General features: G+C 35.3%; 5 protein-coding genes across 5 annotated transcripts; 3 read left to right on the top strand and 2 right to left on the bottom strand.

Moving 5' to 3' along the window:
- Positions 1 to 798: 798 nt before the first annotated feature.
- Positions 799 to 3,871, bottom strand: LOC146166446 (matrilin-1-like). The gene is made up of 9 exons (XM_083394333.1): positions 3,811 to 3,871; positions 3,456 to 3,538; positions 3,160 to 3,255; positions 2,711 to 2,846; positions 2,434 to 2,622; positions 2,142 to 2,247; positions 1,824 to 1,978; positions 1,303 to 1,478; positions 799 to 993 (listed from the first exon to the last, which is right to left on the bottom strand). The coding sequence occupies exons 1-9, from the start codon at positions 3,869 to 3,871 to the stop codon at positions 799 to 801; spliced, it is 1,197 nt and encodes a 398-aa protein (XP_083250459.1).
- Positions 3,872 to 10,190: 6,319 nt separating this feature from the next.
- LOC146166447 (uncharacterized) lies at positions 10,191 to 11,407 on the top strand (the record flags this gene model as incomplete). The annotated part of the gene is made up of 2 exons (XM_083396376.1): positions 10,191 to 10,321; positions 10,455 to 11,407. Coding segments are annotated over 2 exons (645 nt in total), but the record flags the coding sequence as incomplete, so codon positions are not given.
- Positions 11,408 to 12,952: 1,545 nt separating this feature from the next.
- LOC146166448 (uncharacterized) lies at positions 12,953 to 14,620 on the top strand. The gene has a single exon (XM_083389376.1). It carries the CDS (start codon positions 12,961 to 12,963, stop codon positions 14,278 to 14,280), a length of 1,320 nt encoding a protein of 439 aa, XP_083245502.1. The 5' UTR covers positions 12,953 to 12,960; the 3' UTR covers positions 14,281 to 14,620.
- Positions 14,621 to 15,514: 894 nt separating this feature from the next.
- On the top strand, positions 15,515 to 16,420 carry LOC146166449 (BAG family molecular chaperone regulator 1-like). The gene has a single exon (XM_083389831.1). The coding sequence runs from the start codon at positions 15,543 to 15,545 to the stop codon at positions 16,110 to 16,112; it is 570 nt and encodes a 189-aa protein (XP_083245957.1). The 5' UTR covers positions 15,515 to 15,542; the 3' UTR covers positions 16,113 to 16,420.
- A 646-nt stretch (positions 16,421 to 17,066) lies between these two features.
- LOC146166450 (ADAMTS-like protein 5) lies at positions 17,067 to 42,728 on the bottom strand. The gene is made up of 14 exons (XM_083397671.1): positions 42,522 to 42,728; positions 34,701 to 34,784; positions 34,067 to 34,217; positions 31,189 to 31,306; positions 30,721 to 30,787; positions 30,331 to 30,430; positions 29,136 to 29,269; positions 26,780 to 26,903; positions 26,267 to 26,350; positions 21,906 to 22,072; positions 20,671 to 20,800; positions 19,401 to 19,528; positions 18,943 to 19,033; positions 17,067 to 17,880 (listed from the first exon to the last, which is right to left on the bottom strand). Exons 1-14 carry the CDS (start codon positions 42,522 to 42,524, stop codon positions 17,411 to 17,413), a joined length of 1,851 nt encoding a protein of 616 aa, XP_083253797.1. The 5' UTR covers positions 42,525 to 42,728; the 3' UTR covers positions 17,067 to 17,410.
- Positions 42,729 to 59,587: the final 16,859 nt, after the last annotated feature.

Genomic DNA, 59,587 nt, shown 5'->3' on the forward strand with positions numbered 1-59,587 from the left:
CTTCACGTTTCTGTTTATCAGTAAGCTTTAAAATATTGTCGTTTAAATTCTATTAAATTGTAACCTTTATATTCAATATGTGCGGTTTAACAATATAACTGTGCATTTTACCAGTATGACTCCTTCTTTAATACCAAAATATGTTTTGTTTAATATTTGTGCTTTAAAAATAAGAGTCGTTCCTTTTTTGATGGGATTATTAAAACACCTGGACCAAAAATCAAATCGTTTTATTAGAGTGGTTAAGAAACAATAAAAGTTTTTGACGAATCTATACAATACACACAAGCTTTACTAAAATGCTAGAAAAATAGAATATCTATTACTGAAAAATGATGGGAAAAATAGTAGAAAAAAAAGAATAGGGAAATTTAATAGGAAAAGGCAGTTGTTCTGGTAAAAAAATTTTCGATTTATTTCAGCTCTGAAACGCATGACTTGTTACGGCTCAAAATTTGACGCCAGTTTAACCTATATAAACGTAGGTTTATGATTTGATTATGCCCAGTTTCAGCTGCTAGGAGGAAGAAAATAATACTGGCGAAAATTTGGGGTTCGACGAACGCTTGCAGAATAACATAGGGGTTCGGCAGGTTGCCAAACGTTAAGAACCACTGGTATACGGTATTATTGCCCGCACAAGGACAATACCAGAGCTTCGTTATTAATTGACCCGAAGTATTTAGGCTACCGTAAAAAGGTTAAAAAACATCTAGTCTAGTGGAAAGAGATAACAAATACTGTTGTTATTTAATTGTCCGATAGTGCTGTACCAAACACAGGAATGCAATACAACTACTAATTATGTTCATGAAGAACGTGGCGGCATGGGTCTGAACAGAAATGCTTTTGCATGTCAGCGAAGTGAGCATCCGTTGTGTTTTGGAAGTGGACATCGAATATGTAGAGGTGATCTTTGACCCCGCCCACGATTTCAAGCAGCAGTTCCTTATTTAAGGGAATTGTTCCCGTGTCGAAAGCAAAGATGTAAAGCTGTGACAAAGAACTTATCTTGAAACAGACTGCTTAAAATATCTTGCGTCGAATAATCCACGATTGACATATACGGGGACAAATGTCCTGTGTTTATAAGTAGAGGAGCGAATTTACTACTTTCTTAAGTATTATGTTAATTGACAAAACATCGAGATCAGTTGGTGGAAACCACTTACACAAATAATTTCAGTTATTTAAAGATTCATACCAAGATTTTCTCGGTTCGTATCGCAGCTTGAAGAGATAAGCGCTTAATTTGATCGACCTTTCAAAATTATAAAATGTTCTTGTTAGTAGTTTGCTTACAATAATTCCCAGGTCCATGGCCTCTCGACCAGCAGCAATTGCTTCAGTAGGGTCGGTTGGGTTTTGATCGCTCACGAGTTCAATTGCCTTTGGCACCCTTGAGTCTCTCGCCCCCGCATCATGGGTGAACATGTTGTTCACAGCATAACGAATTGCAGCTCCGTAGTTAACTGGACCTGAATGTAGAACAATTAAAAAAACCGTGAACAAAAATTTTACCAAATGACGGGTAAATACGTTTAAAAAAGGGCGGAAAAGCATATTTTTTAAAATACTGCATTTTCTTTTAAAAAAGTTTCTTTTTAATTTATATATTAGAATTCCTGTTGGCTATGATGGCCACGAAAAACGAATCCACGTACCCCAAGGAGTTCACAGACCCCAGTTTGTTCAAGACTTTAGGGACTATGCATGATCATGTATAATTGATAAAATATTGGAATTACTTTTAGGGACAAAAGGAAAAGCCTGGTCGTTTTGGTTGTGCTTTCCTGAAGAACTCAATAAACTAACCAGCTTACCTTGGTTGACCGGATGCATTCTTTCGTTCACAAGTTGAGCAAATTTCTTGCCGTTAAAGTTTGAGTCGGCAAAAGTAACTCTAGTGTCGAGTTGAGGTTGACCGCTGAAGTAAAGCACTGATTCCTGAGTAGCGTCCCAAGCGATAACTTCCCACCTACAAGTTATCATATTTTTGCGAAAAGCTGTTCTAACCATTAAATGCCGATATGATTGGGAAGCCGGAATACGCCTATGAGTAACGCCTTTCATTTTGTTATTTTTTTTTGGTAAATTAGCATAAAAATGCAGTGTATTTGAAATGCTTTTTTTTAACTTACTCCACAAGGCCGGTCATCCATTCCACAATTTGTGTTCGTCCCAATTCTTCTGATTCGTAATTGAATAGAAATATTGAATCAAGCAAAAGGTAAGGTGGGCATGGACCTGTTGAATATTTGCTACATTTTTGTTTATTTTATTTTAAACTCGATTTATTGCCATTTGGTTAAAAAAAACTGTTTTTTTTCCGAATAACGTAATAGGCTATGGCGTGTTTTTTGTGCAACTATATTGAATTTTGAAAAATGTGTTGTTTTAGAGATGAAATCCTTTAAAAATCACTGAACTTACGAGCGCAGCAAGGTCTTTCAATTGACCAAGTCGAGTTGCTGGTGCAAACATTTGTATCACGACCCTTTGGATGGAGAGAGTATTCGTGGCCAGTGCACTCGTACTGACAAACTTCATTCCGTTTCTTGTCTCCGAAGCAATTCATCTTTCCATGAGGGAAGGTCAGGTCTTGCACAGGACAGTCGTTAACTGAAAATGTAGGCTTCAAACGTTAAGAAATAAACGTTCAAGCGTAAAGAAATAAAGTAATTTCTAATATTTTGTTTGCAACATTGACCTGTGTGTACAGGCAAATCCGCTTTGTAGCAAGAAGGTACGCCACCATTGCACACATCTGTGTCGCAACAACAAGCACAGAATGAGTTGCGCTGGTCAGTGTTGCATTGTGTGGACCTGCCCGAACTTTGACCGTTCTGGATGAAAATAATGTTATTTGAATCCTAAAAATTGTGCTTTCGGAACCTAATTATGCATCAAAATCACAAAATGCTGGTAATTTTGTTAGAAATTTAGTGTAGCCCAATGAAGTGAGAGATTAGTATGCTGAACTGAGAATAACCCATTATTACGAACGCATTTTAACCGCGTAGTATAAAGCAAATAAATTATTATTTGTTCTGAAATTTTCTAAAAATAATCACCTTTTTCCATTTAATTTAATTAGATTTAGCACACTCGTTTAATCCTGGACCAACAATACGTTTAACCCACACCATCAATACTTACCTGCATCTGATTGTTCCGGCATGCCTTTGTATCCTTGCATCGTTTCTCAACAGTCAGTTTATTGTGATATCGCCTGATCGTAGTTTGGCACGAGTGCTGTGATAGAGAAAGAGGTTTTGTAAAAATAAATCGAAACTGAATACGTTTATTCTTACGCGGTAAAAACAAAAAGAAAACATTACTTATTTCGTCAGTTGACACAAACCCCATATTTCATACCTTTCTGATGCCTTTTTTATCGTTTAACCAGTATTCTAATTCAATAAAAAATAAATAAAAAGTTTCACCGCACTAACTTGATTTTGCTGGCATTCAGTCACGTGACCGCGTATGTCGCAATCTTCAAAGTTTGAACCGTAGCAAATCATGCATTTCAGGGCTGCAACAAGTTGGTTTTATTATATTTCTGTTATTACTTTAAGCAAAAACAACTTGAAAAAAAGTGAAATTTAAACAAGTTATTTGCTGCATAGACCAAGTTCGAGTCAGTTTAATTTACAAGGTAAGGGATATTCTACAAGTTTAGTTTTTTCTAGAGTTACCAGTAAAGACAAATCGTTTTCTCTCAACAACTTGTTATGATCTTTAAATATTGATTCTCTGGCTCCATGCAACGAATAAATGACATAAACATTAATACAGCTACCCTACCTTCAGTAAAAGAAGCAGTACACAGAAGAAGCAGGCCGATAGCTGATACGTATTGTGGCATGTTTTAACGTTAAGTTACACTGTATTAAATCTGCAGCGCTGCACAGCATTTGTGGAGCTAAATAAATTGCGGTGGCTTGGTTTGCCTAACTTCCCAAGACTGTTTTTTTAGCCCTAAGCGAAAATCCACTTTCTTGATTGGCAAGACAGTGTAAAAACGACCGACGTTTTGTTTTAAGTTTCAGCATATGGCGAAAGGTGAATACTTTATATTAATTGAATCATTTTTTTGTAAAAGTTTGTAACCGAAATTGCTACAAAGTTCTGGAATTAATTACTTTTCGTTGGTAAACCCTTTCTGACAAAATATCTCTCGCAGGGTTTGAATAATATCGTTGAATATTCTTATAGAATCTTTGTTTAGCTGAAGGAAATAGATAAAATAAGATTATTTTTCTGCGGGAACGAGTAAAAACAAAGAGCAGTTCTTTAATAAGCAAGTGGTTTAAGCATCAATTCCGCTAACCTTCTTAAGTGTCTTTTTGTTTAATAGCACTGTGTTAAGATTTTGCTCCATTCGCTTGCAGCATTTATTATCTAAAATATATCAGAAGGAAAAGAGCTTTTAAAATTAAACAGGTTTAGGCTATGCTTGATTTATTGTATTGCAAAATTGTGAAAATATGAAATTGGTGATAGGCCTGCTTATGCCTCTCATAGCATTAAGCTCATCTCAAGAGGTATTGCATATCGAAAATGGACCTAAACATCCTCATAATTATTGCATCGTCGGCTACAATAGAAATGGGGATTGGAAGCAATCTGTCAAGCATGTTGGAGGTCTTGGAAATGCAACGGTATGTAAATAATACACTTAATGTGTTAATTGTAACCTTAAAAAATTAAAATTTGTTAGGCTTGTTAATTGCGCTTTCGAAGACCAACGTTTAATAGACATGACTTTCAATTTTTTTACAATATTTATCACCAAAACAAAATTAAAGTGAGGATTGTTCGATTAATTAATTTTCCAATTGGAAAAACTTCTGATAAGAAAGCTTTTTCATATGGTAACCAACTTTTCATTATCATAGTTAAATAACATCCCAATGCTTTGCATTAACTGATCTGTTTATTTTAGAACGATTATGCTTGTCAGACAAGATTTGAAATAAACGGAGACAGCAAAACGATTTTTCGAAGCGGAAAGAAAACCAAGGCGTGTTTAAATGAAGCAAAGGACAACTTGATAAGATGCTATTCTGATGACGCACTCAAGAAAAGGGTAAATTTGAGATTTCATTGACATATACAAACTTACATATAATTGATAAAATAGAACTTATTTCAAACAGAAACATTTCTTTTTTAATAAAACCAATTTTTTTTTATTTTATCAACAAAAGTGAACGTTTAAAAATCCATTAAACAAGCAATAAAAGTTAAATTGTTTCATCTACAGGTCCGTACTTGCATATTTTGTTGTTACACGACGCAATGCAACGATTTCGATTCAATACCGCTGATGCAAGCGCCGTATAATTACTAAGGAGAATGCTCAACATTGAATGATTCTGATTGTGTAAATAAAATATTTTCTTTGACTTTTATTAGCTAACATTTTAGTGTCCTATATAATATTCCTGTTGATTTATATACATCAAATGCTTTTGTCTCAAATAAACAACCTTATTACAAAAATTCTTATTTGTACAGTTACCTTGCTTACATTAGCCCTTGAATACAGTTCACTTTTTTTGATAAATCGTTATACCAAAAATGCAAGGTGCTACAAAACAGTTTGCAATTACATGTTAACATCTACAGAGACAGAGTGCTATGATGTTTTTGTGGAAAACAGATTGTTCCAAATAACAACTAAATCGACCAAACATTCTGGTTCATTATAAATTATAATGTCTTTATTTCTTGAGTTTGTTTCGCCAAACCTGTGCCAAATAAATCAGCAGTTTTTACACGAATTGAAACATTGCTATGCTTGTGTGCAAGTACTGGTGAGTATAGGTTTAACCGTGTTTATGCTGTTGTGTTTTTGTTACTGTTTTCTTGCAAAAAACTCCGAGACTATACGCAGTGTATCTTTTTTGTATAGGCTAACCAAACCTATGGCTATAGCGACACAATTTTTTTATTATTAATAGTTAAAAAATTTAGAAAACTGAAATTAAATGTGGAGGCATTACTCATATTAATAAAATTCGAATTTATTTATGTTTGTCATATTTTTGTTCACTTATACAGAGTTCAATGAATATATGTTGGTCGCCATATCTTCTCTGTTTTAGCTATTTAAACTTAGTATTCGTGTCGCAGCTAAACACTGCCCCAAAATTAAAATTTTAAATTTATATGTTAAAATTTCTTATTTTTAGGTCAAGAAAAAATCGACCTATAGTTATAATGATGGTAAAAACGCCTTCTTTTCGAATTCCATTGATAGCGAAACAAATTTAAGAATGACTTTACAAAGTTACGTTATAACGTCACGTCACCAATCACGTCAGAACATGACGTATTTTTTATATTTTAAGTCGAAAAACACTCTCGTGCAGTGTAAAAATGTTCTTGGATATAGTTGGAGTTGCCCAACTTTTTTATTTTAAGGTGCGATTGGATGCACGTGCATTCGGGCTCAAACGATTTTACCAAACGGGATAAGGCAAGCGAGAGACATAATTTGCTTTCCCATCAGATTTATGTATAAATCAAAAGAACTCTTTTGAAAGCCACTAAAATTTTAACTAGTAAAGTTCAAGCAGAATATTTTTATTTGCAAAACTTAAAAGCATTCACATAGGTTGAGAAGCCTCCTAATTACGGCGCTTGCATCAGCGGTATTGAATCGAAATCGTTGCATTGCGTCGTGTAACAACAAAATATGCAGGTGCGGACCTGTTGAAATATTCAAATTTCAGCGTTAAAATAACCAATGAATATAATAAATTACCTAATGCCCGGTTTGTAATAAAGCGAGTGAGAGTTCTTAAATTATTGGGTAAAAAATTTAGTACGGGATAAGTTAACTTTTTTAAATTACAGTATATTTCTGAAATACAAAATCAAATACCCTGACATGGCGAACTGAAATTTCAAGTTTACCCTTTTCTTGAGTGCGTCATCAGAATAGCATCTTATCAAGTTGTCCTTTGCTTCATTTAAACACGCATTGGTTTTCTTTCCGCTTCGAAAAATCATTTTGCTGTCTCCGTTTATTTCAAATCTTGTCTGACAAGCATAATCGTTCTAAAAGTAAAATAAACTAACAGTTTAAAACAATAATAATATTTTATTGTAGCAATGACAATTAAATAATTGATATCTTTTTAGTTTTGAACAGAACAATTTGGTATGCTGTTATCATCTTACCGTTGCATTTCCAAGACCTCCAACATACTTGACAGATTGCTTCCAATCCCCATTCCCATTGTAGCCGACGATGCAATAATTATGAGGATGCATAAATTCATTTTCGATACGCAATAATTCCTGTGACAAACTTATGCCAACAAGGCAAACAATTATAAGACTTACTTCATATTATTACGTTTTCTAAATGCACTTTAAGCGGTAACGAGTTTTAATCAGGTTGGCTATGAACTTGTAGAGGAACGACGCATGTCTGTTTGTGCTTGTAATTATAGCGTGTTCGCCTGGTAAAGTGTTAAATATTTCACCTCGATACTCATTTCCTTTCGTGGCCGTTCTGGCAAATCCAGCCGGCATTTCGACTCAATTAATCCCCATCGCAGTCGCTCTTGTGCTATATAGTGTCACGCTACTGCTGGATAAAACTCTACAGTCAACGATGCGCTCCTGACTGGCAACACGTGTTTTTACTGCGCTGTAAGCTTTTTTATTGAAAGCGAGCTATGCTAAATTATGTGAATGTACAATAAATCTATAAGCGACCTGACAGTATGCTCTTTAAATTACAATGGCAGTTTGTTTTAGTTTCGATTTAGTCGAGTCAGATAGCACGGTGGTCATGTCTCCCCTGTTGAAATATACAAACTAAACTTGTTCACAGAACTGATATAATAAATTGCAAAGCCAAAAAGGTCGAGTAGATCGACATCATCTTATCATCTTCAGTTTATGTGACTGAGAAGCATTTCAAGCATCACTTATAAGAGGTGGGACGCAAAAAAGGATTTCTATGTAATTTTTAGCTTGTCTGTAAACTAAAATAGCTTAGTTTACTAATTCCGACGGAGACTTTTTGGTTTTTGTAATCCACTCATTATTATATGGGTAACATTTACTTTTTACCTCTTATAACCTTGCATATATATATACCTTAGAAACCAATCGCATACAATGTTATACGAAACCACTCCAGAAAGATTGATAAATTAAAGACATTTTTGGTCCACTTTATTTAATAAGTATTCTATAATAATGGGCTCTCATGTGAATCAAAGCATGCTTGATGTAAACAACTTGATTTTAAGGAAAGTAAATGAGAATGAAAAAAAAACTGGATATTAAATGTTACGTGGTGCAAATTAGACACTTAATTTAAAATAAATTGCACTTTGTTACAGAATACAGAAAATATCTGTTAGTTTTATAATTTTGGTATAAAAATAGAAAGAAATAGTTTGGTGAAAAAAACGGAATTTTTCCTGTTTTTTATGGTCATTTCTTTTCTAATCCAGGATTACTTATCCACTAATTTGCTCCAAACAGACATTTTAGTAAATTAGAATAAATTACGCCTTGTTTTCTAACTTGTTTATCCTGATGATTTTCCTTAACGAAAAAATAAGTTAGAACTTGCAAAATGATCGTTTGGTAATAAAAATAGGTCATTTTGTAAGTTTTGCCTTTTTCTGTGACATAGAGCAAGCTATTTTAATGTATTTTGTTTTGAATGATTTGTTTATTGATAGTTTAAGCTTTTTTTCCAGATTGCATTGGGTTATGCCTGAATTAATACTTTTTAATGTGAATTGTATTTTTCCTGTTGCTAAAATCAAAGAAAAGTGTTCTAGCCCCAGATCACAGATGTTATTAAACACATATGTTTGTGTGTGTCTTTCTTTGATTGATACGGACTGATGATCCCCCAGTGTGAAGTTGCTTGTACTAACAAAAAGTATTGGCGCATGGTTGTTTCTCACCTCGCTCCTCTCTGAGCCTGCATAGCTCAGTTGGTAGAGCGACGGTCCCGGCTTGACCGGAGGTCGTGAGTTCGAACCTCACTGCAGGCCAGTTGTTTTTCTGGCTTGCTCTGCTTGCATCATAGATCGACAGATTCGGCGAGTCTGCGATGGCTTTTCGGTGAATTGTATCAGGATAGAGAATGCCTTTTAATCTACACTTTGGCCCAACCATACACATTTAAAAAATATGGAAACAGCTTTAGCAGTGTTGGTCATCTTTAGGGATGTTCAAAGTAGAATACCAAGGTATTCTAGAATAATAGGTTTCGAATCTAGAATAACGAATCCAGAATAGCGAATCCTAGTATATTTTTATTAAATTATTTAACCTCGATTTTGTTTGGGGAATGGATTAATCTTTTTCTACCCTACAGGGCCCACAATCACAGCAATAAATCGCCCAAACAATTTGCTAACATGTGTACATTATAATAAAAAATGTTTTACATTCTTAACAACTGTCATTTAAAGCAGTTGTGTAAACTGTAATACATGTCCACTGTTCAGGTTGTTGCCAAAAGTTATATTTTTGCCAATAGTGAGTACAATGCAACACTGCACACAGAACTCTTTAGCAATTCGGTACAGTTTTTAAAAGCAGTGTTGGGTCTTAGTGCTTCTTTTTTGACTAATTGATCTGTTATGCAGTCAAATCATGTACTGCAAAGAATACAAAGTTACTATTGACATAACAAATTCTGGATAATTACGCTGTGCATAACTGCATAACCTCGCCGAATATTGGCCTAAAGTTGACCTTAAGTAACCCTATAGCGCATTTTCTCGATGGTCAGCACGTGTTACTTTTGCAACTTAACGTATTTAGGGAAATTGCGAACTCCGCTCCTGACATTACACGTGATTCGTTCGCCCAATAACGCTTGATTGACACTTAATTATTAGTCGAACGTTTTCGCGAGATGCGAAGTAATTGGTTGCCCGAAAAAACGCTGACACTGCACTACCAGGTTACATTAAAGCAAGCACTATAAATTGGTCGCCGCAGCGACATGCCAACTTACTGCACGCGTTTGTACAATTAGGCGCAAACAATCGGCGGTAAAACATTAAATTATGTTGGTTCCAATTACCCGAAATAAATGACAGAATTGGATTCGAATTCAAAGATTCGATATTCTACTTTGAGCATCCCTAGTCATCTTACAACGTACAAAATAAAAAAAAAAACACCGTTGCAAAGAATGCGGAAAGTGTTTCAGTCAGGCTGGGAATCTTACGCGCCACAGTGTAATTCATTCTGGTGAAAAACCTCATAAATGCAAAGTATGCGGCAAAGGCTTCCACCAAAGAGGAAACCTCAAAATGCATGAAGTTATCCATACTAACAGTAAACCTTACAAATGCGCAGAATGCGAAAGCAAATCTTCGGGTGCACAAAAAATCCACATAGAACAAAAACTCAACAAATGCAAACATTATGAGCAATTCTATCAAAAGTGTAAAGATTGTGAAAAAAAAGTTTCGCTGTTTGGCCCTTGTTAAACTACACAGCAAGATGCACACACGAGAAACAACATACAAATGCAAGTATTACGGAATAAGCTTTACCTCAAAAAAACATCTTATAAGTCATAAAATTATCCACACGGGAGAAACATCAAACATTTGCGATGAATGTGGAATGCGTTTTAGCAACAAAAGAGATCTTGCCAGGCATAAAAGAATCCACATTGCACAAAAAGTATATAAATGTGAAGAATGTGGAAAGTGCTTTTCTATTAAAGGAAATTTTCTCAAACATAAAAGTGAACACACAGCGAAAAAAACTTACCAATGCGACGAATGTAAAAAATGCTTTGACCGTGCTGGATATCTTGAAATGCACAAAAGAATTCACAAAGAAGAGAAGCCATTTGTCTGTAAACATTATGGAAAAAGCTTTAGTCACACTGTGAGTCTCAAAAACCATGAAAGGTTTCACACTAGAGAAAAACAGACAGGCAGAAAATAATGCCTGAATAGTTTAATGTTAGTAAAAATTAAAAGATTCATCTCCGTATTGAAACATTTGGCAATATATTTGACAAGGCAATATCTACCACAAAAGAGCGTACAAATATGTGTCTAAATTTGCAAAATTAAAATAAGTGTGCCAATAAGGTTTTACCCTTTTAACTGTATCTGTATATATTGAAGCTATAACCTTTATAGTTTTAAACTGCATCTCATATATAAAAGCTCAGTCAAGTTGTTACAAAATAGAAATATTCATGCAAATGCAACACAGTCCATTTACATTCCTTACTCACCTAGCAACATATAAAATGCCTGTCATATACTGTTGGTCCTATGTTTCTTTACATTCATTGCCTTTTTATTAAATGTAAATGTTTTGCTCTTGTAGTTACATCACTTCTGACAAAAAGTGTTTTATTACTTATATAACAACAAAGTCTTACCAAAAATGTTTTATTTTAAAATTTGTAACCTAAAACTGTATCTTGTTTAAGAGATTATATAAATTTTATTAAAAGTTCTTTTGCTTACTATTTATCTACCAAGTGTCTAATAGTTTAATAGCATATTACATGTGGTCAAAGTGTGTTTTGATCTGACAAATCATTTCCAGGTATATGTTCCACTGTTATTTATGGTTAAAACATAATACGTTCAATAATAAAGTATGCAAGTCCTTCTGTTCTAGTAATTTGTTTCCTTGGATTAACAACCTTATTTCTCACCTTTTATCATCATGGTTAACTTGTTTTGTTCTTTTTCGTTGGTTTTGTTGTTTAGTTTTTGATGTTACTGTTTATTTAAAACAATTATAAAAATATTTTTTCAGAGTTTATTCTAGGACAGCGGTTCTCAACCAGTCGGCCATGACTCACGGGTGGGCCATAAGAACATTTGAGGTGGGCCACAGACCAATTTAAAAAAGCTAGATTTAGTTTCATTTGTGTCATAATATTAAATTTTACAGGAATAATGGCTTGGAGAGGAATTAAAAAGGAATGTAAATTTTTCATTGTTCAGCCGCAAGTATCTCACTAATGCACGGTTGAATAAATAATCTGTTTTGAAATATGTTCTGCTGTGTTTTGTTCTAAACCTATTTTAAAGCTTTTTGTTTCATAAAAAATTATTGGGCCACAGAATTTTTTATGCAACGTAAGTGGGCCACAAAAGAAAAAAGGTTGAGAACCACTGTTCTAGGATAAGATACTTTTTAACATTTAACAAACATTAATGGTTGTGGTAGTTTATGGTATTATATAATACTGATTGGTTTCTCAACAAATCATACATCATAGATTTTACAAGACAACTAAAATTATGTTGCAAGGCATTTGTTATGGCTCCTGTAGAACAAGATAAATTTGCTATTATGCAAGTTATTTAAACAAGAAGAGCCCAGGGTGGTATCGGTGCTAATGTGATACCAAATTTATATATGGCAACTACAGTCATGGTTTTCAATCCAACAATGTTATTTTACTTTGAAAGGTTAATTTTACACAAAAGTAGTAGGTTAAAAAAAACTCAATGGGAACTCAAACTTAATCACATTAAGGCCAATAATGACTAACAACCAAAAAAAAAATAATAATGCTTTCAAACGTTTGAATTCCATCTATATTGCTTGTTTGAGCATGTTAATGATGTCACTTGGTATTAGAACGTATCGCAATACTTTTTGTCCAAAATACCGGGGTACCAGAATATTATGTCAGGTTTTGGACATCCTTATTACCAAGCACAGCACTGTTGCATTCTGTTCATCAAACTAGTCTGTGGTGAGGTCTGAATTCAAACTATGATCATACCGGAACTGACTTTTTTTATAAATTTATTTTCCTTAGAAACAATTGTTCATCTCATTTGTAATGTATACAATTAATTTTTAAGTCCCAATAAAGATGGTCTACGTACCTCCAAGTTTAAGACCACCTGATATAGAATATATTTTGTTTTATAGGGCTGTTTTATTTAGAATTAGATTATGTCAAATGTTGTAAACAATACTCCTTCAAAATGGGAAAGAGTTTGCAACAATGATGTAAAATCAAGTGTTTCGTCGACTAACCATCCACCAACTACAGTTAATGGGAATTCGACTTTTCATTTTAAGTGGAGTGGCGATGATTCAGAAATGACCGTCGTTGTTATACCATCGGAATTAAAATGTGGCCAACCCGAGAAAAAAGTGAAGGACAACACAACACAGATAACAAAAAATCTACCAATTGTGGAGCATATTGCTGAAACTGTGGTCAAACTTGAAGAATCAGAAGAATTTCCAAACATTTCAAATAAAGGTTTATCAGACGAGCTGGTGTGTAGCATTTGTAAAAACCTACTTGAAACCAAACAATTATTAGGAAAACATGTTGAAGTACACCATGGTACATCGGGTTGCAGGACGTTTGATCAACTGTTTGAAAAGTTGCATGAATTAAGTGGGCATGCAGCATCCTACATGGATGAAAAACCTTACAAATGCAAATATACAAAAGAGGGTTTTGTGCGGCCATGCACTAACTCATTCCGCGACAAACTTTACCACACTTTGACTGAACCACACCTGTTTTGCAAAGAGTGTGTTTTAGGTTTTAATTCATCTTCAGCTTTAGAAACTCACAAAACCACTCACTCACGTTTTGAATGCAATTATTGTGGGCAAAGTTTTTGCTCGCAATCATATCTTGGAATTCACAAAAGAACCCACATCTATGGTGAAAAACCCTACAAATGCAAAGTTTGTAAAAGAAGCTTTACTCAGGCTTCAACTCTTAAAACTCACGAAATAATTCACAGTGGATTAAAACCTTATAGATGCAAAGATTGTGGAAAATGTTTTAGTGGCAAAAAAAATCTTAAAATACACAATTTAATTCACACTGGAGTAAAACCTTTCAAATGTGAAACTTGCGGCAAGTGTTTCCGACGCCTTAATAACCTTAAGGTCCATCAAAAGGTGCACAATGGAAAAACACCTTATAAATGTAACAAGTGTCGAAAGCGCTTTGGTACCTTGTCAGCTTTCGAAGAACACAAGAGAATTCATCAAGAAGAAGTTAATTTCTGTAATGACTGTGGAGACTACGAATACTGGAAAAGAAATGCAGATAAACCACATAGTTGTAACCCTGTAAAACCCAACCAAGAAAAAGATGGTAAAAAACTTTCAGGTTCACCAACATCTGTAAAAACACCAAAAAAATTTTATGCAGTTAAAAAAGGATTTGAATGTGAAGACTGTGGAAAATGCTTTTCTAAGAAAAGAACTCTAAATAAACACAAAAGTGTTCACATTATTTAATATATTCATGAAAGTAATAATTGTGAGAAAAGTATCCCATTGAACAACATAATAGATCACTCAGCTACCTAATAAAATATCATATTCTACCTAATAAAATATAATTATTTGCTAAAATATAATAAAAGCATTATGTATTTCTATCATTCATATTATTTACACTTATGAAAAGAGTTTTGCAAATGTTTACCATCAGTTAACTTCATCCCTCCCTCCAAAAAAAATAAATTAAGAAGTACACAATAATCTGGTACAAAAATCAATTATCTTAAAGGAAATCTTAATTTTCATATATTTTTTCAGTGATTTTTGTTATTTTGTGTAATTGTTTTGTAGTGGCGGTAATATAAGATGACATCTTTAATCTAAAACAAAGTTTATGTTTTCATTTCTGCAGAAATTTTAAATTGTTAATCTCAAGATGTGAAAAAAATGGTTGATCAGAAATAAGGCTGTTAGCCATTTAACTTTTAAAAAATTTGGCGAATTTCCCAACAATTTTGCAATTAACTGTAAAAATATCAGCTGAAAACCCTTAGGTTTTGTCCCAAGTCAGAAGAAAATCTATAAGTTGTCCAGGAAACTTTACAATCATTAGGATGGGTGCCTTGAATAAGGTTTAGCCTTAAAGGGCGTTACATAAATATTAAAAAAATAAATTCTGTATGAAATTCAAGACTTTTTATTAGTAACCAGTTAGACCAAGTTCAAAGTGATTTATGCTATACTTTGCAGCAGCTACAAAAGCTTTTAAGTAAAATTTAAAAATTTAGCAACGACAGTCTTGTACTTATTTGGATTTTTTAAATTATCTAAAAATTTCAATTTTCAAATCCTTAGTAATTTTTTATCTGTAGCCTGTTTGACCTAAATCAAACTGGTTTTCTTTTTGTGGTAAATTACTTTAGAATTTGTCTTAAAAATATACTTAATAAATATATTAAGTGAGTTATGTTTTGTCAATCGAAAGATGAGAGAATCAAGAGGAACTCTTAGCAAAACAATTTTAGTATTTAACCCGTCATAAATAAAATAAGTTTAAACTAAGGGAAAGCACCGATGGGTAATTTTTTTTTCGAGTCATTTTCAGAAAAGTAAATGATGTTTTGATGTTAAAAAGTGAGCTGTGAAATTTTACGTTTCTTTGCACACCATATTGAACATTAAACACAACTACATTTGGTTTGTGTTTACGCATTTTTAACAGGGTAATACAAATATTGTTTATTTTTTTTCTAGCTACCAATCTTTAGCCAAATGCCATGGAGGTAACTTTAGTTTGTGGAACAAAACGACAAAAAATTAGGCTTGAAGAAAATGAAACTTTCAATCATCTTAAGATAAAGATTAAAGAGTTGTTTAAAATTGATGAAGAGTTCCAAACCATTGTGCGGAAAGGAGTGAAACTATCTCAAGAAAACTCTGAAAATTTGCTTTCCGATATTTTGAAACCTGGCGATAAACTGATGGTAATTGGGAAAAGAAATGATGAAAATGAACAACGATTCCTGAACAAACTAAAAGAAATGAAAGCGAATGTTGAAAAGGATATAAAAATATTTGAAGAAGTGGAAACGGAATATGAAAGTCTTACAAAGGGCTTTCTTGGTAAGCAAGATCAGTGTAAGGCTCTGGAAATTACTCGCAAGAAAGTTTGCGCATCTTCGCAAAAACTAATGAAGGTTTTGGAGGCAATTGATGAAATTGTTTTAGAAGAGGCATTTAAGGATGCCAGACACTTAAGAAAAACTGTTGTAAACAAAGTACAAAAGTATCTTGACCGTTGCGAAATTTTAATAGAAAAGATATCTGACCAGATTGATACTACTTAAGTTTTAATTTTGATAAAATTTTAGCAAAATTTATAGATTTTTACTTTATTTTGTTCTGACATTAACAGAAAGTATGTACACCAGAAAGAAAATATCTCTTAATTTGTATGACTTCTATTATTTAACATCTAACATAACTGACATAAACAGTCACCATCCTTTTTTTTATGAATCATTAATAATAATCACAGTGATTAAAAAATCATAAGAATATTTAAAAAACTTACTGTATCTGTTTTTACAACTGATGGATAAACCTTCAAATTTTCTTTAAACTTTTCCTTACATAACTCTTTTCTGTAGTCATAAATTGTTTCCTTGGGTTTGGAACTTTTTGCTGGTCTAGATTTATATGTGAACTAATAAAAATAGGAAAAAAATGTTTATTGTTTATGTTGTTGTTATAGTTTTATTTTCAAGTGAATTTTTAACGAAAAAATCAGAAAACGTGAAGCAACAAACATTGTTCAGGTAAAGTAGTGTGAACAAAAGCTTCCATATAGAAAGCACAAAAGAAATATACAAACAAAATGAAATCCTTGTCTTACTGACTGCCATATGAATGAAACAAACTGTACAACAAAAGTAATAACCAAACAATCTTGGAATATTGGCAATTATATTTCCTAATTTAGCTTGAGGTGTCATGTAATAATATAGAGATGAACCATTAAAAAGGGCCATAAAAATTGATTGGCTTATTTTTCAAAATAAAAAAGTATAGTCATTTTATATATCATTTTTGATAACAACTAAAAAGTTGCTTGTTTAGGCTAATTTTCTTCACTATGTTTAATTGTATGAAAATGGCAGAAAAAACAGAAACTTAAAACAAAAAGCGTCAGGGACAAAAAATATTGTCAGTCTTTTAACATTTCAACAATCGCCAAAAATGCAAGTCGTTAAAACTGGGTTTTGTCCCCAACAACGATACTGTATGTAAAATAAAAATTAAAAATTTGACGCAACGCCCAAAAATTTATTAGGATGAGCACCAATTATTGAAACAAACGTAAAAAAATGTAAGTCCTTAAAAATATTGTTTTAATGCTAAGCTTCGCAAGTCAAAACCACAAAACGCATAAACAAAAAAAAAACAGGCTGAAAAACGAAAGTTTTGACCCTAAATCTTACTCCACACTGTTTCAACGGTACAAGTTACATTGTTCCGCGAAGGGCGCAAGAACTTCTGGGGTGTTTTTTGGCTCGAACGAAGCCTCGTCGCGACTGCTCTGCGTCTCCACCCGGCGGCGAGCAACCCGGATAAAAGTCGTTGGCGACCGTCCGCTAGGAGTCGCTCATGAGCGCGCGGTTCGTCGTCGCATGATGCGCTTGACCTTGCGCGACCTTGACGACTCGGGGTCCCTTCCCACGTGGTTGCGTTGCAACTTTCCGAATCTCTTGCAGATGTTGCTGTTGGCGACCTTTCGCATGCCACGCTCGTACTTCTTCTTCCAAGTGTGCCAGTAGTCCATGTGGTCAACTACCAGTCGCGTTTCAAAACCGATATCGCTGTCCATGGTCAGGGTTCCGTTCCCGGCGAACTGGACAACCCCCTTGCCCCCTGTGGGTCGCTCGATGCGCCGCTTTCGCCCCATTATGAGGTAATCCCTGAAGGGCCTTAGCTTAGGGCAGCAGCTGCTGTAGACCCAGATGTACTCTCGCTTCATAAGCTTGAATCCCGACTTGTAGATTGTCTTGATGAGAACGTCGTGGCTGAATCGCTTTCCTTCAACTTTCTTCTTGGAAAGAACGCGCGCGTGGATCACTAGAGGGCACAAGAGAGTAATTTAGAATAATGATTGATAAATTGTGTTTCGTGAGATTCTAATCTTAGTATAAAAAAAGCTCGTAGAGCAAGAAACATAAAAAATAGAAAAAACGAATTAGACAGAGGAGGATATGTTGACAAATTTCAAAAATGTTTGCTAACAAAAAAATCTTAAATCTTTCCGAAATAAGGAAAGAACATCTTTGAAAAGTCTAACGTCCCAACAGTTGAGATGAAAAGAATCAAAAATATGTTTGAATTTTGCAGGAAATGAATCTAACAGTATTATTTGGGGCCATTTAATAAAACATCGCTAAAAACACTTATATATTGGGGTCTGTTAGGTTTCAATAAACACCATTGGCGTTGCGATATTAAGCCAAGAACAAGTATCTGTATTATATCTGCTGCCACACCCCGCCACAATAAATTCCTAGACTCAGGTGCAGCCGTCCACATAGTTCCGGCTCTGTCAGCGAATTCTCTCTAATTCCATAAATAACTAACAGCAATCGGCAGCGAATTACAAGTTTAGGCGACACGACAGGACAGGGCTGCGCGATAGCTGTCAATCACGTGCTAGCTCGTCTGTGATTGGACAACGTACGCTGCTGTAAAGACACGCAGTTAAGCCGACTTCAGAGGAGCTATGAGCGAGGATTAAGCGAGTTTGTTCGGTTTCAGTGAGTTTGTGTCTAACATGATTTCCGAAGCCACAAAACTAAGACTTTAATTCAAACCAAAATGCGCCGAGGAATTGCGTTTGGTGTCAATAAGCCTTTCTGGATCGCAAAAACAAGGACTCGAAAATGACGTACAACGAACTACTTTGCAAATAAACTGTACTTCGGTTCGTAACAATAAGTTTGACAACTGTCCAGAAATCTTACGGGCGTTGTTTTTCTTTTTCCCCGTAAAAAAAGTTTAGAATAATAAGCAAACATGGAAGTTTACGAAGATTTGCGTTTAATAAATATTAGGCGTGTTGTTGACATTTTTAGGCGAAAAAATCATGCCGGGTAACTTTTGCTTCTTACAAAACACGAGAACTTAACTCACCGAAGTCACTCTGGCAGAAATGTACATTCCTGTTGACCGGTCGTTTGCATGGAGTGCAGTAAGCTGGCTTCTTTCGCTTCGGTTTCCTCAACTAAAAAACAAAACAAAATAAATCAAATTTTAGGCTTACTAAGCACTCCATTTGTAAGTTTGGCGTCACCAATTTGACAACTTCAGACAGACACTTAGTAACATATTTTACAAAAGACAGGTTTACTTCGTAAATTAAATCTTAAAGTATTTATAAATGCGAAAATCCCGGACAACCTTCCTAAAGTATACAACAACCAAGCATAAATTTCTCTTACTTTTTAACAACAGGCCTAAACACTACGGCAATGCGAACCTGTTTAGCTAATTTGACAATAGTATACTTATGCTAAGTAAGACAACATGCGATAGAAATGGTTGGATACAAAATATTCCTTAATGAAAGTTACATCTGGTATTGGTCTCACCTTCTTGGGTTTTTTGGTGGTTGTGGTCTGCAGTGTGGTGGTTGTTGCTGGTGTTGTGGTTGTTGTGGTACTTTGGGTGGTCTCAGGTGGTGTGTACGGTCCAACGAACATCGCCTCGTAATCTGCTTCTAGCGAAAAGCAAATATAAGTAAATTATCACTAGACAGTTTGAAGTTAAGCATATGGATAGTTTAGTGTTATTCATTTGTCATAATTTGGCATTGTCAATAAATTTTTTATCGATTCACTATGGAGTATACACTTCATTATATAATAAAAAATACAGTTATTTATATTTAAAAACAAAATAGTTTCACCAAGTAGCACCAAATATCCAGGCTAAACTGAAAAAAAGGCAATTAGTAAATTCTTAATTATGTAAGATACTGTTGCGTTTTCAAAGTACGGGCAATTTTAACTTTGTAAATAGCTTCAGTTTAGTCTGGTATCATTAATAAGTGAACAATAAGAAGATAATTTAAGTCACCGATGCAAAGAAGGTTAAAGGATGTGATTAAAACTACAAGGAATCAAAAAAATCAAGTTGAAAGTCCTGGTTAATGAACTTTATACAAAAGTTTAATCGAAAGAAAAGGATATACATTAGCAAGAAATCAAATGACCCCTTCAGAACTACGTAAATTCAATTATTTGCTGATTTGTTTTCTAAAAATAATTTCAGTGACATTTAAAAAGCATTAACACATATGTTCAACTATTATTTTCATCAAACATTGTCTAAGTGTGATTTCAGTCGGTACTGACAGTGAAATATTTATCATCGATTTTGTGCAATTAAAGAATATTTTATTATTTTATAAATCGATAAGACCAGTAAAAACTAAAAGTGTTTCGCAACATTTTTAAATTTCGCTAATTTTTCTGTTCATAGTTAATTTACAAACGGATTAATTTAACGTCGACTATAAGCTTTACCACATATTTTACTTGGTTAGTTAAAATAGAAATATTCAAGCTAAATTTCTATTTCGTAATGAATAAATCATGTTTATCACGTGAAGTTATTATTGCTTTTCGAAGGTAAAGAATGTAATTTATTGCAGAGAATATTTGTTTAATGAAGATTCATGCAAAGGAAGAATCCCGGCCATCGAAATGGACAGAGAAGCCAATTAGTTTCTACACACTACAATCTACCACCCGCCATGCTCATTAACAGCAGCTACACGCGCGTCTCATTGTGACGTCACTTCTACCAGCAGCAGCACCCAGGGGGGCATCGTGCAAGTATCTAGGGGTGCAAATGTACCATCGACAAGGGTGACTGCGTTCAATTCTGCTAGGTTATGCTTCGGAGAGCGATCGCTCAAATCAAAAGTACCGCTTATTGGAAGCCAGTAGCTGTACTTGATGCGCGGGGAAGATCCAAGGTTCAGCAGCTGAAAAAACACGAGAAAAGTAAGGTTAAATGGTGCCTGTGTCTATTTACAAAGTGATTTATAAGTTGTTAAAAATGCTATAACTATAACTTAAATGGCCCCTGTGTCTATTTATGGAAGGTCTTAGAGGTTATAGCTTCTAAATCTAGAGCAATACATTTTAAAAGACCCAGCACTAAAATACAAGGTGGAAACATGGATTTGACGGTATAACGAAATTACCCTAATTTTTAATAAGTTTCAACAACTAGAAAGCAAGACAAAAAATGGTTAAATGTTCCCTGTGTATACAAGGCCTTAAGTTGGATAACAGGCTATAACTACTGGAGAAATGCATTTAGATTTAGCACTTGAAAACAAAATGGAAACATGGATTTTAGATGGGTGTGCTGAAATTACGCGCTTTTTAAGTAAAGTCAAACTACTTGAATGAATCGCATATTAAAGATTCAGCAACTGGAAAACAAAATGAACAAGTGGTAAAACGGTGCTTGTGTATATTTATGCAAGGTCATATAAAGAGGCTATAAATACTTAAATAAACACATTTCAAATGTTGAGCAGCTGGAAATATAAATAAAAAGGCGGGTTCAAATAGGTTTCTGTGCTAAAATAACACTATTTATTTATTAGGTAAGCGAATTAAAGTAAATAACATAATAAAGGTTCAGCAGCTGAAAATCTTTATAAATAACAGCGATAAACGGCAGCCTATTCAATCACAATTTTAAAATAAAAGATAAAACGCGTTTAAATGGTTTCTGTGCTGAAATTGTTTATTTATCAAGCAATGCGCAATTTCAGCTGAAGCTTTAGCAGCTAAAAACTACATAAAAGGGTATCTGTGTCGAAAATACCTGTTTATGTGTAATAAATTAAAATGAAGCCCAGTGACTCGTAACAATTACAATTTCGTGGTTTAGCAGCCATCACAACTAAAATGCATAAAAATATAAGTTTATTTGGACGTAAATTACAATATTATACGCAATGTTAGTAAATAAGTTACAATAAAATTGCCGTCAACGACCAAACTTTTACACGGCGAGTCAAAATTTTACCAAAGAACCAATCTTTTACAGGGCGAAACAAAATAAGAACTCACCTGTATAGTGATCTCCTCTGTCGTCGGTCCTTTGGCCGTGAAGCTCTCAATGATGTCATTACTCGCGCGTGCGTACTTCACCGTTGTCCCAGCAACCGGAAAATCCCCGGGCCAACCGATGACGAGGTCACCGTTGATGACGAAACGACCCGAGCTGTCAGTCAAAGCTAAAAAAAATAATTCGAGCTGATTTTATTGTTTGTTGTTCTCAGAGAAAATAAATAAAACTTGCGTTTTTTAACATTTTTGATAAAATAGTTAAGCAACTTTTAGACATTTCGTTTAAAGGAGGATTGAAATCGAGTGTTTGTTTTTTATTTTTGTTTTCTATTTGTTTTGTTCTTTTATTACTTAAAAAAAACGTGTAGTTTTTACTTTAATTTTTCGTGTCTCTAGTTATATGCAACAAAAAATCAGAGGCTTATAGCGAAACCTTGCTAGTTTCTAAAACTCTTGAAAACAAACACCTTTGTGCAAAAAAACACTTTTTTTAGGTAACGCTGTTTTTTTCCAAATATTATCCGCAATAAAGCCTGGGTCAGCATTTTACGAATCAACGTATTTACGCGAAAAGTTGCAGACAATGGTGTCATTATTCGGACTTCTCGATGCGTTTATCGTCACAACAAACTGTAAGTGTTTGTTTGCTAAGCTACGACCGATGGTGGGAAGACATTCCTTCAATGTTGAAGGTGCAAATAGCAAACAACTCGCTGATGTCTAAATGTGGCTGCCAGAGTGGGAAAAAGTTTGCTGGATTTTAAAAGTGCGGTTTTCGATGGAGGTTGAACTGGATGATCTGCCTTTTTACACGCATTTGTATATTTATTAGCCTTATCGTAGTTGCTTTTATCGTAAAAGTGTAAAGCTATTAAAACTTAAGCTCTAAAAGGCAATACAAATATCGTAATTGGTAAAATAATTTTAATATCGACGAATGTGCAATAGTACTGCATAACATTATATTTTTAAATACCATGTTCAATGACGAAAAATATATGTTTCGTGTGTTTATATTGTTTGGAATAAGCCTATGTAAAAATAATAATTTATAGTGTTCGTAGTTTAAACATTAACCCAAAAACGCATGCCATACGAGTAGTGGCAATAAACTATGGGCAACCATCAGTGGTAAAATCTCATCACAAGAAAGACATGAAAAACTCGTGTAATATCAGGGCACAAAGTCCACGAACTGCCGCGTTATTTTAACGATCCCCGTAATGTTGATCCAAACAGCATGGAATTAAAATGTAGGACATAAATATAATGTACTTTAAATTTTATAATTATATTTGTTCAACCTTGAAAAAGTGCAACGCCGAAAATTTAAAAGCTGCCTTGTTACAGATCAAATTAGATCTTTCACCACAAAATCTCCCTTATCATTAGTTCTTCACCACATAATTCGTTGGAAAAAGTATTTAACGTATGTAGAAAACACAATATTGCTAGCACTGACATTTCCATTTGGCGCACTCTTAGGCAGAAGTAAAACAAGTCTCATGCTTGTTGTAGCAACCAAAAGAAAGCGAACGAAAAAAGGCTTGTTGTTGAAACAAATTGACTCAACATTTACCCAACCAATCATCCAATATAACGCTGTCAGTAAAATAGTCCACCAATTTTGCTTTGCGCAGTTGGTACAAGCCAAGAGGCAGTTTAAAGCACACTGCGTTACGATTCTACGTATTTTCCAACAATTTAAGTCAACGTGTACCAAACAAGTTAACGTTTTGGCAATAAAATTATTCACTAAAGCGCAGCTGTTGCATATATAATATATTTAACCAACCGTTTTTACTTTAACCCTAAACAGACGCTAAGAGTCGGTTAAAAGCAAACTGTTTAATGTTTTTGCTTGTTTTGCAATAAATTGAGTCAATGTCTACCAAACAAACTGGCGTTGCTACGACAAAATAATTCGCTTAAAATGATGCCAGTAAAAACAGTAAAAAACTGGGCCAACTGTTCTTATATTATGCCTATACAGATGCTTTCAAAAGCAAACTTGTTTTTGTCCTTGTTTTTTCTTAAGAACTGAGTCAATGTCTACCAAACAGTTGCTATAACAAAATAATTCACTTTAAATGATGCAAGTTAAAATAGTAAAAATGATAGGCCAACTTTTTTAAACACGATGCTTAACAGACGCAAAAGCCGGCTAAAAGCACAAATTACGGTTTTGGTGTAAATGCAAGTAACTTTGGTTCGTAAATGAGTCACGGGTTTTAAATTTAAAGCCTGGGTCGACAAACAAACAGATTTTCGTTGGAGACGAATTCGAAACCACATAATTCCTTCGCTCAAACCGCATGAGCGGAAAGGTAAATATCAGACCTCGAACGAGATATTACGTGGATAAACACAACGTCTCATCCAAAAAATAAGGCTAAAGAAATGTTATCTTTAAAAAGATATACGATGAAATTGAACTAACTCAACCACATGGGGATATTCTATAAACATATAAACATAAAATCCCATACACAAGTAGGTATCATTTCGTTATTCGAAACGTCCAAAATGATATCTACTTCTGTATGGGCTTTCACATTCTTACTACGTCTAACTACAACCTCCAACCATTATGCTCCAAAATATTAATATAAATTGACTACATCTCTAATTCCTGAAATTGAAATAGGTGTTAAAACGCAGGATTTTATGCCGCAGGTTAATTATTCGATTTTAAAATCTCATTGTGTAAAATAACTTGTTTAGAAATAAAGTATATTAACCTATAGAGGTGCCTTATCAAGGCAAAATTGTAACTACTCATTAACCAGGTGCTTGTGCAAATTTGCAGGTGTTTTTCACAAACAACTGTTTAACGTTTGTTAAGGTTTAATAAGCGAGGCATAAACACCCACCAACTAAAGTGTTTGTAGCGATAAGGTTATCGAATAATAACAAACAACTGGTCGGAAAAATTGGGGTTGACGTACTTTACCACAACACCGACCAATGGATGATCAGTTCTCAAAAATGGATGATCATATCTCAATGAACGCAGACAACAAATAAGATCGAGTTTAATAAAGCGTAATTGTAAGACATCAATTGCTGATTAAAACTAAACCAGTAAAACGTAATATTGTTTGTGTGTTGCCATAACCTTCATCTAGTGATATTGGTTGAGATAAGAGAGGTGTCAAATTTCCTGCGCCAAATATTGGGTCGTATGTGTGCGTCTTGGCATGCTTATCAAGATTTAAAACCGGGTTCTAATGTCGGTCAAATATGATTTTGTGACGCATTTCAGGTGATTTATGAAGGTGAAGATTTTGTTACTGTTCAGGGGTTATTAACTGACACGTTTTACGATAAAGGCCGCACGGTTTGAAATGATTTATTCAGCAAATCCTTTTTTTTATCATAAGAATCTAATTTATTAGGTATAGCCTATCCAATTAGTTGTTTTTTAATGTTTCAAGAAAATTGACAACCCCAAATTAATTTTAAGGGTCCGCAGCTGATCTTAGTGCAAACTGGCAATTTCCCACTGTATACAGTTGCAGAAAGTTTGAGATACCGTCCACCAATATTTGATATTTATTTATTTTAAGTTTATTGCGTCTTCACCTAACGAGGCCACCTTCACGACTATGACGTTACAACAGCTTCTGTGACGTAATAGGAAGATACAAGATCCGGTAAAAACGAGTTTACAACTTCACAGAAAGATAGAAATCGGTGCCAGACTTCGTGACATTTCGGCGTTCGATTTTTATCGCGTCCGATTCACGTGTCACAATGGCCCAACAATCGCGCCTTGTGCGTCACAGAATGAGTTACCTGCATGTTGCACACAAATAGACCCGTGAGACCAAACATGGCGCCCAAAATCTTCTGCGGTCACGTGTTATCGGGCTCTGAAGCGGTTTGTCCTTTTGAGGATCGGTTGGAAAATGGGGCGATGACGTAACAGACAAGCGTGTGTTGACAAAACAATCGAAACAAAGGAGTTGGGGCTTATGTGTAAAAATGATGGAGCCAAGCGTAAAAAGAAGTTTTTTCTGTTTGGCTCATTGTCGTACTAAGGCTTGGGAGTAGGAATTTCATTTTTTTTATTTAATTTTATTATAAATCAACGATAGTTTGAGCAGAGGATACAACCCGATGCCAAATTACATCATTACCATGGTAAAAAAGGAAAAAAAATGATAAAAACGTGCAATGGGCGTTTTTTCATCGTTAAGCAAAACTTTATGGTATTTTCTAAATAAAAACTTTCTAATGTGGAAAACCCTGAGTAAGATTACAAATCATTGCTACCATGCTGAGATTAATTTTGCGTCAGGCCCCTGATCCGATATTATCGTGACCCACACTTGGGCCCTCTTTTAACCCAAACTCACCCAAGTAGTTGTTGGTGGCGTCATCGACGTGGATGTTGGTCGCGGATGGGGGGATGTTTGTGACGTAACTATACGTCACGCCCTCTGGAACACAAAACGCGGTTGAGAATATAAAATAAGGCAAGGGTGGTAATACAAGCAGGTAAGAATCAATATGAACTCCGAAAATGGGGAACTTTTTATTCGTCAATTTATTTCTATTTCTATTGATGTGTTAGTTTGAGAACAATATTGCTCAATATTTTTGAGGTGTTATTTTAAATGGCCAAATTCAAAAATATATTAGGCCTAAATTAAGAAGTACAAACGTCAGAAAATGTCAGCTATAACAATTTTTTAACATGTTTTGTTTAAAATGTTATAGTACACAAGAAAATTGTTTAAAAAAACAAATAAAGTACACAAATGCATGACTAAATAAGAATTGCAAAACCTAAAACTAGACCGTTTGCTAATGCCAAAAGCCATCTTAACAATATGATGATGTTTATAACAAGGCTTAGTAATGCTCACCTCTGTCGTCCTTGAGTTGCGTCAATATCCCCTTGTACTCCCGACATGTAGAGTTATCACCCCCACAAACCCCACACAGGTCCTCGGTGAGATTCGAACCCAGTATCTGGTCACATCCCACTTTCTGCGAGCGAAAACACGTTTGTTAAGTTTGGCTCTGGTCGAAAACTGATGACGAAATGTTAGTGCAAGCATTGTAAAAATAGATGTTGACTTTAGGAGAATTCAGACTAGACTCTACTTTATACTGTATTAAACAAATTTGGACTAATGTTTAGAAAATAGCGTCATAAAATCAATGACCTCTTTATGTATTGGCAGTTGTGCAAAAAGTAAATTTCTTTTTCCGAGCAATCCTAGGCTAATCGTAAAAAAATTTTTTTTAACTAGCTGCAAATAAACCAAAACTTGCTATGCCTAAGGTCTCCAACTAAAACTGCAAGTTCGCCAATCGTCAAATCACGTAAACACTTCTCTAGAATTTACGAACGTTAAACTTCCACCGGCCGGCAGGTTGGCATTACGTCATCAGAATGGTAGTGTTGTGACGTCACTTACAAGGGCGCACCCGCGACTCAACTCGCATTAAGCGATTAAGGCGCAGATTTGTCGCATTTGGCGGGATTATGGCGTCTTGTGATTGGTCAGAGCGCCTTGTCGCATTGTGATGTCAACAAAGCGCCGACAAGTCTGGGAGAGGCACGACCAATGTAATTCCGACATTTTCCCGCCAAACCGCGAACCCTCGTGATCCGTAAAACCCGGATTTGTAAACAAAAAAATCGCAGGGATTCCGTCTGTATTATGACGTCACACACATCATTGTTCGCCGCGCCATGTTTTTTGCAAAGTTAGAAGAAAATATCGCGTCAAAGGTCAAATGGATGCATTTCGAATTTCTTAAACAACAGGTTCCATTGTTTTTGCAACAATTCCCACGATATTGAACTGTTTGTGACGTCACACTGAAGTGGCTGGGTTCCTGGTTGTGACGCACAAACCGCATTGTTGACGCTGAATGCTTGATTCACTCGTTGTTTACGTTTAAATTGAGCGGCGCAAATGTGGGGATTAGCAGATTGTGACTCAACAATCAAAACGCTTCTATCAATTGTTGCAAAACAATGGTTTTCGGTAACAATGAAAGGGCGGGAACAATTTGATTTAAAATATAAAAACTACCTGGGGTACAATTGAGATTATTCGAAGGCAAAAAGTTCGAATTTTGAACTTTTCACTTTGCAATTGACTGAACGCAAAATCAACTTTTGAAATTGAATGTAAACTTTAATTGAACTCATTGCTTTGCAAAAACCTTTTCGCGAAATGATTGGATCAATGGATTGCTGAATTGGAACAATACAGGAAATTAGATTCGATAAAGATTGCGATTGCAAAGTAAGTGTATTTTATTAGCGAAGCACAAGACTACAACCTGTTGAATTGCCACAATTAAAATAATACAGGAAAACTCATTTTTTATTTTAACGGCTATTGTTATAGGAAAATACAGACGTTATAAAAACTTTTAATTGATACTCCAGCCCTATTATATTCGCCAACAAGGTACCAAGAAGCCAACTAACCTAATAAAATGTCATTCAAAATGCACAATCAACGTATATTTCAAATTAAAACCATTATTTGCTCACCAAGATTTCGATTGTGGAACAAACTAGGAATTCGGTCGGTTCGTTTTGCCATTGCGTCACACAAAACGCCATTACGTAACTCAACAACTCGATCAATCAAAAGTGACAGTTGTCAATCAAACTTAACCCCGCCTTATAACCAAGCCCAATTACAGACAAATAATCTTTGAATTGCAAAACTTCAGAGAACCGACAATGCAAGTTAATTCACTTGTTTCTAACCAGCGGCGTGGGAAGATGGATTAACGTCAGATTAACGGATTTAAATTCGTCAAATTCTCGCGGCCAAGCCCTGATTTTTTAGCCACCCTGCATTACACCAAATTATCGGCAAGTGACATCAGTTTGAAGGTTTATAGTTTTTAAGGACCGACCCAAAATAACTAAAATACACGGACTCTCCCAGTGGCGAAATAGAAAGCATGTAAACATGGAATTTAAATGCGAGATTTGCAAGACACAGATGTCGAACACAAATCCAGATGTAAAATTTAAACACACCTTTTTTTATCATGAAATACCGGGTAAAGTAAAAAAAGTAGAATTTATACAATTAATTAAATCTCAGCTTTTAAAAACTTTCTTTGCAATATTAAGTTGCATTAGAAATTTAAAACAACTTTAACCAAGTTGCTTTTTTGCCGAAAGATCAATCCGCACGCTTTACACTATGACGTAAGAATAGAGCTTTTGACGTCACTTACCACGCACTTTCCTTCGATGCATACGTCATACTTGTCTCCCCAGCATCTTGTTCCATCCATAACTGGACCGAAGCTCTTGTAAAACTCGAATCCCTCCGGCATACAATGCAGAATACAGGGGGCTATGTCGTACCCTGTGACGTAATAAAGACAGGCATTGATGATTGTTGTCTATTGTTTATGTAGTTCAAATAATAACAAAACTGATTTATCAGTCATCTGAGAATAGACTGATAAACCTAAAGGTTTATAAAATGAATGAAAAACAAAAATCTCGTTTCAGTGGATAAGTTTATTATTAAAGGAATTAGTTATTTATAAGTTAAAACAATAAAAACAAACCAATCTATAAATCAAAAACATTTGAACAATGGCTTTGTTTTTCTTTCATTTAAACAATGGCTATGTTTAAGTCTTTTGTCTGACAATTATCAGACGCCATCCTTTACAAACATCCGACAGGATTTAACGTCGAGAGTTTGTTATTTGATTGCAAAAGAAGATATAGGGATGCGGGAATAAACATTTTCACATCTTAGTCAAAACAGGAAACAGAGCTTACGTTGGATATAACACTTGACATATCTATCACTTTGTTTTGACAAGCCCTGACAAGACAAAGTTCCGCTAAAAGCCTTTAAACGTGAACAAATAAACAAACTCCTGTTACGAAATAAGCTTTTAGTCCAAAGCTTATCCATACTCCTATTGTGACGTCAATGCAACGTTACAATAAGTCGGTTGTGACGAAACTGTTCACTTGTATTTTGGGGTGTTGAGACACGAATTAGCACTTATTTCGTAGATTTGAACCGAAATTTCTAGGAGAAAGGAATCTATATATCTTGAGATCTGACTCAATTTTTTAACTTAAGATTAAAATCGTTTTTTTCAAAAGAGGACAATGGTGGCATAATAATTTTATTTGAAAACCCAGTTAAATTATAAACATTTTACACTAAAAGATAATTTAAAACAAAAGTCAAGAAGTCGGTTTCTTTCCTTTTTGTCGAAAAATCAAAAGTAGAATTCAGAACAAAAACATTTTAGGGTTAATTTAAAACAATAAATAAAACCGATAACTTATTTAGGTTATAAAATACTACTAGAAATGTTCACTCAGGATAAAAATATTCCAGCAAATTTAAAAAGTGAAAGCGCCTAAACACTTGGTGTGTATGACATCACAACGTACCGGGGTATGGCCTCCACTTGAGCAGCCCGGTTTTGTAAACTTTCCTGTGGTTGTATTGTGCACACTGGGTGGCGCGAAAGTCGTTGTTCTCCGCGCAGTTCTAAAAAATAAGGTTGAGATTATTGACCGAAATAAAATATCGAAAATCGGTTAAAATTCTAAAGTTTTTATAGAAAAGGGTAACATAGCATTGTTAAATTACATCAGTTCGCAATAAACAAAATGTTAAAACACTTTTTGTACTAAATTTTAGAGGTTTAATATAAATTTTAAAGGTAAAACTTAAAGCATTGCAAAAGGAGAAAAATATGCCTTTCTTAAGCGTGATTTTGTGCCAGCCATAGGCACAGTACAGTGGGGGTAAACATCGGTTTAAACTTGTTGTTTTACCTGCATGTTGCAGATCTTGTGCTGAATGTCGTCGCCAGAACAATCGGTCGCGATGTCGTTGATTGTTCTGTAACAATACAATTGTTTTAATATGACGAAAAAGAAGCAAAACATTACACACTCAACAAATCGAAGAACTTATTAAACCAAAAGAAAACCAAATATAAACAGTTATAGAAATCGTATATGGTTAAGGTGTGACGTCACCGTATTACGTCAAACAGGTCTCTCGTACCTGCTATTGTATAATGTTCATATTCTCGAAACACCTTAGTCTTAAATATTTTTAATGACGTAATGCTTTATAATGACGTCATATCATTCGTTTTTTACTCCAACTAAAATAGGATTATAAATTAACCTTATTAAGCGCAGGTTTAAAATAAATACACGAGGCCCTTATACTATTAAAACATTTAGTGACAGTGCAGCGCATAATGACGTCATACAACTCGCTAATGACGTCACCTTATGCCGCATTTCCTCGTTCTCATGGCAACGCCTCCCCCGCAAGATCTCGAGCAGAACGACCACTCAGTCCAGACACTCCAGTCCTGGTCGTACAGCCGCTCGCTAGAATCGATCCCTGTGACGAAACACGTGACGTCATTAATATGATAATACGTCGTCGAAACGTAACATTTTATAAAAAATTAACGATTTTTTTCTCATTGACGTAAAACTGGCATTTAACAAAAAAAGTAAAGAAAAGTAGGATTTAAATTACAGACAAAAATATGACGTCATCAACATGTAATGAATGTGAATAGCAAGCAACTGCGGCTTAAAAATGTATTTATATTTTTTTATGTTTCTTAAATGTTAATCTTGTTTGGTTTGTAACTAAATCAACTGAAAATACCAAACTCTGTTATCATAAACACTGACATTAATGTTTATGTATAATAAACTAGTTTTTGCGGTAATGTTATAAAGTTAATAACAATATGTTTTGGTTATTTTATTCTATAACCTTAAATGTTTTTTTTTTTTTTAAATAAATTTACATAAGATATTACGACATTTTTACATCAAACATCCACATTGAAGGCAAGATTCGGAAATTCCGATGCTGCAAAAAGATAATTTCCACAAAAATATTTGGCGCAAAAATAGAATATCAAACAAAATGTTGGATTCGCTCCAAGGTATTTAGATAAGTTCGTGCAATTCTTCTCAATTGAATGAATTCCACCTAACGCTTCTATAATACCTAACACGCCCTTCGATGTTTTACAAGCCCACCACTACAAAGCATGTTATTGGTTCACCCTCTGTACACGTCACTCCACTGTTACGAAACAATCGGAATTGTTTGAGGTTTGTTGAATGAGGTTTGTTACCGGCTTCTATGCAATAACTATAAATAGGCCACAGAAGGTAGGGAAATATTTTTTACCAAGCACGCGCAACTTAAACTTTGTAAAGTAATTACGTATTATCAGCAAAACAGAAATCTTATTTCTTCAACAGTTCTCAAATATTGTGGGCTTCCTAAAAAAAATACAAACGTAAAGTGGTTTTACGGATGCTTATTTACAAGGAAATAATCAATATTCCAATGAGTAATAAAATTATTATTTTTTGTATTGCGAATTATTCTCCTAGAAAAATCAACATGTTGTTAGATTGAGTTTTTTAAGTTATATTAAAGTAGGCAGTAATTTTCGTAATCATTAATTAACGTTTATACAAAATCCCTGTTTTATAAATTTAATAAAAATTTATTTCCTAAAAAAAAAGTTTCGCAGCAACACATTTTAGCCACCGGTAACATTTTTTTGAGGAAACAAAAAAAAACCAGCAAGAACAGGATTTTAGCCGAGCTTGGGAATTCGAGGAATTTCAACAAAGTCGCCGAATCTTTCAACATTCCGACAATAAAGCACAAACGAAGACGCCACATATCGGGATTCTAAAAGTTTCCGGTCTCGAACAGCTCTGACGTCATTTGACACGCTTGATCGGTCAAGCGTGCAAACAACCTCCAGTTCTGTACGTACGAAGATCAACTTTAATCCAGAAGCAAATGAAGCGAGCGAAAGTTGACAAATGCAAGTGGGATTTGTTTTACTGAGGAGAGCAAGTTTAATCTTGTTTTGTGTTCACTTCCCATGTGAGTAATAACAAGCTGGCCTGGATTAATGGTGGTTTATCTGCATTACATAATAAATATGTAAAAAATTAAAGCTAGAAACAAGTTCAAGTTCAAAATAAAGCGATCTAGTTTTTTTTTTAAATTAGGTTAAGATTGTTCTAGGTTGGTATAACGTTCGTAGTACTTGGAAATAGAAACAAACTTATCTATATTTACGGTAGATTCTGACGTTAAAGACATAAAAGATACAAAAACTGTAAAAAAAATACATTTTTTCTGCAATTTGATTTGCTGGACAAGTAGCGTTTTCTTCTATCGTCATAATCTTTAATTTATGTTGCTACAATTTCTAGATGCCTAAATATGGAGCAAAAATATTAAAATATGACGTAATAGAAAACATCAAAACTCATACAGAAGTAGGCGGCATTTTGAACGTTTCGAAAACCTAGTTGTTCATTTCACTGAAAGTATGCGTTTACCCGTATTTTGTTATTCTCAAGATTCACGAAACTTTTCTCACATTTGCAGCGAAATTAACGAGTCAAAAATTGCGGTTGAAGTCGCAACATTCTATGCAGAACCAACATCGACTCACAAGTGGTAAATTACACGCTGGCGTCGTTTCGCAAGCGCTAAGAATGCCGCGAAATTGTGGTTTCGTGGAAATAAATCGAGTCTTGCTGTGCTGAGGTTTTCATAACGTGGGAAAAAGAATTGTGATTTTTCACAAATAACATTCCGAGATTGTTTTGATCTTATTGTCCCCACGAACTACGAAGCCAAAAAACAACTGTATAGTTAAGTTAACGTTAAAACATCCATCAAAATGTTTAAAACGATGAAACAAAATGCAGGTGTTGGTTGAGCGATTTTTGTTCAAAGCTTATATTTTGAACTTTTGGAAATGTTTCTTGGTATTTGTTCCTTACACAAATATTATTAAAAGCAGTAAATGCCTAAGTCCTATTGAATTGTTGTAATAAACATTTTAGTTCCTCCTAGGAAGGTAATTATGCAGAAGTTTAAGTTTAAGGAATAAAAAACTAAAAAAAATGAAAGAATGTAATGGAGTTGACTAACAAGCAACAGAATAAAAGGAAAATAACTTATTTTCAAATTTTACTGAACTGAATTGTTGTTATACCGAAAATTTTATTTCATTCTATTGGCAGGGTTTTATGCAGGATTTTAATAGAAAAAAAAGTTTAAAAAATCATAGCTGACTGAACTTTTTTTTTCACTTACCGATTCCAAACGTTTCGAAGTAATCAGTTGGCCGAAAACCTTGTTGGTAAACCGCTCCTTGCTGGAGGGCCACCTCCTCACTTCGCTTCGTCTCGGTTCGCGTCAGCTGGGGGCGATATACGTCATCAAAATCTCCCCTCCAATCCTGGCCCTGAAGATGGAAAAGATGGGCTTAATTGCGGGCCGAAAAAACGGTTAAAAATGGATTTTTTTTGTAAATTGAGTAAAAGCTGGGTAATTACATGTCAAACATCTGAAAACAAGTATTTTGAAGCCAATTTTTCTATCACAAGAATTAATGTGGTTGCATTTATTGCATTTATTTTAAAATCATCTTAAAAATATTAAAATTTGTACGATTTTACTGACGAGAAAAAACAATAACTTTTTAATTAAAATGGTAGGTATAAAAGTTTTCCTACAAAGACCTTCTATAAATAGCCTAGTAGGTTTTGGCCGAAAAGTAGCCTCACAAACTGTAGGAAATATAGAAAATGCCAAAAACTTGGGTTGCATCACTCAAATTTTCTGCTATAAATAGAGAATTACATCGAAAGTGCCGGGCTAGTGCCTCAATTTGATGCTATCGCGAGAAATACTCGGTTGCTTGCTTTGGACATAAACGAGCACATACCTTGGTGAGGTGGACAACACTGCACAGCATCAGTGTGGAGAAAATCACTATTCGTATCATATTTAACCTATTTCCTTTTGTAATCTGCAACATCAGAATAAAACATATCATCATTATAGATTAAAATATGAATGCATAGCAATGAAATAAAAGAAAATAAATTCAATCGTTAAAAGGGTTTGATGATTCGAATGTCTATTCTTGCAAACTAGTTTTCTGCCTAATTTTACGTTTTTACAATTACTTAAGGACAGATTATTACAACTGTACGCTAAGTTGACACATTTTTGGGTTACTTTTAACAACAGTAATTCTTACGACAGAAAAATGTAAAACGTGACTTGGTAAAATCCGAATCAAATGGAACTAGAGTTTGAGCACACAAGCAATGAACAAATTAGATTAGAATTAATCGCATTCTGCTTTAATTTATCGAATTACTAAACCAAAGTTATTTAGCTGTCTAAAGTCTGCAGCATGTTTCTACCATTGTACGCAAGCTTGTGGATCTTAAATTTATCACCAGTCATTTTTACACCAACCAATAAAGCAGTGTGTTGTGTGAGAGATTTTATAGTTGGATTGCTATAAGGTCAAGTATCTCTTCAATACAACCATCTCGACCTCAAATAGCTTGCTCGGGGTAAATATTCTAATAATAGAAACCACCGATCATACATCACGAATGTTTAATAAAAGGGGCGTAACTTGAATTTTCGGCGCTTAAAAGAGGAATTAAATACTTTGGAATTTTTTTATTATAGTAAATAGGCATTTTTGCTTATGAAAACGCGTTTTTTTTACCAAAAATGAAGAATTTTACTCAATAGTATTTTAAATGGATTATTTTTTTTAAAAAGTGACCCGTGAGGTCTATAGTCCCCTAACCCCCCTTATTTTCACCCCCACAACTAAACAAACTGCGGTGATGCGAACCGGAAAAGGTATTTACTCGTAAAAGTTGAGAGTTTTCAGTGTTTGCATAAATCCATACGATTTGCTCGTAAACCGAAAGTTTGAACTCAAGTGCCCTTTGTTGCCTAGCAACGCTACACTAAATATTTGTCCTCATAATAACTTTTAGTGAAAAAGATTTCCAGACAAGGTCGTATAAACTGAACAAGCAAACCCGTGATTGTAATGCGCCGCAATATCCAATAAAACCTACGATGGCACCTTTCACTTGCTTTGCTGGAGACTTAACCTTTAAAAATAGACGCAAACCAAATAGTATGGCTGACATTTAAGTGTTACTCTTTTGAAGTGGTAATGTTAAGCACCATTTGAAGTATTAGCAAAGTTTCTGGTAATACTAATTATAACTGACACGAATTATCAGAATTATGTTACACTTTAAAACCTGATAAATTTATAAAAAAGCCTTTTCAAAGCCAATATATTGACTAAAACCCCTAAACTTCATCAACACTAATGAAAATAACTACAGCTAAACCTATCTGACTTTATACGATCTGTTACTTCCTCATACCACATTCCCAACTTATATAGATGTTCCTCCAACAGTAAGAGCCTTTTTTCAGGCACGAATGACAAGCCTGGTGAAATTGACATGCTGAATTACAACAATCTCAAGTTAATCCTGGAAATTTCCGTTTGAGATGAACGCAGCGCACTACTGAGCTAGCTTTGGAGCCAATGCAAACATTCCTTCAATCGTTACGGTGCACACAGCTAGCTCCAACAGCAGAACCTTCTTGGCATGGGGCGCAAATTTAGCGCCACAAAACATATTTCTGTCAACAAAACTGCCAGCTAACGGCGAACCTTCACGTGACAAATGCGGCTCTGTGACGTAACAGTGTTTGCTCTCGCTGACTTTGGAATGCCAAGACGTTTTTGGTGAAACAGCGGTACGAAATGGCGGTTTTACACAGGCCAAAAAATCTACTATCGGCAAATAAAAAAGCCAACTTGTTATTGCTAGTTTAAAAGCTTTAATAAAAGCAATAAAATTTTCACGTTTTACTCAGATTCAAACTATAGGACAATGAATGGTATGATACAGTCAGTTAAAACACAATTTACTCTCATTTACCAGTAACATTTTATCATTATTTCAAAGCTTGTAGCACTTTTCTAGCATTTCTGTTCCAATCCCTCAATCGAATGTGTCGTCACAAAAGCCTTTGTAAACACTATTGTGTGAGCTCACAATGTTGTAAACATACTTGACTTAAAGTGGGTGTTTGAAAGGCCTTGAAACTAGTTTTAGGAAGTGGTCCTTTGCTAAACGAGGCTTAATTTAAAAGCCAGCACTTGGACGGTGAAATAACCCTTGAGCAGACAGAATCGGAAAATGATTAAGGACTTTGGTCGATAAAAAGGCGCCACAAAGTAGGTTTACTAGTTTTAATTACACAATATTGATAAACCTTACAAATACAACTTACAACAATCCTAGTTTTTTTAACTATTATAACTGAGCAAATTAAAGGCAAAAAAACAGGACTTAAACTTAGCGGTTTGGTTTCTAAATTTTCTCAAAAAATTGTTTTGTAAAGTTATGATTGTCTAACACATCGATATTAAGATATAGGCTGTTGCCCAGTAGCCTATACAGCAAACAGATTCTCGCAACTTATTTTTTGTATCGAGTACTCAGCACAAATAATAAGAAATCATTCCAAACAGCTTTTTTTGGCAGTAAAACCAACATTGTGAGTTATTTCTTAACTGACGCCTTGCAATCTACCCATATTTCTTCTCTTACATGAACGCAAAGACTGTTTCTAGCCTAGATAAAATCTAATTTATTACATCACAGTCTATCGTTGTTCCGTCACTTTATACGTAACAACCGCAATCAAAGGTCGCAGAACGTTGAACAAGAGACGCACTGTCTGAATGGGAACAGTAGGTTTTACAAGATTGTGGCACCTCGTGTAGATGTTTGTTCACTGAGACAGCGCAAAGTATACCACAAACGACCAAGTGTGTGCGGGGATTATAAAGGATGGGGTATTGTGGGAATAGGGGGTCGTGGAGTTAAAAATAAAAATTAAAAACGGAACATTTTTGATACTAGCTAATAGGTATTTTAAAATGCGCAATTTTTACACCTTATTTCTGGGAATGAAATCAGAATTTAATGTTTGCATGAAAACAAAATAGTCAGGTATTTCGCCCAATAGTTTACCCATGCAATGATGAACACAGACATGGTAAATTCTTAACAAGTAATACAATAATCCCAAATCTCTTCCATTGTGGTAACTTAACAAAACAAAAAAAACATTAAGTGTACAGAACATACTCCTCATCGAAAAAGTTCGTTTTTACACAAGTAACCCGCACTTTACCGTTTCTAGTTAAACCCCAAAGCAAACCAACCTAGCCCACTTGTCCGGTGGCTACCAGTTTGTCTTGTAACTTCAAATATTGACTTAATGTTGAGCTATGACGTACACCAAGAAGAAACTACTGGAAAGCGAGCGTAGTGGCGGCAGTAAAACCAAGTCCTTGCAAAAACAAGGGTGACACACTTTACCGCTGTTGAAAGTCCTGAGGTAAAGGCGTTTATCGCTGGGTTTTGGGGTGAATTTGATAGATCCGACTTCTTTTTTAAACCAAGCTGCGGCTTGACTTTGTGGCAAATTTATATGGCTTAGGAGCAAAATTTGCACAAAAAAGGTAAATGTTTCGTGCTTTTTTGAACATGGCTGTAAACTGGCTCAAACCACAGGAATTTTAAACCTGAAATTTAGGCTTAATTTTAGAGAAGATAACTTTTAGCTTTATTAAACTTATATATATATTTTGAAACTGTTTGTAGGTGCGAATACAAATCTTAAATAAAGAATGTTAAATTCTGGCTTGTTTGAACTGCAAAGAATGGTGTGGGTAAAAGAACAACAAATAAAGAAAATTCCAATACAGTGTTTACCGCACTTTAAGACGAAGAAGATCTTGCAAATCTAGACTGCGATTTAGCTATCAGTAATGTTCCTTCGTCACGGTAAAGCTTATCGCAGCTGCCCATCAGCATTTAAAGCCATATTAATAGACGGAATAAAATCCATCCGCAATTAAGAAGAAAACATGAGCATCCATCAAGCAACCCAAATGTCAAGCATGAGACGATAGGGATTTAAGGCGAACTTTCCATGTTTAGAATGTAAACTAACACTTGGTTGAGATACGAAGGAGACCTCACAAGCTGCTGAACAGCTGGAGCATCACTTAATCTCAATGATTAAATGTAAACCTACAATACATGAAGCAACTGCAAAGACCTCTGTTTGAGTTTATAAGGGATTTGGGTACATAGTTTTGCGCAAGGTTGTGTTACTGAGTTATCGTGACCTTGCAATTAATGACATTATTACTTCTGTAAATCATCAAAAAGTAGAAGATTAAAGGGAACGTCGCTCTAACATTTTTTTAAAGCCGCTGACATATCAATCTGACGGCAGTAATAAAGTGAAGAAAGGTTAATGCGATGAACGTTGCAAACCACTGACGTGTTGTGAGTCTGGCACCAGTTTATCAGACATCAGCTGCGCACCTAAATGCACTTAAAGATACGAACTTTTTGACACGGTAATTAAAGACCGGGGGTTGAGATTACGGTGGGGTCTGACTTTCTAGTCTTTAAAATGTGCTATTTGAAGTAATATATTTCCCTGTCTTAAAGAAGATATTTTTGGCGGGTTCAGAAAAAAAACATAGTAAAAAGAAAACTGGGCCTCCTAATTCCACTAAGGACATATGAGTCAACTTTAAAATTTAATAACCCTATTAATAGTCTACTCCCTTCCACCTTAACCCTGCCCCTTTCAGAAAGTGCAACAACCTTGTCCGATTTCACCCCGATTACGTTACACTTGTGTTATTCTCCTGCGAAACCAGAAGCAGTCAACATCAGAACATCGAGCAGAAGATCTTATCGCACACAACAAACCTAACCTTTCGCTTGCAAACTGTTGTTTTCAAGTAGTTCAAGCTACGATCACTCCGGGCTTAAAAGCTTTGCGGAAAAAGAAGTTCGGAGACATCCCTGAAGCTCCCAGGATTTGCTGCCAGGCGGTTTATCGAGATACTGAAGGTGTGACGCAAGATAGATCGGAAGTCCAAGCTATTGGATCAACTTCTCAAATGTCGAGCGTCAAAATACCACCTGGGGAGGTTCTAGGTGATTAATGTAAAATACGATTTTTGGGTTTAATTTGGTGAATTTTAGGAAAATAAATACCTCGTGTGTGTGTATTTGGCTTGTAGGACCTTTATAACAACTCAAATTAGGCGCATCATAAACAAAATGTAGTTTACAGTTCCGGTTAAAATTTTCATCCCACTTACTTAATTTCACTTTAAAGTGTCTCTTTTAAGCGTTATCTGAAAATGTAAATTTGTTGTTCATTGGAAAATATTTAAATCCATATTGTCTCCAATAAGTCTGGACAACTTATAAATATTACCCTAATAAAACACAGACAAGCATTAGCATAATCGATTACTCAAAGAACAAAATCGTGCAAACATATCTAGAATTTATTGAAAAACCCGAAACACAGTGGATCGAAAACCCACGATTTTAGGTCACCAATCTCCTTGTAACATAAATCCTGTTTGTATCCGGGAAACCAGTCCCGTGGCCGAACAGCGAAACCCCAAGCCCCCTGCTAAGCCGTGGGTGAATCGTATACGCTGCTGACTCGCATGGCAGAGATAAGATCTGGCGTCGTACTAAGAGAGAGAAGCTAACATAGCTTCAAGCTAAACTTTGGATTTGTCGCCTGAATTAATTTGTATGCCAGTGGCACCAGCCCTGGGTCCTGGGTGGCCTGTTGTTCTCTGCTTCAATGCAATTTGCTAGGTAAGGTGTTTTTAGCGGTTTAAGCAAGCGTTTGGATGCGAGGAAATGTAGCCTACTACGGCGTCTGTACGGTGGTGGTTTAAATCGCTAAAGAATCGGAGTTTGAAAAATATTGATAAAGTGTGCGATTGCTGTTATCTGCTCAGTTATATATTAAATGTGGTTTTATGGAGGAGATCGGAATAGTGGGCCAAATTTTGTCTACCGCTGCAACAACAACAAAAATGGCGCGTCGTAAATGTAATTATGCGATCTTTTTAAGTTTAGCTTTTCCTCTTATTCACGTCTTGTACACTTTGAAAAATATACATGGTAAAAACAATAAACCGAGACATTAAATCACAACTTAAAGCATTCCTTTAGTTAGATATCCACTCGGTAATACAGTAACCAGATATAAGATAAATTCATTGTGAAAATGTTAGCAAGCAATATTAGGAAATGCGGTATAACGGTTTACACACATATTTATTGGTTCCATATCACACTGTTTGCGAATAACGAACATCAAGTGCCAGTTTTGAAGATGTCCTGAGTAAGCTAGCCACAATTATTATTACCACTTATAAAGATGTAAAAACAGATTGTTCAAACAAGGAAATCAATAATATTGGATATATGCAAATCATTTCTTTAGAATGCGATAAAAGATCATGGAACAGGTTTGAGAGGAATTTTGTTTGTCGGCTCAAAATCCCTTTTTTTATCAGAATCGATCGAAATCTTGGCGCGTCTACAAAAGCTAAGCGCTAATTTGTGACGTAACAGTGTACGATTGTCGACAAACGCGCGAAGAGTTTGATATTTTATCTGCGAATCGAACATCGCGAAAACCACTTTGCAAAGTTTTATCTCGTCCATCTGCAAATGTCACAGAAGGCATTCTGTTTTGACGGGCTTAGCGCTTATTACAAGAACATCAACTTCGTTTTAGGCTCTCAATCAAGATGGAAGCGATAACGATGCAGCTCTCTATTGCCTTTTTAGGATTTAAGGATTGCTTTTTCCACTAAAAGAATTCACATAAACAGCAATTCGGTTCTTTGAAGAAAAAAATGTGCGTTTGTTTAAATATTAAGGTAAAATACCATCGGTTAAAAAAAACTACATTTTTAGCCAAAGAACAACAGCTTCCTCAGAAACATTGAATCGAACGTTTGCATTTTAAGAAATAGCATTTTCTATACATGGAATCGTACAACGTAGTCCAATTTGAAGTCTTCCGACGAAACAGTTTTATAATTTAATATCGTCACTCTCTGACTATGTAACAATATACTAATTATTATGCTTCAGATGCGATGATCTAATTGTAATTACATGATTATAACGAGGCTAAAGTGGTTAATTACTGCAACAACGATGTTTCATATTTGAAAAACAAAGTTAAAACATTGTTATAATCTGTAATATGCGTCGGATATATCCGAACATATGTCACATTGCCACTGGGACATGATTTAACCGAGATATAGACGCCACATCATTCACTGATAGTTGGCCAACGGACTCTTGTAGCAAGCCGGGCTCCAAAACCACTTCAACCCGTCCCCGGTTTAAAAATACCCCTGACATTTGTCTAACGTCAGAAGGACAGAGCAGGATACCACATGACGACCGCAGTAAGCCTGTTAGTGGTTTCACTAGCGCTCTGCAAATTTGCAAAGCAACAGACTGCGCATCTTGCAAGCACACTCAGCGGGTAAGAACGGGTGCTGGGATATGCGAGGGTTTAGCTGCAGGGGTTTGGCGTTTACCGCTGTTTCGTTGCCATTTGTGTATTAAAAATTAACTGAATTTGAAAACCTTTTTTTACCGGATTCAAACTGATAAAATTTATCACAACCATAAAAATAATGCACTGTACAACGCAAAAATAAATAAATATTTCGCTTAGAAAACGCAGTTTGTTTGCTAACAAAAGTTCAAACTACGAAAAGCAAAATTTGTTTTATATAACCTACGAAGTATAAACTTATCCATACCATACTTCCACTTCGTTGCCGAGAAGAAAAGTTGATCTTTTTCTTTAAACTTTCACCTCAGGTAAACACAAATCTTCTGAACACGATTTGGCGGAAGAATATCGACCATCGCGTCAGACAGCTTAATTGCGCAATTCTAGACACGAAGCTGTAACATGATTCGATTTGGGAATAGCGAACATCGAAGGCTTAACAGTAAAACGTCAATCACCACACAACTGTTGCTTGTTCAAGCCTAAGGCGGCAGATAATAGAATACGGCGTCGCTCCAACCAACCACTCGCACCCTTTCCCACGGGGTGGGTTACAAGCGAGCGTCTTGTGCAAATCCTTGCAAGGAAACAAGATTAGAGGGATTTTCTGGTCAATGATAATCGAATAACTAAACAAAATAGGAATTAGCTAACCCGCGTTGATTGGAACATTTGCAATTACAAGGTTTATGAAGGCCTAAGTATCGCTTCAACCGGATAGATATTGTTTTTGTATGATCACACTTATTTTTCAAAGCAAATTGTAAATCCTCACCCTTCAAACTTTAAATGCCATTCTTATGTTGTTGTTTTTATCCGGTTTCCATGTTTGCAATGTTTCATTATTGTGGTATTACAAGCGAAGTAATTTCTTCAAATAAATTTTATAAGTAGTTGACCACTATTGGAATAGTTTTGACCAAATACATTAGAAAATTCAAATTTAAACAATGTAAAACAGTTGAGACATTACTATCAAAAAATTCTGTTTCAATATCTTGCATCTTATCTTTCAACACTAAACAGTTGCATCTAAGAATAGATGTTTTACAAACGTATTGATCCCTAGAAGCAAAATACACCTTTACAAAAAGCCGCAGTGTCGCCTTAGGTAATAGATAGTGGCAGCAAACGCCGCAGACTTTGCATGTAAATGCTCGGGGGGTGTCACGGGCGATTACTCCTGGTGGGTACTTGCACTTTGGGTCAAGTGTGCTGGGTAAGGTTCAAACCTGACGCTGAAACCCAACACCCAAGCACTTGAGATGCTCGCTTCACGGTATTTGTGGGATGCTACTGTTTACGCACGGGAAAGAGAAGTTTAATTCTCCTAATAAATACCACCGTGGAGAGCATGGCAGAATGAACATTATTTCATGTTTTTTTTTTAATTTTAGTAAATTTCTAAAAAAAGATTATTATTCATAAGGGTATTATTTGAACGCTGGTTTTATTCACAGACAGGTGGCTGTGTTAAATTTAGGAATTCGTGACAGACCCGGTGTTTTGGGTATAAATAAAACAAGAATTTGACCTACTTTTTTGCAAGGGCTTCACAGCGTAAGGATCTTGACTGATAGAATCACTGTTTTTTACAGGCTTGCAAATTAAAACTACAAACAAACCTTGTCAATTTTGCTCATTTGTCTTACCATAATATCCCAGTCTGCCAAAAAGCATCATTTTAGCGCCTTGGGAACCGAAATACCGCGGCCACAAAACCACAAAGTACGAGCTGGACGAGCGATTTTGCAGAAAAGACGCTTTACTAAACCAGCAGAGTCAGCTAAATTGACAACTGTTTGCTCTGCGTCGAGGTTTGAGCGAATCTTCGCACGCCCACAACTCTTCAGTCAGTGCGAGACAAACAAGTTGGAAATACTTGACAAACCAAGATCATCCACGAAAGCTAATTGATTTGACTATTTTCACAGCACAATGCACAATTCGCCAAAAAACACTACTTGTGATGGTTTAGAATCTAGAAAAGAAGCCAATTTTGTGACGTAATAATATATTGTTAAAAAGGATTCTGATTTTTGTGTCAGTTAAAAATTGTTTTTGTTTAAAAACTAGCGTAACAAACGGATTGTCTGTGACGTAATAAAACAACTTTCACGAAGCTTCCCATGAAAGGCTCATGACATGCGTTATCGCGCGCAAACAATGGTGCGTGAGAAACATCGCGTTGTGCTTTGTTATCGAACAATCTGTGCAGTTTGCAGAAAACCTGTTTCTAGAAGCGAGCTTTTTAGCAGCGAGAACATGTTGTTTGCCTTGCCTTGGTTCTGCACACGGAAGAACGTGATTGAGAGCGGTTCAGGGCCAATATGGCTTGAAATACATTTAGGTTTGGAAAACAACCGTTTAACACTTAAGAGCTACTAAAAAAAACGGAAAAAATACGATTTTAGATGAAAATTGAACAAATTTTTATAGCGATGCTCCTTTTTGTTTCTTTCCTGAAAAAAAAAACAACCTTTTTAGCGCTATGTTCGGCTAAAAAAATTGATAAAATGTTATATTTGTTCCAAATGTCAAAAACTCTTCAAACTATAAAAATCCAAAAATCGACAAAAATATATACTCCTGTTGTGTTTTTTATATAAGCCTCCACATGTTTGCGAACCTAAGTCTTAATCGATTTTTGAAGCATCTATTTAAGGAACGATGGCGATTTGAGTTAAGACTCAAGTTTTTAATAAAACCCCCAATAACAATATGCACATATTGTTCTATGTTCGAGGTACAAGACGACTTTGGACCGTGCTGTTTGAACCGGGTTCACATCATAAAACTTATCTCACGGACCTGTACACACCATAAACGTCTTAAGTTGTATAATCGGCAAAGAGAGTAAAAGGGGTCGTAAGTAAAGTTATGTGATCCCTTAAATACCTTGTTTAACCATTAACAGCGCTTTGCTTCATTTAACGTTATAAAGTGCCGAGGATTGTGGTGTAAAGCTGTCAAAATTAAACATTGGCTTAAAAGTTGAACCGAAGGTTTTTCAGATTAGCCTTTACATTACACAGCTCAAAATATCGATGCGGCACATGTGATCATGTGTAGCTCATAATAAATACCACACATACCGCCAGTAATCGGCTTAAACCTATGAGCGACGTAATTGCTCTATAATTGGGTAATTTCCCCTTCGCATAGTTCACTTATAACGACTGTGCTTTTCATTTTATAAGTTGTTGTTTAGCACCGAATGGGTATATTTGTCAGGTCTAGTTAAATCAAAATACTATAATTATAATCTCAAACAGATTTGTAAAACATTAAAAAAGTTGTAAATTATAATTTTTTAATTTTTATTTTAAAAGGAAAAAAAGCTAAAGATTGAAGTTTACTTGAATAACTTTTGAAAAAAAAATGGTTCAAAACAATTCAAGTGGTTTATTTTAAAGTTTCTTATCTAAGTTGAGTTTAATTCTTGCCGAAAAAGCAGCATTTACGAATCGCTAGCAGAGCTGTCATTCCTAGTTAAAATACTTGTGATAAAACGACAAATGTTCGTAACATGAGACAGAATTCCAACAAATCCCCTGTGAGCTGGAAGCTCCGGAAGAAAATTAACCACAAAATCAAACCAAGACCACAAGCCCAACATGGAGGGAAGTGAAAATTCGCCGTGTAGTACGTTCTAAACAGATAAAGCTGATTTTAGCCTTATGCAACAGTGCTTTAGGCTTACAATCGTTAACTTTCGGTAACTGAGATAAGCAAAAAATTACCAAAAAATACACCGCAATGAACGTCAATAGATTTCGCATGAATCATTTTTCACCTCAAAGTTATAAATACAACTTTGTAGGTTGATTTAAGCCGGGGCGTTTTTTTACTGCAACAATGAACCACAATCTATGACCTCACAAAAATAGATTGTTACAGGCTAATTATGACGTGTACAATGTCGTTTATGATGCAAACGCGTTGCGGAACGTTCAATTACAACTCTTAACCTCTTTATAATCGAATACCTGGAAAGTTTGAATGGGACGAAAATACTTGGTCATGGGAGAAAACCACAGTTATATCAGCATCGGGAGAGTTTTAAACAACACCAATTGGTAAACTAACTAAAAAAGAGCCATTTTGAGTCAGTTTGGCGTTAAAGGAATCGGGGCGCGGTCTCCACACATTTGCAACACACCGCGTCGTGCTGTGTTACGTCATAATGTGGCTCCGCCTTCGCGGAATCTGAAATAGGAGCTATGGGGATTTGAATGCAAGCAATGTGGCAGTTTCCTTCAATGCATTGGCCGGCAATTGCATAAGGTGTTGGTTAATATGCGGTGATATGCTTGTAGTAGTTTGGATGTCTGTTAATCTTCCGTTCTACCATTTAACGCAATGCAATGGACGCTAAGGTGGACTTATATAGCTTCGTTGCCTCGTTTGCTGACCGATTGACGTATTAATGCCGGGGCCTTATATAGTAGGTTTGCTATTAGGGAGTTCTAATAGGCTTAAATTACCAGGGGTAGGTTCTTTTCAAGGAATAGTTTTGGTGATTGCATTGAACAAAAAAACTTTATTATATCTAAAAAGTACAAAGCGTTATTTTATTACTAACTGTATATTTCAGGTAAAATAAAGTAACGAAATATGGATGCGTAGTGTGTACCCCTTTCAAATGTAATCTAAAAACGCTTTCTATTGTAAACCATTTATTACAGGTATTGTTCCGTACAATATCAGATCTCGCTAAACATAGTTTCCTGAGATGAATTGTTTGCGTAAAATTATACCTCCACCTTCAAACCGCGAGATGGCACCCAACTAACCTTAGGTGGTCTTATGAGCGATCAAGAGTCATTGTGGGTCGCTGGGGTCAAGCATGGTAGCGATATTTGCTGCGACAACTACAGACGGTTTCCCGTGCTATTGGCCAGCCTTTGTGGCCGGTTCAAGGTCGACCGGAACCCATTTTGGGCTGTTTTTGTTTTCGCTACAATAAAGCGATTTTTTTAACAAGTTCGCTTAAGAACAATTACAAAACGATTTTCATTGGAGCGGCCACGGATTGTAAATTAGGAGTTGAAATATATTTTGGAAAAGATACAGCTAACTGACGTGCCAATTTAAGCAGCCAATACTTATTTCAAACTTTCGACTCTTTCAGACTTGAAAGACCAAAGCAGCGTCAAGCAAAAAATGAATTCTCGTGTTGCGGTTGACACGTCAATCAAGATATAAGGCGGCGCTACAAGAACCTTACATTATAAGCTGCTGGCGAACAGTGCTACGACGGGTTGCAGTATTTCATTAAAAAAATTGTGAAAATTGATTATTTTGTTGAATAAATTTTACTGTTTTGATATTGTGGTTACAATTATTTCCACCTTTAAACAACTGTGTGTATTTTAGACGCCATTATCTCGATAGGAAGACGTTGGACAAATATCGCCATTACAACAGAACAATTTCGACTGATTCTTTTCAATAAAATTTTTTAATGTTTTGCAGATATAAAAAAGTTTACCACAAATTAATTTTCACATGCAAGAACAAACACCGAAAATAAAAACCACACAATTAACCAGTTTCTGATTAAAGACTTTCCCAAGGTTCACGCAGTGAATGACTTTTAAACCAAAGTCAAAATCAAACAACTACAAATCATAGTTGACCCTCTTTTTAAAAATTTATAAATTTCCGCTTAAGCTAACAATTGTCATTTGAAATCAAAGGACGATTGTTATTGCAATGAGCCTGGGAGAATAATTTCCGCAAATATTCGGTTCCGTCGCGGCCAAAACGCCCGGAGGCGGCGCCGGCGCCAGACACAATAATTCACTTGAATCGTTGTGCTTTGCGTGGAACTGGGGGATTTGAAAACCAGGCGAGAAATTTAAAATCGCTTTTGGCAAGTGCACGTAATATGTCGACCAACGTTGCAGCTCTAGAAATGGAAAACGTGTTTTTATCTTAGGTCCCTGAAAAAATCAATTTCTCTTAGCAAAATGAAACAAAAATATAAAAACTTTACCATTTCGGTAATTTCTCCTAAAAAATTTTTAGATTTATGCTACAAAACGATTTTTACGCATCTTAAAAACGATTTATTTTGTAGTTGTAAACTTTATTTAGCCATATTAGACTATTTACGGCCAACACGTATTTTACGGATTCAGTTTTACGACTTTTCACGTTTAAATACAAAATAGCAAAACACGCCCATAACGTGATTTGAAAGGGGAGAGGGGTCCTCGATCGAACCCGACTCGCGAACTTTGAAATAATCGACCAGAATCTCGGCTTTAAATCCGATTTAAAATCGAATCCGGACGACAAGCGAAACCGCGCGAGCATTAGCGGATCTTTAAACCACAGCTGACATACAAAGCTGCACAAAGCAAAATCCATTGCAGAGGATGGAAGTACAAAGACGACTAGACCAGTGGTCGGCAAGCTGTAAGCCGCGACACAAATGTGGGCATTTAGCCATTTTTATTTTTTAGCTATTTATTGTTATTTCAATTTTATCCTGCAGTTGTGGGTCGCGCCATAGTCGTACACTTATTGTCCTGTATTTTTAAAATTGCTGTGTCTAAGAGAGTTATTATTGCATTTCATGGCACAAGGCCATGCCCCCCCAAAAAAACACTATATTTTTTTTCAAGGGTAAAATGTTTACATAATTTATTCATAACTATCGCTAGTTAGTTGGCTCAAATATAAAACTTTTAAAATAATACTTTTTTTTGGAACGATGGTGAAATCAAACCAGACCAAAAGAGAGTTAAACTAAAAAACAACCAAATCAATACGCACTCACGATGTTTCTGTTGAGCGTGGCAAGTTAAAGAGGAGAAATGGTTTTCGTCCTTTGATATTATTGACTGAGCTGATTACACAAACTCTGCGCGGTCATCCAAGACCGTAATTATGTGTGCTCACGGAATTAACCAACCTTAGTTCGTTGAAGATGCTTCGTCAGACAAACAAGTTAATTGACAGAAACCCTCGCGCAAATGAATAACCTACTTATACTATAATCAATCCAAACTTACACATTGTAGCACAATTGGAGGTTGTAGTTAGACGATGTAGGAAAATCAAAGTCTTTATTCTATACTTTATTCTAAGAGAAATTCGAAAAGTTCAAAATGCTACACTTTTGTTGGAAAAAGTACGCAGTTTTGCGCAACAATAGAAGGCTAAGTTAACAATGCGCCTTAATCGCCACAAGTCTGCTGCCATTTGGTGAAACTACAACAATACAACATTATTTTTTTAAATCTACACTAACATATAAACTTTAAAACTAAACATTAAAATCAACCACTTAACATATTGTAAGATGCACTCGTACGAAATATTTTTTTTTTTAAAGTTGCTTTGTACAAACCAAAACACTGGTCTTCATAAACACCTTCTAACGCTGTTACCACAAGGCTATTCTCATAAACATTTGTCCAAGTCTAAACACCAACCACTTCAGTTTTAACGTGTATCAGACCATAAATATGCGAGGTGAAAATACCTGAGAATTGACTATACTTGACTCATTTTTAAAAGCATCTAGGAACACCAAGTCCTATGTCTTTGGTTTGCAAAAACTAATTTGTAAATTATAAATTTAAAATTGCCCAATCATAACTACACAAAACGGTTTCTTTGGTCAATATCATATATTTGTTAAAACGCTCGATAACGCCAAAAGTAAAGCGAGAAAAGTTGGAAAGCTTACGCTCGGAAACCCACTTCAAGTCTGTAAACGAAACTTTTAGGGAGGTGCCTAATACGAACTACAGTAATGAAGCCGACCTATACATAACACTTTGTAAAGCGCAACTTGTAAAGAATAGCTAAATTTGAATTCCCAACGTCGATACCGAACGCTAATGACAAACCAGTGGAAAAAAATATCTCTCTTAAACCAGAATAGAATTCCATTTTACACATCTTTAGCATACAGTGCATTTTAAATTAAACGCATTTACCTTTACAACATCTAGAGACCTAAATTCACAAGAATGTCAAAACCGCCCTCTCTTTAAACCTGCATTCCGAGTTCGGCGGCAAACTGGCTTAAGTAGGGCGGCCGTAAATCGTTCCACTTAACCCACCGTAACCAGCTTTCAGAAAAAAACGACATCGGCAGAAACATGCTTGACTACAGAACTTCTTCACAGCACACCACCGCCATTGCTTGGCATGTAATGAACCGAATAGCCACAGCTTCACTTTTATATAAGCGGCAGAATGGCCAGATTTTGTGGCCGTTTTGGGAATAGGCCGGCTCCCTTCGTTTAAACCTTTTTTGTGCCATTTTTTAGGTTTGCTACTAAACGCATAACACTTCTCACCAATAAATGCCCTAATATAGGACATACTTTTGCCGAAAAGCAAAATTAAAATGGATACGCGGACGCTTTTGTAAATACCGTCTATCAAACAGACCAAAAATTATAAAAAAATAGATATAGAGATTTTCTAAACTGGCCCATGTAAAGCGGCCGTCTTTCTCCGCCTTCTATGCAGTTCAAGCCTCGTGAGATGCATTGCCTTCTTCGTTTGCGCACCTAGCCGGATGACGTCATGTTCGCGCCGGTTCGCGTCAAGCTCGGATTACTTCGGATCGTCGGAGCTCCTGTTACGTTGGTAGGAACTGTGTTTTCGCGGTGGAGTCAACAATTGCGTAAAAACACAGCACTTGATTTGTTTTGTAGGTCATTCTTGGAAGAAAGTGTCTTGTTGTTATTGTTATTACTTTAAAACTTGAAATGCATATATATATATATATTTGTTTAATTGTTTTTGTATTAATTGTGGCAAAACTTGGGCCTGTATAAATTTATTTTTAGTCGTCAAATAATTTTCCGTGTTAGAAATTTAATTTTATCTGACCACATTTTGCAGCGATTTTTTAGAGACTTTTTTATTTAATATCCTGTATTTTATGTAAAAGCTGTTTACATAGTTCATTTTGGTCCTTTTTTGGTAGGTGCTCAAATTTCCGGATGAAAATATCAAATTCTAAAGCAAAACTCTAAAACTCAATCACGTTTTTCACTGAAATCAGTTGGTTGTCGGTAAACAAGCACAACATCTCAGTTGTTTGTGTAAAACGAAATTGTTTTTGCCGAAAAGTGCGTAAGTTGGAGAGAAGAATGGCGCAAGTACACGTGAGTGATGTTCTGGGACCTGAAAGTGCGGTTTGATGCAATTAATCACTCAAATCCGTGGTTTACGCGTGTTTTTGTCAAGCGGTTTAATGTAATAAAAACTTGAAAAAACGAAATAAACGTGTTGGAAAAATATAATATGTTCTGTAGTTTTGAATGTATTGTATTTTTTGTATAAAGACACTAGTTGGACGTTTTTCGAATACCAAAGCTTATAAAGAGATACATTGCGTGAACGGTAAACACGTTGCCTGCTAAACAAGAGGCTAATTTGACAAAGTCAAGAAAATTTAGCAACTTCGTAGTACTTCCTAAATTTTATATCACTTTATAAGCAGGAACACAACTTTGTTCAGCAGTATAATGATTGGTTTTAAGAAAGACTTTATGCTACATTTTATTGTATGCGATAGATTCCTTACATAAACAAGATATCGATAAAGTTAACAAAACATACAACTTCATAGCATCCCAACAAATTAAATTGTGTAAATACTAAAGAAATATCTACGACAGCCAAAAATACACTCGCCATTGCTTTACCCTGTTGTGCAAACATAAAAACACACCACGATAAAACACGTGTTCGCTCAAGGTCGGGTTCAAGGACACCGAAACACGTGTTACACGAAAACTGTTACGTCACAACAAGCCTAGGAAAGCAGCAGTGTGACGTGAAAACGTTGCAGTAGTGTGACGCAACAGTAGCGTTTGTTCGTCAGCGATTGTGCTGTAAGCTTTTAATCCTTGGCACGTGAGAAAATTTTCTCCACAAACTTTGTGAAGTTTTGTGGCGAATGATGAATGTGAGTTGTGTTGTGTCTCATTAACACTGCAAGGTGTACGTTGGGTGTACGCACGTACGCATCTACACGCACGTATACGTACATGGGACACAGAGGACTGTATGGTGATAGTACGCAAATACGCCCGACCGCCCGTATATTGGTTTATGTTCGTACACAGTTTGATATACTTGGAATAAAGGCGACTGTGGTTGTTATATTGATGTTGGTGTATAAGTGTGACTGCAGCAGCACGTCAGTTTGTATGTGTATAGTCGCATGTAGCCTTCGTACGACTACAGTCTTATGTACATACGCACGATGTTATACCTTTAAACCTTTAAACATACACGGTTACAGCAGTCACAGCATCTGCTTCATCACATAAAAAAATTGGCGGTTATGGTGTGGTATACGTAAACCGTAATTACTCAGCGGTACAGCATAAAAAAAATATATATCACTAAATCAGTAAAACGAAAAACAAGTTTTACCAAGTTTGTTGCTCAGAATATATCTGTTTTGTTTCGCTAATTTGATGCAAGATTGTAATAATATCTAGTGTACGCCCTTATTTTAAAAGCAACACTACTTTTTGACCGAGCATTTATTAAACTGGAGAGATTCGAACCATTGACTGTTGGAATAAGCGACCATTGTTCTGCTTCCTATTATCCAAGAACTTCTCAAACATGTTGCAGCACTTAGTACGTCAATTCAATGTGAACAACATGGTCGGTCAAATCGACACTTGTTCTTAGGGACAACACCTACACACACATTACAATAACATTTTATGTTTGTTATTGCACATAAGCACAACACGATTAAAGTCACTGCATATTTTGCAACACAGTGAAAGGTCCTGTGGTTTCAGTTAAGGTTTCGCGAACCAAATTTGATAAGGCGTACAAGGCTTACGGCAATACAGTGGTTGTACGTAAGCTATGTTTATTGTACGACAAATCGGTAACCATGACTGTATTGCAAACTACAGTCTTTGACGAAAACCGTTAGAAAGGTATTGTATTGCACTGGAATGGAATTTAAACGAGTTAACAATGTCTTTTAGGTTGACAAGTATAAGCACCACTGGATAATCAAACGACGAATTTCAACAAACACTTACACAGCTACAAACCGAGTAAAATGGTTCGTAGCTGTGTAAGTGTTTGTTAAAATTGTTCTTAAAATTGCTAAAATATTTTTATTTGTAACTAAACAACAAAAAGTAAAAAAAAATCTTGCAAATCTAAGGAGTGTTTACACTTCAAGTAGAATTTGCTCCACCTGGCAATATATATCAACCCATTTTTGTCCTATAAATATTTAAACCTTTTAAATCAAATGTTTTTGTTAATACCAGTTTTGTTCTTTTAAGCTAAAAAAAGTTAAACTCCTAGATTGTGTTTAAAGTCTAGGTTGCACTGTTTTGTACAAACCAATCGAACCCGTTTAAGCTACATTGTTAAGCTAGAACGAACTCACTTGCATGTCTAAATGCCTTTAAACCCCAGCAACGAGGCACATTCACTTTAAGTTGCTTCGTGCAGCCACAAGTTTCAAGGGAGGCCCACAGCTTGATGTTGCAGATTAATCGCGCTCCGCCCTGACTACAGGGCAACGTTGGATTGTAATCGAGATTTACCGGTTTGTGCTGCGCCAGATTGACAGATATCGCAGGTCTAGAGTTGTCACAACACACATCGCCACAAATACACGGTCTACCTTGCTTGTAAGAAAGTTTTGGCGCCGCCCCAACTTGCTGTGGCATTTTGATATGATTTTAATCTGAAGCCCATTAAAGTTTTTTTAATTTTGTATAACACATATTCCAAAAATCAGTAAAATTAAACGAGGATTAATACATAAGCGTTCTAAACTATTTAACCGTGTATATGACGTCGCATGGTAGTATCCTATTTTAGAAAACAGTACTAAAACAGCTGATCATATTTCGAAACTTACGCTACAAAACTCTTGGGCTTTTTATATTTATTTAGGTTGGAAAAAGGTATTTAATACAAATATTTGAAATATTAAAAAATAATAAAAACAAATATTCTTAATCAAAAATAAATTATTCGTTTGGCAAGGTTAAGTTGATGCTGAAGGCAATGAGAGACCTACTGTACAATTCACCTGGTACAATTGCCTTATTTAGTCATTACGTCCACAATAAGACATGACAAAGATAATAATGGTTGTGTGTGACGTCATCGTTAAAACAATATTCCAGCACAAACGATTCGATTCTGCCCTTTATGAGAAATAATGCCGTTTGTTTACAATAGTCAGCTGCAACTTGCGCGTCTTTAACGTCTTGGGAGTCAGAAAAAGAAATCTTGCAATCGCAGTATTTTAAGCGCATTACGTAAGTTACGCAACTGCGCATATTGAATAACGTGAAATGCAAGATGCACAGTTGCTTTCACCATAATATAATCTATACAAGCTGCCAAGATAAAACTATGTTAAGATTTAGGTGATATTGAGAATAATATCAATCCTACGCAAAATGTGCCATTGTTTAAACGTTCTATTGAAACAATGCTCTTTGTTATCGCCATGATAATTGAGTTTTCCAAAAGTGGAATACGAAATTAAAATCGCAATTAGCAGCATTTTTCATCTTTAAATATTAATACCGATAAATATCAAAACATTCGATAAATAAAAATGTTTCTTAAAATGAACAGAAATGGCCTATACTCTTTTTACAAGTATTGTCTGCGGTAGATTCCTTACATACAAAAGCTATTCAGCTTCTTTGAATTCAGATAAAAAAGTGTTTACTCGAAAATGCCAAAATATCACTCAGTACAAAGGATGTTTATCGCGAAAATCAAAACTTGTCAAAAGCATCAAACGTTCCGCAATTTAAAGTCCACATACCTCCAATTAATGCGGCGTATTTAGAGAAAAAACCTGGTGTACAACATAGATATGCTGGAACATACAAAATAAATCTGATAACTGAGCAGATAATCTGTAAAACTCGCCTAATCAGTGAATACATTAAGCATCTGCGCAGCTGAAGTAATGTGGTTTCATGCTACAATTAATCAATAACAGAAGATATGTCTTTTTGCCATATCACGAGAAAAGATTTTAGCGGCAGATACATGATGGACAGGTGAACTCAAGCAGCTTTTAAGTGGTCTATCAGGTTTTAAATTCAATTTAAAAAGATGCGAATCTACGTTTTTGTGCAATTATAAGGATTACAATTCATCGCTGAAGTTCAAAGCATGTTTTGATAGTGTTTACTTGAATTTAATGCACCTGGATTTTTAAGCCACACAAAAGATTAAAAATCTTGCTTGACTAAAAACGAGAATTTAAACCTTAATAAAATAAACACGATTAAGCGCCAAATCAGTTATAATTTTCCCTGTTTCGTTAAGTTACTTATTAATTTTATTTTACCTTTAAATTTGAGTTTTGTAAAAATGTCGAATAAATGTTTCTACATAATTTTAAACCTGTTTTGTGAATTTTGCTTTTGTTTCTGTTAAAATATTGGTCACGTATCAATTCAAATTTGCCGTAACGATTTTTAAATAACTCAGAAAGTAATTTGCTTTTGGAAATTTTAAAATTCCATATTCTATGTTTTTAAAGCTTTTTTGACATTCGTCCTAAAAATTAGCGTTTTATAAATAGAAAAATATGTTCGAAAAGAATAAGGAGATTCTTTCGGAAACCAACAATTTATAACGTCTTTCGATACTGACTTTGCGTTTTTTGGTGTCTTTTCGGCCCGTATGTCAGTAAAGTGGATTATCTGACAAGATTTTGGGGTAAGTTTGAAGGAGAACTTGTCTCCAGTCTAATCTCACGACCACAAGAAGCTACATCATGAAAGAAACACGTGGCATTTCCAGTTGTGATTATGACTCACAAGGGGGGAATATCACGTGTGCAATATACATCGGTCGAAATGAAAAGTTCACATTATTTAGGGGAATTCCAACACTTACTCATCGCTTAGGAATTAGCACGTTTTTTAGCTTAATCGCTTGCATCTGAAGGTTGCAATCTATGCTCCACGCCCTAGAGTACAAGTTGTAGCTGAAGAAAACGCCCAAAATTGGCGGAATTCGAGGTGTTTCAGGCACTTTAGGTCATTACTGCTGACGAGGTCGCAAAAATATAAGATCTAGACAACTTTTGGTCTTGACAGTGTAGCGTACTATGAGCTAATCCTCGTGGAATAACGTGACAAGTTTGTGAGAAGACCGACACGTTTTAATGCCTCATTAGCCAGATTTATTTATAATCGTTCTATATTTATCTGCAATTGTTTTACAAAGACGCCCGAGTGTTTACCATCTTAAGGCTTTGTGTTATAGTTGGCATTTTTGGCAAAATACAATGTAAATCGGTCGTAAATTTACCATCATGGCAGTTTTCTAAAAAAAAAATGATTAAAAGTGCACATTAATCAACGTTAACCTAAATTGTAACACAAAATTTTGCGGTTCCATGTGTTCTAAGACGAACAACTACTTAAACTTGGTGAAATATTTACCATATGTTAAAAACTTCATTACGGTAATCAAGTCATTAAAACAGCTAATAAAGCACTTGCAGAACCTGCCAAAAAGGCATTTTACAAACAGTTCAATCGTATATTGCACTTTGGAATCGTGTTTTCGTGTTTTAAACACTTTGGAATCGTTTTTCAACGGAAAGCTTTTGAGATCTAAATTTATGAAACTGTGGAGATACGAGCGACCGCTTTTCGTGTGCAAACAAATTGAGAAACGGTTCCAGTGCTGCTAATTAACATCGGCAGTGTGTGTTATCGCCAACAATCAGCATTCTGCCAACATTTTGACAACATTCGAAACATCCAAGAGACCGTTGCGTTATTTTATCGCCTCAATCACCCAAGAATTCCAGGTATAAGGATTTGCCGAAATAACGCCCACAATTCAAGATAATGTTGGCGCCGAATTGCCAAGAATGTGAAACATTTTATTGAATCGTTTCCGAGTGAAACTAAAACGGCGATTACTTCTGGTTTGACGCATTCAGAAATTACGCAAATTGAGTAACGGAAGTTCATGGCAAGGGTTTTGAGATCACTATCTGTCTGGCAACGTTTCATGATAAACTTCAAGGTACAATTGCTTTAATACCGGTATGATTAAGGTAAGGCTTTATCACAAATATTTGGGCCAAATTTAGTGAAATGGCATTTTTGATTTTCGAAAATATGAAATTTCTAAAGTCGTTTACATATATTCGTTTATACCGCGTAGTGAACGCTGTATATCCAACAAATAAGTTGCAAATAAATTTCCTTTAAAACACAAAAGTATACGTTAATAGATTTGGCAATGCTTGGCTATTTCTTTGGAAAGTTGGCGAAATCAACTTTTTACAGACGTCTACGTTCACATGGGCCCTTCGTAAAATAACGTAAAGAAATTGTTATACTTCATCTTTACCTCAAACAAACTGGAAAACCAAGAAATTCGTGCCTTGTAAAAAACTTGCTATTTTCTTCGGGTGAAATATACGATATCCTTGTTCTGCGGGAATTAACTTGATAGCATCAATAAACATGATTCATCTTGCGTCAAACATCGCTACAATCAGCTAATTGACGTGACATTTCGGGAAAAAAATGTTAAATCATTCACTTTTAGTGTTTGATGTCAATCATGAACACTTGTAAATGTAATCAGGTCATCTTGCCGTTTTTTAAATATAAATTTTGTGATAGTGCTTGGCGTTTCGGTACATGACACTGTATGAGAAATTCACGTTTTTCCTGTTCAATCAGTTGGTCGTGGCAGATACAAAATGCCTGACATGGATAAAGCCTTTAATCGTTTATTTTGAAAGCAACTTTCTGGAGTGGATGTAACCTGCCCTTGCCAACCTAACACGGCATTATCGCCCAAAACTTCGAATTGCGATGAGATTACATTGCGAAGCTTTAACTGATCACATTTTAACACATTACTGAACAAAAGTACATTTTAAAATGATCATTTCTGGACAAACAAAAAACAAAGATCTCCCTAAAATGTTATCACATTTATCATACTGAAATATCTATATTATAACCTTCCAGTGTTGTTAACTAAGTATATTTATCACAATGTTAAATATGAGTGATACATTATTTTCTGAAGTAAGCAATTTATATTTGGAATTTATGGGGTATGGCAAGCGTTAGGGTTTGTGAGATATAGGCCTACCATTAGAATAAATACATAAGGGCTGAAACAACTTTGTCCCACGATCTCGGCATATAACACAAATGCTGTATAATTTGCCATGGCGTCAAAAACAAAATTTCACCCTAGAACTGCTCATTGATTAAATACAATATTATCGTAATGTTTGCCTCTGGCCTTTAACCCTTGTAAGCTAGATACGAAGCTATAAAAGTAACTTACAAGCTTTAACTGAAAATAAAACAGCAACAGCAGCGTTACTCTTTAAACAAATCCACTACTGTCTTTATCTTAGCCCAATTCTTTCTACAGCGGATTAGCGAACCAAGCTCCCACATAAGTTTGACCACTGTCTCGCCTCCAACACCCAGGAATGCTAATCTGTCTGTTTTTACCACGTTGGAACCTAAGCGGTAATGGTGGGTTGGGAACCGACAAAGTTGCCGCTAATCTTCCGCTAGTTGAGCCCGGATTGCGACTAATTCCTATCATTCTTACCTCCAGATGTTTGCCCTGCTATTAGAAGCGGGGCTAAATATAGAGATGAAACGACCAAGCTTAGGGTGAACTTGTCCCAATTTCCGACGATTTCCGACAGAAAACGATTAGTCGTAATTGTTACAGAGTGGGTCATTTTCTATATTAACTACAAGAATTTAACAATGATAAACCAACGCTCTATATTGTTTTGCGGAAATAAACAGACTTGCTCTAAAGTTTTAAAACGCGATTACAATAAACACCAAAAGTTTACACCAAAGATTTTGGTTTACAATGCACTAAAGCCAACTTTAAGATAGCAATTTGAAAAAACAACAACAATATAATAATGAACATTAGAACTACAGCAAACCTATTAAACTCAAGTAAATTTTCAAAAAGATTTACCAACTTGTATGTCGGCTTTACCAAACTATAACCTTCATTATCAGCGAATTATTGATTTTTTACATGTGAAAGTGTTCTATTAAAAAAAAGATGTTTACAAAGTGTAAACTACATATCATTTAAAGACGAGATCTAAACGTTCAAAATACCAATATACTAACTTTATTATTAGACACTTAGGCCTATTTCACAGCATTACAGTTTCCAAGGCGTTTAACTTAGTTTTTAGCTTGGCCAAGAAGCACTGAATAAACTCCAAACCTTTTACGCAAGATTCGCTATCTCATGATTTCAAAGTGG

The sequence above is a fragment of the Ascidiella aspersa genome, chromosome 1 (assembly GCF_963924565.1).
Source record: "Ascidiella aspersa chromosome 1, kaAscAspe10.2, whole genome shotgun sequence".
Lineage (NCBI taxonomy): Eukaryota > Metazoa > Chordata > Ascidiacea > Phlebobranchia > Ascidiidae > Ascidiella > Ascidiella aspersa.

Excerpts from the sequence above, each read along its gene's own strand:
- LOC146166446 (XM_083394333.1), bottom strand. The coding sequence starts at position 3,871 with ATGCCACAATACGTATCAGCTATCGGCCTGCTTCTTCTGTGTACTGCT. Across the intron at positions 3,539-3,810 it reads TACTGCTTCTTTTACTGAAG|CCCTGAAATGCATGATTTGC; the intron begins GTAGGGTAGCTG and ends AACTTGTTGCAG. Across the intron at positions 1,979-2,141 it reads TGGATGACCGGCCTTGTGGA|GTGGGAAGTTATCGCTTGGG; the intron begins GTAAGTTAAAAA and ends GATAACTTGTAG.
- LOC146166449 (XM_083389831.1), top strand. The coding sequence starts at position 15,543 with ATGGAGGTAACTTTAGTTTGTGGAACAAAACGACAAAAAATTAGGCTT.
- LOC146166448 (XM_083389376.1), top strand. The coding sequence starts at position 12,961 with ATGTCAAATGTTGTAAACAATACTCCTTCAAAATGGGAAAGAGTTTGC.
- LOC146166450 (XM_083397671.1), bottom strand. Across the intron at positions 31,307-34,066 it reads CTTCGAAACGTTTGGAATCG|GGATCGATTCTAGCGAGCGG; the intron begins GTAAGTGAAAAA and ends GTTTCGTCACAG. Across the intron at positions 19,529-20,670 it reads CGCAGTCACCCTTGTCGATG|AAGCAGATTACGAGGCGATG; the intron begins GTACATTTGCAC and ends GCTTTTCGCTAG.